The following is a 68870-nucleotide window of genomic DNA, read 5'->3' on the forward strand; positions in this document are numbered from 1 at the left end:
TCTGACGTGCCGCGCGCTATCTTCGTTTCAATCTATCAAATTGTTATGTTGAACTTTACGATTGGCTGATCAATGTTAATTGTGGAATTGCAGTTTTTGTTTCCGTTTCAAGGATGGTGGGTAGTCCCAGTGAAAGTAGCATTCGACCAGACCATCTGGTCGGCTATTTGGAATAGTATCTACTTCATAACTCTAGGATTGCTTCGATTTGAGTCTCCCGTTAGGATACTCAAGGATTTAAGAGAAACATTCTTCCCTCTTTTGACGGTAAGGCCTCTCACTCATTTTCTTGAACTTTAAAAATAATAATAATAAGCCTTCTCTGTATAGCACATATTATTATTGTACACACTCTTGCTGAATGTTTTCGCTTTCATGTGACCGACTTTCTCAATCTGACAATTTCCACGCGTCTTGCAGGCTGGCTGGAAGCTGTGGCCCTTTGCGCATCTTATCACGTATGGTTTGGTTCCCGTCGAACAGCGTCTGCTGTGGGTAGACTGTGTGGAGATTCTTTGGGTTACTATTCTCTCTGTATTTGCCAACGAGAAAGCTCAGCAGAGAATGGAAATAAGTGAAGTAGAGACAGTGGCAGTGTTAAGCTCTGGAGACGCAGTAGAGCAGAAACTCCCCATTGAAGATTCCCAATAACAGTGGATAGTCTTGAGTCTCTTGTCAGAATCTCCATCAATTGTGTATCTGTAACTGTCTTACAGTCAAGGCTGTGAATTTGAAACAATCTGCGAGGGAGAGTGGGGGATTTTGTACATAGTAGAGTTTTCCTCATCGTGAAGCGGTGCTGTCCTTTCGCTCTGCTTGTAGAAAGTTGTAGTGTAATGGTAGCTGGTGGGAAATCCTCACTCACAGAGCTGTTTTGGAATTTTTTTAGAAGTGTAACGTATTTGAGGGATTTCATCATAAATCGAAGTGCATGTGCGTTTAGATTTATTATTTTCGAGAGTAACCAGTGATAAGATCCAAGCTGATAGAACGAGGGTCTGTAATACGATTATTTCATCGTTTCATCCATATCATTTGTAGCGTATTGATCACTTGTATTCACTGGTTGATTAGAAATGAATGGAATAGTTATGAAAGGCGAAAATGTACATATATTTGGGAAGAGTTGCTAAGTCTAGAATCATCATCTGATAGAATGTTCCAGTGTTGCTGCATATACTTTTTGGACGATAATTTCAATTTTGATAATTTCTTTTCACATCTCTTCCAACTCTTCAGCACTGAACACAGGATTATCTGCACATGATACACACATTTTTATTATGAACCCATATCACTGTAGAATCTTCTCAGGTTATTAACATACGTCTGTATTTTACTTTCACGTCTTCTTGAAAGTATCTAACTACAATCTCCACCTATCGAAAAACAACAGTGCATAAAGAGCTTCCTCACCAGGATGTAGCCATTATACAAAAGAAGCATACTTTCTTTACTATACATAAATAACAGATATCAATCCTGGGAAGAAAACCCCATTTGGCAGTAAGAGAAATTTAATATATGATTTTATCCCCTGCAGTGAGATTATTCAACGAAATGACAAGAATTGATATGATTACAACTTGTCAAACTACCGCAGCACAATATTTGTCTAACATACTAAATAACATCTACTAGCTTCTTCGATATAGAATTGTCAAATGTTTTTCATGACAAAGCGGTGTCCAACGTTTGTGAAGAACTCAAACTTATCTAATATGCTTTGAAATGGTGACTCTGAAATCTCTACTGCATCTCGGACCAGGCTGCCGATAAAAACATTGGGCAAGATACAATAACAGACTGCAAAGAAAATTCTTGAAAATTTAATGAAAAATTATTAAAGAATATATAATAATCATACAATTTTAAGTCAATCGGACCTGGTTGAATGTAGTTCACTTTGTCTAGATGAGAGTTTTCCCATTTACGAGGGTGATGCGCCGCCCTTCTTTCCACACTAGATATAGATATATATATATATATATATGGTGATCTAAATACCTGCTGGTCCGGTCATCGCACTACCACCGCACCATGTGGCCTCAGAGGCTTCGAAAGTTCCTGGTGGGGAGATTTTTTGGTATTACAAAGAGACAACAATGCTTTACACACCGCAACCTTGCTGTGCTGGCGAAGCAAACAGCTTGGATTCGCTTTTTCATGAGCTCCTGGCATGTCCAAGCGAACCAGAGATGTTTGTGCGCCAGAGATTTTTGAGCTTTATGGGCTAGAAATCTTGTGCGGTAGGAAGAGAGCTGCGAGGTGGCCCACTCGTGGACCGAGTTGGGCAAGAGGCGCATCATTCCTGGTGGTCCCTCTGCTCGTGCGATCTGCTTTATCCGCATCGTAGTTGATCACCTTTAGAAACTGCTTAAACCCCCGTTTTCTAATCTCTCATCTCTTTAGGATTTATTTTGCCCTCTCAAGCGCAATCTAGATCTGGGAGTAGCACGAAAGGGATCTGACATGGTGCAACTGGCTTGCGTTAAGCTGGAGAAACCATCCATGTTGAAATGCACGGCGGCGGCAGTATGGACTGTTTCATGAGCTGATGCAGGAGTTGTGAGAGAAATGGCAGGAGATTGCATAGGAGATTGGAGAAATGGACCCTGAAAATAGAAAAAGTGTTGTGACACAGAAGAAGATGAACCGAGGTAGGGTTGAGGAGGGCGACGAACCGCCCTAGGACTTGATCAAGAGCAATCTTGGGGATTCAACCCCAAGAGGAGATTTGCCTAACTCACATAGTAGTTGAGTGCCTGAAATTGACCCCCTGTTGCATCGGGAGGATGGATATTATTTAATTTGTGGAGATTGAACTCGACCGAGATCTGCGGTGAATTTGTGTGATTTAACAAGGACTCGTTAGCTGAATACTGGATGGAGATGAATTTTGTGTCTAGGCTGACAAGATTGCAGAACTGATTGGACAATGCTATAGGGAAGGGATTGAATGGTCATTTTGTGTAGACGGTGCCAAATCTTGTACAGTCAGCATTGGGCCGAGCTGAATGCCGTAAGCGAGAGTTTCAATAGTTCTCGCCACAGGCATTCGGTAGTACGCTTCAATCAGTCAGAGGCTTTCTACCTCTCACGCTTATCCCTCATGAACGACAAAGTTCTATACCGCTGGTTGCCAGCAACTCATACACTATCCTCAAGAATTGTTTCTTCACCGACATTTCCAGTAGCATTAATTATTGATGTGCCCTCAACTTCCACGATTATTTCACCTTTACCCTGACCACGCGTCATGACGAGGAACGTGCCGGTTCGGCAGAGATGACCCATTTCTTCTCTGGAATAATCAACTGCCACCAAAACAAAACATCACAGAATAGCTAAATCGCTGAATAGGGATAAGGATGGGAACAACCTGCGTTAGAACAGTTTGATTTCTCAAGATCTGCACAGTTTTGGAATGACTGAAAGCATTTGATCCGATGTGAAACTAATCAGGTGCCCATGGTTACAAGGAATGAGGTGAGGTGAAATCATCGACAGAACTTCCGACAGTGCATTGAGAGCGTTTCAACGCTTCCTGCTCATGAGAGGATGCAACGTAGTTATGGCATAATCACAGCAAGTGCTGTGGAGTTCATATTCCTGATAACCGCAGCCCTACTTGAACGCCTCGGTGTGCTGAAGAATGCTTCTTCCGCTGTTGAGCAACATGGGCGTGTGTAACTTACAACCCCGAGACGCCATGCAACTCCACGAAAATTAGCTTTTCTTTTTGCCGTTGCCACTTCTAGCCACTCTACCCTGCGATTTGTGTTGTTTCGTCCTTGCCGCCTTCAAACCTCGTTTGCATCCAGTATTCTCTTTATCTTTTTTGTAATTATTATAGAATAAATCTAAATCAAATTTTAGCTAAAAAAATATCAATGGCCAATGACAAGCATAGATGACATTCTAAGCTTGATTGGATCTTAGACCATTCTTGTAATAGCTATAAATATTGGTATATTAAAGTTGAATTCAAAAAATTGGTGATCTATTTTTTTAAAATTGTAATGTCTAAAAATTTAGTGTTTCAAAAAATAAGAATGGTGGCTAAGGTTTGTAGTGAAGAAAGACCACATTATGAGAAGTTAATGAAGGACAAGTCCTAGAATAGATTGCCATTGATGGCCAAACTCATCAGTATTAGAATCCAAAGAGATTGGATTCTTTGAACAAAGGTTTTATATATTTGGATGAGTTTCATTGGAATTTAGAACTCCTGGGACCAAGAATTTAGCATAAGAGATTATATAGAAGGAAGATGTAATAGAAGGATATAATAGAGGATATAATAGAGGAGTCTCTTTTACTATTCTATTTGGTGGAAAATTAAAATTGGATTCCAAAGAGACCTAAGGCAATTGAAAAGTGTGAACTGCCAATACAATAAAATCCAACAAATAGCTAGAGAAGCAAATTATTACAAAAATCTCACCATGTTGAAAAGATGAGCCATAAAATAATCATTGTCTACAATGTTAGAAGTCTAATAGTTGTAATGGCAATCACATTAATGATACACTTCAACATAGTCTAAGTCATTGTTATGACACTTGTCAACATCCATAATGAAGAAGATCATGATCTAGATGAAACAAATTCTTTTTTGGACGTAGGATCTTGGTCCTAGAATTAAAAAGATAGTTGTAAATGCACAATAGATTCAAGAAGAACAAACAATAGAAAAACAAGCAAATAATAAGCGAGTGATGGTGGTCATAGTGTATCACAATAGATTTATGGTAAGAAATGAATGGATGAGATTTAGCTAGAGATCTCTTCTCTAGTTGGAGCAAAAAGCCTAAAGAATCTCTTAGCATTTGTATTCAAAGAAATATTTTTAGAAATAAATCTTGATTTTTCTTGAAACCATCTATATGAGTATAAAATTACTTATTTAACCTTATCCAAATTCTAATCTTGTCTTGTTGTTTCCACATTGATAGTAATCTCACTAGACTCCACTAAATCAATCTTGAAGAAATTCTTTTTGAAGAAAAAGATTGGATTTTCTTTTAAATTAGATGAATCAATTAGTAACCACTATTCCTACTAAGATTAATTAAGTGGATTGATGTTGATGATAGGAAGTTCAATAATAACTAATTAGTATTAGTGTTTAATGCTAACAATCTCTCATTTAGGTTTGCTAATAGTCTTAAGAATTTGTATCAAAGAAAGAAAAAAATTAATAAAAATTAACTACATTGTCCAAACTGATCATTGATTTCAATATCCTAATTGGTCTAAAATCTAGTGCAAATTAATAACTTAGAGAGGTGTCAATAATACAAAACATAGAGTATTCAAGTTGTAGTTAATATTCATTAATGTCAGTAAGAAGTTATGATTAGAAATTTAACTTATTAAATCCAAACCAATTATTTTAACAATCTTATTTGGCAATCTACTTCTTTGTATTTAAGTCTATAGATTTGTTAGCTTATATCCAATTGGTAGAAAAAATCTAATTCAATAGGACCCTTTTTTAGTCATTGATTCTAGTAATCAAGAAATATAGACTCTAACTTTGTATTCTATTAATAACAACTAAAGACCAATCTTAAATTTTGATTTGATGTATCAATTATTTGTAAAGATAGGAGGCTAGAAACAAAGTTTATGTATATAGAGAAGAAAGAGAATCTTCCAAAGTAATACTAAATGGTTTAGAAATCTTATCCAAATGCATTACAATTTGTCTATTTAATCAAAAAGTGAAGATCACCATTTCTAGAAGCTTCTTTCAAAAGCTCTTATTTTAGGCTTTTATCTTCATAGAAAAATGAAATAAAGGATTGTATTCAATATTGGTAAAAATCTGTGTTTTGGAGGATGAAGGCAAGACACTTATTTCCAAAAACCAATCACTTAAAGGAGTCAATATTCTTCTTCTTTTCTCTATGGCACTTTATTAATCCAAAATTGAGTAGTTTGGAGTTTGTAGAATTCTTTAAATGATTTGGTCAAATCCAATTGTCAACTCAAAAAAGCTCTTGAACACATTTAACTTGAATTGACATCATTTTACAATATACTCAATATAATTCCACCAAAATGACTAATTTGAAATAAATTCTTTATTGTAGAGAATTTGATTACTTGAATTTGATTACTATAATTACTTCAATTTATTAGATTAAATTAGATTAAAATAACTTCACTTCAATTAATACATAAAGATACAAAGAGAGAAAAAATAATATCAAGTCAAAACTATAATAAACAATCAAAATAGAATATAATATTTTTATAAAATAAAGTAAAAAATACCAAAGAAAAGAAGAACTACAAAGACAAAGAGAGTCTTTTAATAGAATCTTGTTATCTACTTGTACTACTTTTACTTAATTATGACAACTAACCATTTTCTTACATGGCTACTTTGCTATTTTGTCTTAATTTGTTCTATCATAGATATCTGATTTTTAAATAGATTGAATATCTCTAACCTCCTTTATATTTACAATCTAAATTTGAATCTAATTTAGAAGGTTTCATTCTTGTATAGATTAGGTATATCCAATTGATTGTGAGCTTTTTATTTCGATTTTATTGGTTTAGATTTTTCTTGTTGTTTGAATTCTATTGATTTAGACCTATTGCTAAATTAACTAGGTCAGGTGGCAATTTATATATTATTTAAAATAAATTAATTGAATTTAATAAACCCAAAATATTATTTTATATTTAAAAACGTGCATTTGTTATGTAGATCATTTTAGATATGTCAATTAAATTATTCCATCAACTAAGAGTTACTTCAATTTTTAAGTTATAAAATACATTTAAAAGATTATTAATATTCATTTACTAAAGTATTAAAAACATCACAATCTTTATTTCATAATAATATAAATTAAGCACCCATTCAATTGTAAACATCTTCAAATCATCAAAACTCAATTTATTTATTTTATTTTATTTTATTCTTTTCTTTAATGATTCAGATGCCTCACCAAATGAACGACAGATGTGCTATACTTGGTAGTTGTTTAAACTAACATGTAATCTATCCACAGCCTCGTTGAACCCATGCAAACCAAGAGGCAAGCAAGTCCAATCCAAGCACTGCTCAAGCCAAAAGCTCAAATAGAAACAGAATAATGTACATGTATACTTACTGAAACGATACTTGATAGTGAGTTCAGCATTCTACCATTAATGTTGTCACTAGGTTGCGTTGTTTTTTGACACGCTTTAATTTCTTACTCTACAACTCAAAGCCGGTGAGCATGTGAGGCAGATTATTTCTGTTCCACTGCTGCTCACATTTGTTATTGTCACCAACTTCTAGCTCCCATAAATCTTTGAGTAAATTGGCAGGGCGAGAGTTGGGGTCACTTCGGATCAAGGATAGCTAAATGCTGCGCTTGGAATAACCGTGTGGCCAACATGTTTCGGATCGGTACAAGCGCTAGAATCACCACTGGGAATGCAAGTCCTGCGTAACCACAACAGCTCAGGTTTACTAGACGTAAAACAGCTGACCCAGAGAAGAGGCAATCACCATTGCGCTCAAACACAATGAGAAACTCAATGATGTGCAATTTTAGTCATGGGTGGAAAAATCTACACTCGAAAGACTCGCATGTTACGAGTGGCAAATTGTGCCTTACCCCATTTGCTCTCCTTTAGGTTCCACAGTGCCCAAAGACAAGCTAGCTGAAGCGCAGTGAACTTGTGAACTTCATGTTTGGGGACTTCCTTTGTGAATTCGTGGTCTGGAGTTAGATCCGGGTGGTATAGCCAAAGCTTGACCCTGAAATAAATAAACAACACTTTTAGATCGAAACTAGTTCATATATAGATGCAGGTACATTTACAAAACATCGCACTTAGTGAATTTATTAGATTTATTTGAATTATTTTCCTGCTATATGGATCGACTTCAGCAGCATCAAATGATTTGAGACAAACATGACAGAAGATAGAGGTCCCTGCCTTTCTACAAACTGGTTGCTGCTGATGATGCTCAATGACATGAATACAAACAGACCGCTAGTGACCTGATTTCACAGCCCAGCAAATATGTTAATAAGCGTCTCTGCAAGTTTCATGCCCTTGAATTCTTGGTATAAAAATAGAATTGAAACATGAATACAATGTCAATGTTAGTAAGTGGATGGATTCATCGTATTCAGTAAATCAGCCGCTGTTGAAGATGGCCAGGGATCATACCGGAAGTGGAACACGTCGCAGAAGTGGCCAAAACGCTAGTGATGCTCCCACTCCCGCCTGTCAGCACATGCCCAACCCACCCAGATGGTCATCTGTATGTATATATGTATGTCACCTTTACAAAACCTACAAGAATCAAGTCCTACTCTTTCCTAACAGTGAGTGCTACAAACACTTGGGTCAGCATGACTGATATCAATAGATAGGCACTCATAAACAAGAGAGTTATACCTTAAGAATATATAATTGTATCATCTTTGACAGCCCTCAAATTAATAATTTGCTCAATCGAAATTATGAAGTGCAGGAAAAGGCAAGTGTAGGGGGGTAACAAGAGTATTACAGAGATCATGAGGCCTGTAAGACGATTTTCCAGCACACGAGGCCCACTCTCTTCTTCCTTGGTGGCTTCGTCTCCGCTGTTGCAAAGAATCTAAGCTCAGAGACTCTGTTGATTTTCAATTTATTTTTAACTGAACCATTTTTACTACCTCATAAATAGTTTAAAGCTTCTATGACACACCTCGAAGCACTATCAAAGATACTCTAAGTACCAGACCGATGTGCACATAATCCTTGTTCTGAAAAAACTGAAAACTTACAATTTAAATGAGATTTCACCTCAACTTGATTTGCAGTGATGTGGAAGGCCTACCTAGCACTTGTGCTTTTGGCTGGAACAATTAAGCTTCGGACATGGTTCAAAGACGGCACAGCCGAGGCCACCATCCAAGGCAATCCGAGTAAAGATGCTACTGCCGTAGTCACTGCCAGAGCATACATATGATGTATCAATGTCCTGAGGAATAATCTATCGAATAGAAATATAACAGCCTATGACTTTGATGATGAAGCTTCGGATGATGCAATTAAGAAAAGTGTAATGCTTTGCATCTTGTATACGAGAGCTTAAAACAAAACACATATACTGGAGTCGCTTCCCAATAACATGTCATTCTTATTGCAATTGCAGACTTGATACGTGATGCTTCGATGAGGATTTTACCTCCAACTGCAGCCAAATCAAGATTATATCCTGCGCTCTTTCTAAGTCGAGGAGAGGGAAAATTGTTTACAAGACGGGCTGTCATGGTCTGCAGATTTCCACAGCATATCAATTAGTCGCCCTAGAGGTCAGCAAATCTTGGCAATCAACAAGATAAAAGCATGCATTGCACCATTTTCCAATTAAGTACGGTCAGGGAAACAAGCAGCCTGTGATCCTTCAAGTATCTTAGAAAGCAGGTAATTAATAAGGGGGGAAATGAACCTGATCAAGGAAAATCAATAGACTGACACAAACTGCAGGAATAGCTGATGCAGCAATAGCCCAAGAAGGTATGCTGAAAAGGGGCACAAGCCAGCCCTGACGGCCTGCGGTTGATGCTATCGTTGATGCTGCTGGCATTAACGGTAGAGGTACTGTTGGAAAGAACCGAATTGGCACCATTGACATAAGGAAGATTGCTAATGGAGCCCCAAAATCAGCAAGAACGCCAGAAAATGGCCGCAGCAACAAACGTGACGTTCGCAGCTGTGGACATTTCCAACCCACGAGTAAATTAAAACTTCAATTGTAAAGCCTTGGCATGAACAAATGATGGAAAAATGGCAACACAGGTTACTCATTAAGGACGTAGTCCATTTCAAAACAAACATAAAACGAAATTAGTCAGGGATTCTGTGAGGACATGAGGTTGGCAACCTGAGTTAGGATTTTAGCAGTTGCGTAGGTTCCAGCGGCCAGAAGAAACGACAGAAACGCAGTCTCAATGGGATAAGAGCTGGCGGGGCTATACAGACTTGAAACACCCTGCATGTAAGCTAAGTGTCATGTGTAATGGGAGGAAAAGTAGCAACACCCCTTCGCAGAAACTTGTTGTGAATCGAAAACGTCAGTTAGACATCGTAAGTTATTGAAACAAACCTTATAAGCTTCCATCATGAAGCCAATGGAGATAAACGTTGTGAATGTCTCGTCCACGAATCGTGTCAAGTACTTGACTAACTGGGTTTCACGCATAGGCCCGCAATTCAGTAAGGAATCATCCTCAATGGTAATATTGAAGCCGTAGCAAAAGCTATATTTAACCCTAAAACGATTGCGCAAAGTAAATTACCTCTGAGCTGGCCTCCATAGCTCCTAGACCGAGAAGAAATACACAAGACCAGATACCGACCCAGCCGTAAATAGGAAGAAACGGCAACATGGCTTGCTTAGTTGCCTGCAAGCGCAGACGTCAAACAGCTCAGTACATAACCTGAAGAAATTGAAGAAAAGTGAAAAGCCCAAAAATGAATCAATCCCATCACGACCGACTTACCCTATACAAAGCACCAGTGATCACAACCATGAAGCCGGTAGGGCCAAGCAAAGTAAGAGGTTGCGCCGCGAATGAAGTATAGATGAGTCCTGATACTGCATTGTGTACAGAAAGAAACAAAAAGACAACGACGCGAAGAGAGGGTCAAATACTGAGATCTTTAGTTGCAAAGAGGTTGGAAGCTGAATTCGTAGGATCTCCTGAAAAATTCACCATCTCAATCTGATTGTCAAATTACACAGCACTACTGATGGCATTACAAGGGGAAAAGTGCGCACTTGCACAACTTATTATGGTCTCCAGAAGCCCCATATGGCAAGCTGTTAATCGTGAAATCATCCTGAACATGAATAGAAGAAAAATAAGTCGTCAGATATGTTTTTCCTTCTTCTTAAATGGCAAGACCCAGATTATTCAGCAATAAGATTATTCACTTGCAAAGCCATGGAAAGACTAACAAGCATAAATCTAGCCAGGACATCGCCACTGACCCGCCGAAGGCAAAGCATGGGGCGAGCGAGGCGAAGATCATATACGCAGCCGCACTCAAAGCCTTGGGGTGGAGTCCATCCGTGAAGTCAGTGGCGTATTGCGGGAGCCGACGTTCAATGTCCTTCATAATGCCACTTCCGAAACCTCGTGCAATATTCTCCGACTCGCCAAACGATCCAAATGCGTCGACCCCAGCCGTTGCTGACGAACACCTCACCGATCGCTGTTCTGTGTCAGGAATGTCCCGGTCTGGCTGGTGGAACGAAACCAGCCTTCCTCTCAAGACTCCACCTGAGCTCCATGCGCTATCTAGTGCTCTGCATGTTTTGGGAGTTGCTGCAATCGATTTCTCGAAGCACTGCGCTGTGATTCTGGTAGACTGCTTGCATCTCGATTGTGTTCTTTCGCGATGTAGGCGTGGTACAGTCGTTGAAGTATGGAGATAAAACGGGTCTCGGTTTGTTGCAGCGGAAAATTTTGTAAGTGCTCCTGATCCGCTACTTAACAGTTTCTGGTGTAAGCAGTGCATTATCTGGTAAATTAAAACCAAAGGAAATCACCAGTATATGATAGAAAATGAAAGCGACGACACCTAGCTGGCTGCCATTTTGCCCAGGTACCATTCGCAAGGGACCCATTAGTTTCTGCAGACCCGAGCATGCGCTAGACTAATTTTCTTGAGGTTCTCTCAGCGGAACAATTTTTTGGCAGTTCATTGCAGCTCATCCTTGTGAAAGAAAATGATAATTTCAAGACTTCACAGCTATGATAAGTCGCAACTAAAACTGCCTCGTTTTCCAGGACCGTGAATTCCTCATGTTCTGTTGACGATCGAGGTTCCCAATCGAACAATTTCCAAGGTTTAATAATTCAATCGTGGAGCTAAGAGGCGCAGCAGGCTGACATTCAGCTCACACTTGAAAAAAGGAGCCTGTATTCTTCATAAAAAAAATTCACAACGAGCTCCAACTCTACGCCCACACTAATCAAACCTTGGGCACCACACCGCAACAACTACACGAAAACTCCAACGGACCCCTTCCAAAATACACACTCCCACACAGCGCAAACAAACCTCGCACAGCCACACACAACCCACGACTTACCTCCATGGCACCCGACTCCACACGCAAATACCCGTCGCCAAATTATGGGTCGATCCCGTTCCGCCTTGCAATCTTCCGCGAACCCTCCCCGAACCTCAAAACTCATGCATCTGCATCGCATCCAATCGCCACCGACTCAACCCAACCCAGTTCCTCCCAAATTTCCAAAGACCCAAAACAATACTAAGCTCGAGAACAACCACGTCTCAGTCCCTTTTCGTCGACCGGCTTCCGGAAACCTCAACCCACCAGCAAACCCACAAACTTGCAGTCACCATGCTCGACGATGCTCCCCGCAGAATAACCAATTGATTGGGAGATTAGTACAACGGGAAAATATTTGTTTATAGTGGGAGGGAGAGAGCTACAGGAGCATTCAGCAGGCGAGGCAGTTGTCCTACACAGCATGGACTGAGCCAGATTCTGTTGGCACTGCAGTCCTGGCGCGTCGCGTCGCGTCGCGTCCCACCCTCCATCGCCGTAGGGCTCTCCTTTTTCAATCAGGGCTCTCCTTTTGCAACCAGGGCTCTCCGCCACAGCCCGACACGCTGTGGCCGCGGAGACGCGGCGGCGTTTATGGTGGAGACGCCGCAATCTTCTGATAGCACACACGCCTCCTTGGCCGTATCAGAACTGGGCAGTTCTGGTAGTGGGCCTTATCAGTATTCTCGTGATTCTCCCTTTGCGCCTTCCCCTTTCTTTCTCTTAATGGCTTCAGTTGCATGATGAAGTTGACACCGCCAAACAATTTTCATTTACCTTGTGTAAAATTCGATGGATGTATGTGTAACTTGTTTCAATTTCTGGGGCTTATCCAAAATAAACTACGAACTTTGTTACACTCAAAACGATGCAAGAGATCTTACAATATTTTGTATAGATGTATATTTGTGTGTATGTATAATGGATGAATATTTGTGTATATGATATTTTAGTGTAATATACAGAACTAAGAAAAACCCATCTAATATAACATGTATACCAAGAAGATATGTGTATTCAAAATTATTGATGTCATTCTTACACTTGCAATTTGATTTTAGATTTTATTTTTATAATTTTAAATTTGATATTAATAAATATTTTTTCTAAAATTATCTGAATTATATAACATTTGTAATGAATCATAACGAATGTACTATAAATGGATTTTATTTTTTGAATAAACAAAATTAAGCATTATAAGTGGGTTTTTGGAAGGTGTTACAAATAATTCAAAATTTCATCTGAGAGACATACATTCCTTGCATTTTTTGTTTATTTGCAATTTCAATCAGATACTTCGTATAAAGATTTGAAAATTAAATACTTGATGCAGTATGAAGATGAATACATATATAATAACTATTTTTAACTACCTAATTATATAATAGCCAGTTGATTTTATACATTTATTGTTCCATTATAGTATAAAACAAATTCTACAAAATTTGATTTCTCAAATAAAAATTAATAATAAATAATTTTTTAATTTTTTTTAAAAAAGTAAGCATGATAATGTTGCATGTAGAATACAAATATTTAATTCATTGAAATTTTAACAAAAAACTATTTTTATCACAGAGTGTTTATATTCTTAACTTATCCTTTTTGTCATCTAGTCTCAAATATTAAAAAATAGGGTTGCTATTAAGAACAGAGGTTGGAAAAAAACAATCTACAGACCTCAACAAATTTCATCCATAGAATTTGTGCAAACTCTTCAGCACAACTATCTATCAATTGATTTTAGGTATATAATCACAAATTTACATATAAATAAAGTATTAAATAATAGTATATTTCTGAAAGTGTGTTTTCAGGTTTTATTTTATTTTTCAAACTTTCCATAAATTTTCCAAACATTATTTATTTAGGATCGTTATTCTATTAGAAGAAACTTAAAAAATAATTATCATAAAAAATCTCATTTATTATTTTTTTGAAAATAAAAATATTATTTTAACAATAAAATAGAAATAGATTTCATGGAATCAAAAATTTCAAAGCACCATTAAAAGTACTTCAAATATAAAATAAAATACTAAATTAAAATTATTATAAGAAATTAAATCTACAGTGTTTCTATGATTTATTTTATGGTGCGTTTATAAAAGTAATATCTAAAAATATATTTCCAACAGCCTATTTACTTAATAATGTTAATATAAATATGCATATATATATATATATATATATATATATATATTTTGGGCTTTTTGTATATATATATATATATATATATATATTTAAAAAGCCCAAAAAATAAAGTTTTTTTTTATCATACTATCTTACAAATTCTGTGATATAAATATTAAAATGATTATACTAGAAGTATAAATATAAAACTATGGGCGGAACTTTAAAATTATAAAAATAAAATATTCATAAATATTAATCATAAATTTAGAAACGACTAAACTTCCATTTGCGGATTTAAATTCATGCCCCAAACCAAAACCATGAGATACATATATCAACATTTTGTATCTCTTTTATTTTCACAGTGATAGGTGTGTGTGTTTTATTTATTTAGTCCTTTTATTCCTTTTATGACTGGTTTAATGATTATTTTTTTAGAGTCAGTAAAGTATATTTTTATAATTCGTAGTTGTATTGTTTATGTTGTAATTTATTATTGTATTGTCTCTCACTACATACATATGTATTTTTCCAAATCATTGAGATGCCTCTAATGATGGTATGTATATGTATGTATAAATGTACTTGTACAATTGTAGCATAATTATTGTAGAAATATTTGTATTTTATATTTTATATAAGTATATACTTCTTCTTCTTCTCTCTCTCTCTCTCTCTCTCTCTCTCTATATATATATATATATATATATATGTACACTTTAGGAAGACTTTGTTAATTTGTACAATAATTATGCTACAATTGCATCTTTGTTAATTTGTGAATTAAAATATAAATATTCAACTGTACCAAATTCCTCACAATACAAATCTAATACATTTGTACAAGTACATTTTATATTTGTATTTTATATTTTATATTTGTATTTTATATTTTATATTTGTATTTTATATTTTATATAAGTATATTTGTACTTTATATTTTATATAAGTATTTTATATTTTAATTCACAAATTAACAAAGATGCAATTGTAGCATAATTATTGTACAAATTAACAAAGTCTTCCTAAAGTATATATATATATATATATATAGAGAGAGAGAGAGAGAGAGAGAGAGAGAAGAAGAAGAAGAAGTATATACTTATATAAAATATAAAATACAAAAACATATAATATATGAACTTTAAAAATAATATAGAAGTACAAGATGTATCTAATAAAATTGTGGAGATTTTTTTAAATGAATACAAAGTACTCTAAATATATCCAAATTGTATTAATTGGGCTTTTACATTTAAAACTAATCTCATTGTCTATGATTCATATCTTTGCACAATGTTTTTAATTATTCAAATTTCAAAATTTAGAATTATGTTTTAGTTTGTTTAATTCTTTTATAAAATATAAAATATCTTATTTCCCAAGCTATTGTAGCATAATTATTGTAGAAATATAAAAAAGACAAAGAGTTGTTTTTCACAAGTTCAATATATATATATATATATATATATATATAATAAAGCAACCCAAATTTTGACTAAATCAACCCACATGTTTAAACCATCATTGTACCCTTTCAATCCCATTCCTAGCTGTTCTCTTATTCCCAATTGTTGCCCCCCGTTCCTAATGTTCTCAACCTCTCGCCCCTATCCTTAGCAATGGTTGGGAATAGAGAACGGCTCAAAATAGTATGAGCACAAGAGACCTTCATCCAAACAGATACACAATCCAAACCAACGAATGTCGACGATATAATTCGTCAACATAGTCGACTTCGTTCATCCACACATGAGACCATTCATCAATACATTCATCCATCAATCGGCAAACTAGAGCGGCAATGGGCGATCAATGGAGGAGGATGGGGCATTTCGCAGACTCAGTGAGGCACAGAAGAAGGGGGGAGGAGAGACGAGGGGCAATTTTGGTAGGGTTTTGAAGAATTGAAGAGCACGATGGCGATTCCTGTCAACGGATCCGCTGCTGGGTCTTCGTCGCCTGGTCTCGGAGCGATCCGCACCGCCATCCGCTCTCTCCAATTTTCTCAGCTTGCGGATCTTCTGGACAATTTGGAGCTTGAGGCAATTCTTGCTGAGTTTTTTTTTTTTTTCTTTTTTCTTTTTTCTTTTTCCTTTTCCTTTTTAGGGTTTATGTCTTTGTGATGGATTAGTATGGTTTTGTTTTGTTTTGCTTTTTTTTTTTTTTCTTTGGTTTTTTTGGATGATTGCTGCAGCTCCGATCACACTCTTCGAGGATGATCAATAGCTGACGAGACGTCTCTGGATTGTGTTTGGAACAGGGAGGTTTTAGAGGGAAGAGTGGTCGTCGATAAATTTTGATATTGTCGGCCTGTGTTTTGTAGATTGCAGCTTCCGGAGCATCGAAACCCGAAGACTGGCCTTATGCTGTGCACGTTCTTTCCCATGTTGTGAATCATGACTTGTAAGGAGCCTGATGTTTAATGTTGATATATCGATTTGTGCTTTACCTAGTGATTAAAGCGTTAAAAAGCTCGGGAGTTGTGACCTAAATTGATGGTTCAGCATTGCTAATGAACGTCGAAATTATTCGTATGATTCTGCATAGCGGACCAGTTCCAGGAATGTACATCATGTGCAACACCAGTATTGGAGTTTTATTTTTTTTTGTTTTTTTTTGCTGCTGCTGTCTCTAATTGCGCAGCGTTGATATGTCTTAGAAATAGTGCGAGATTTGTCTGGAAACGAACTGCTCAGACCATCAAAGAAAGTAGCCCAGAATTGGTAGCAGCGTGGAAAATTGTACAGAACATGTGGACTCATGATCACGCTGGCGTGTACAAAGCCCTAAAAGGTTTTGATTGGAGCGAACAAGTGCAACCGGTTGCTACTGCAATTAGCAGTACGTATCCTATTGACAGTGGGAGAATGAAATTAAATGCATTTTCCTCGTTTTTAATGCCTGTAATTTGATGAAGGAGAAGGTTTGAATGTCTCTGAAAGCTGCAGTAGAATGAAATAGCGGCAGCTGGTTTGCTGCAAACAACAAGGTCGGTGGAAACTGAGCATGCTCTGAACCCTTTATATCCTCCTGTGACAGATGACTACTCCTCCTGTATGCTGAGATTACTTTCCACCGCCTACTCCACTGTGAGCGTTGCTGATGCGTCTGGCTTCTTAGGATTGTCGGAGAACGAAACAGTCACTTGTGAGCCTTCTATTCGAATAGTTCTTGAAATTCGTTTTTAGTAACTTTGTTTAGGAAGGTAGTATATATCATATTCGCCTTGTTGTAGAAGTGGTCTTTTACTAAACATTAGTTGTGCAGACAGTCAAATTTCCTCTAGCGAGGATTTAGCCTTCCACAAGTTCTGTTGCACCTAAGTGACCTTTCTTTCTGATGACATTCATGGTTTGACTTACATAATTTTTTGTGGGTTTGCAGTCTTAACGCAACAGCATGGATGGGTTTTGGATCCAGCTTCTCAAATGTTGACAGTGAGGCCCATGTCCTCTGTGGTCAACAAGAAGGCAGACTCAAGCCAGTTACAAGATTTGACTGAATATGTCTTTCACCTGGAACATTGATAGGCACGTTTTATTCCTAATTTTGCGTCATGGTAGGAAATTGGTCTTATTGCTCGTCAGACAAGGAAGGAGCGGAAAGCAATTGCAAAAAGTGGATATATGGAACTCCGCAACATGTTCGAGTTACATCATCTCTACACTCTATCCACAATTCCGAACTGTATGCAATCTTATTCCGTATATTTTGGGGTTTTATGCCTGACCGTGACGTTATGTCAGGCTGGTTGATGAAAGTGGCTGTGAGGTATTCTGTTCTAGAATAACAGGATAGGAGCATTCACTGGAGAGAGCCAGAGTTCAAAACAGTTCCCGAAAATGGTGATCTCTCACATGGCGGATGTTTGCATCTAGGTGGTCTATATCGCAGTTTCTTTTATGTAAAAACACACTCACCCCATAATGAGCCAATCAGTAGCAGGAACTCCTTCACTCTGCTTGATTTCTTTAGAAATTCATGGAGTGCAGGACCGCCTTTTGGAAGATAAAGCAAATACACCCAGAGCTGTTGACATCACTCTTCAACGTCAACTGTCCATACAAAGCATATTCAGGTACGACGTACCCAAGTACACAATCTCTAGAGGCTTCTTGCAAAGCGTCCAAGTTGGAGTTTTAGCCTCCAAGTGATAGACCCACAGTACCTCAACTCAGATGGATCGTGAACCCGAAACAGGTCACAATGGCACTAGTTACCACAACACCTCACCCGAAAGAAAAACAAATCGCCCCGTTGTAAACAGTAAAATCGTTCAACTTTCAGATTTCTCATTTAGTTCTCCACAACTTACAACTGAGGGTCAAAAACGGGAGGATCAAAGCGAAAGAGACCAGACACCGGCACGACATTAGAAAATGACTTGCTTCAAATATTTCGATACCGACGAGAAAGACCGGAGGAACCTTTCTGAATCGTAAGGACAGTATCCGCAGACTGACAATTGTCCAGCCTCGACAAGCTAAAGCTTACCATTCAACCGAAACAGACCTAAGTAGATAACGAGTCGGTACTGCACCCATCTGCTGGTCTGCTTAGAAAGTTAACCAAGAGAAACCCTGCAGCTCTCTTCGCAGAAGTGAAATTGACATCTAAAACACGTTTCATGATTTATAATCGACAAGAGTCTCGTGTGAACTATGAGCTGAAGAATCGACTTGCTGCCACCTAAAAGAAAGTGATGTCACGCGCCCAACCACAACATGACAAAAAAAAGTATAAGAAATATCTTAACAAGATTGAAAGCAAATCTAATTTAGTTTATTTTTATAATGATGAACCATGAAAAATATTCATCTATACAGCAAACTTTCCAATTGACGTAATAGTTGGTCTACATGTAAGAGCATCATCTTGGTACACGAGATAACAATCTCGCACTCAGAAGTGAACTTTTTCCGAATATAATGTACACGACTTTCTTTTTCAGGAGACGTCTAGCAATGAAATAGCACTACTGGCCTTCTAATGACACCTACACCTTGAACTCAATACGATGACCAGTCAATACTAGGAGCAATAGGGGAGCTCCTAAGGTACGGAACAACAAACTTTTTAAGCTGGACGTCGTTTATACTTAAGTGGTCACCAGGAAAAGCAATGTATGTCACTCGGCCCGCTTCGTCCAAGGTTCTAAGTCCAATCCAGTCCTCCTTGTATAGATCCGTCTGCATCCCAAGGAAAAAAAATTGTGATTTCAATTAGCACTTAAAACATTATCATAAACTCGTGCTTCAGTCACTAGATTCAAGTAGTGCTACCGTTACGCCCAGGAAAACCATGGGAGCTTGGAAGACCTACTGAAGAATGGATGTTTGCAAAGAATTGCTAAAAGTTATGTTGGAAAGAGACAGATAACATCATCGGTTCAAAGGTTCACTGTCTGAGAAATTCAGTCATGGAAACGTCCAAGGCTAATTTTTTTGTCACCAAATTTTTGAGATTGAAATACACTTACCCTTTCAGGAGGTAGTACAGTAGTGAAATCATTCTCACCATAGTAACCAAACCAAGCTGTTTGAGGAGGAACTAAGATAGCATCCTCCTGGAACTGCAAAAACGAGCCATCGATCGACGTAAAAATCAGAACATACAACTCCTGAGCTTCACAATTCATGGCGCTTGCATGATAAGAAATTGAAATTTTCAGACGTACATAACATGGCTATTTCAGTCGAGAGAACATTCAACACTCCAGGGAACATCCAACCCAAGACTGCAGGCTTTCATCGATGCTATTGAGTGATAAAAAACAGATGACCAATTTTGCACCTGTGGTCATACCATCGAACACATATGAACTGATATATTGTCCATTATATGGAAACAAAACAAAAGACTAAACCATGCACTTACAAGTGAGGAAGAGACTTACCATAATCAACACCAGGTGATTAATACTTTCGAATCTCTTTTTGTAGGTTTCGTTCCGAGTAGAAGCTATCTCATTGTTTAGTTTCGGTAAGAACATTGAACCCTTATAATAGGCAGCCAAATCCTATACAACCCGCGGCCAAGTACTCAGCCCGCAACGTGTCAGAATCTACGTGATCTATCCATCAGGGAGCAGAGAGTGTAAACCAAGCAACTGTTTCTTTCTCATTCAGCTTGTGATGACTTCAATGTTCTGACACTTGGAAGACCGACAGGGCATGAAATTTGAGATGGAACTGATACTCACGTTAGGAATTTTCACGTAGCCACTCGGAGCAAGGTGGTTCTGTAATCACAACATGAATCCAAATATGTTACTAAAACTCAAGCCATATCAGCCCCGATCTAACTTTCGATACCATTCATTGGGCTTTGGAAACTGAAATGCACATGAAATGGAACAGCGTGGTCGAATCGGTTGGTAGACGAATTCGTACCTGTACAAATGATGAATATACACCAAGTCTAATTAGTGCGTCCGCCAATTTACAAAGGGACATGATCTGTGCATTTCCCCACCCCCAGCATATAGAAGAACTTCTTGTTAGACTGGTGAATCAAGAATACTGCTCAAAGACTGACCTGAAGCAGGCACGTGCAAGCAAAAGATTAGAGGTGACTGACAGGTAACCACAACTAAACTACAGGGTCTTCATAAGTTACCGAACACCCTGGTATTGATGCAGTTCCTGCATGAGGTCCTCCCAAGGATACGAAGTTGTGGACCTGTTCAAATTGAGAACATTAAGAGAATCTTTCAAAGATTCCAAATAACCATATGGAACTTATTCAGAAACCTATCTGATAGCACTAATACTAATCTGTCTTAATCCCACAACAGTTCCTCCATTTACACTGATGCAAGAGCATGCAAAAATAATAGCGTAAAAAAAATTTAGATATAAGATCGCCCCTTGTAGATGAAATTTGTCGCTAAGGTCCTCTTGAGATGTCTTGAGGAATAGAAAAGAGCAAAAGGATGTAAATGAAAGAAGCGTAAGGTAAAAGGAAGAGCATAACATGAGATATTACAGTGAATGTTCAAAACTTACAGGTGGTCCACCGTCACAAAATTCAATCACAGCACGAGCCACGACATTTCCCTGCACAAACATCATGAGTAGTTACAAATAGAGTCCGAACAAATCCTTTCCGCACAAAGTCAAGCTTCTGAGCTGAGCCACATTAGATGCTTGCGTTGTATTCTCGCCTGTGATAGACCGACAACGTTGTAGCCGCCTCTCAGTTCTGGAATCTTTTTCACCTGGCAAAAAAGGAATAATATAAAATAGAATAAAATATTGCGAAATTTAACAAGTTCAGAATGAAACATATGCAGGTCTAATGACTTATCCTATCTTTGGACCAAATCCTGAAGTGCACACATTTAAGCACTGGCCGCAAGAAAGCTGATCTAAAGATGTATATAAGTTGAAAAACAAAGTCCCATGCATGCAACAAAGTTTAACAGATTACAGCGTAGGAAATCAGGCAATACCTGCTCGCACACAAGGTCAGCCTGACCCCCCAACCCCAACAATATTGATCAGTATTAGTATTTCACTTGAAACCGTAGGTTCAACATTGAGCTTTGATCATCACACAAATAAAGAAAATCTTCACATAACCATGGTTACGAACTATTCACCTGCTTGTCAAGGCGCATAAAGAACGAGTCACTTGCTCCATTGCCTATCTCTCTATGGGACAAGCGTAGTAGAAGAGAGTGAAAAGACATTCACGTGTTAGTCCGCACATTTTAATCGCATCCTGGGCACAAACAAAAGGATGAGAAGAAACTGACGCTCCTGTTGACAGACTAAAATACCTCGTAAGTTGCCTAGAAGGTGCGTATGAAACTACACCGAATTCAGAGAACGCTACTTATGTGAGATGCCCCAGATTTAATTAGAAGGTGTTGATTGAGCATCGTACGAACTTCCCATGCAAATTCGCCTACATAATTGAAAGCATAGAGATAGAGTACAATCCAAAGCAGCTGGGTTACCGATTGATCTATGAACAAAGTCTAAGACGTTGTCGTTGTCCAAGTCAAAACAGTATGTCTGCATCTAGAAACCAATACCAAGCATTGTGCTGTTTAGGATATCGATACACCCAAAACATGTCTTACATGCAAAATCCAAAAGCTCCAGACTCGTTGATGAGAAAATTAGTAAATTCGTACAGCCCTTGGTTCCTACATTCATCTCCAATGCCTGGTTCAAAACCACCTCTTCAGCTCACAATAAGAAATAGTATTCAAGCATGCATTAGTTTATAGAATTCTGGAGTAAAAGACATTCAATTCAAGCCAGCCAACAGGCAAGATAAATTGCAAAATTTAACAGGAAAATGAACATAATACGAAGGGCATTACTTTTGCGTCTTTCCAGGCAAAACCAGCAGTGACATCATCGCGTAATTGCTTCGAAGGGCATCAAAGAAAAATGGAAACCAATCGCTAACCGTGAAGTGATAAAAGAATATTTTCTCATCTTTTGCTAAATGATATTTTCATTCCCGTCTGAGTGGGTTGCTACAAGTATATTGAATTTATGGACTGTTCTCGCCATGACCACAACAATTGGACAATTATGACTCAGTTGGACCGTGTAGAGTGAGATAGCAGCCTGCAATTAACGATTCCAATTGCTGCAAGACAGGAAATGCCAGAATTCCACATTCACGCGAGACTGAACAACTCCGTTCCACCATACAGGGCATTGAAAAAAAAATATAAATAAAAACACGCATATTACGACAGCTGAACAGGTCTAAAACCGCTCTGTCAAAGACTTGAAAAACTATTCAACATCAAAACCAGCAGCGAGATGACGCGAAAAAATACCGTGAAGCACGATAAACGGGAGCGGCTTCTCCTCGACCGCAACAACGAACGCGGGAAAAACAGATATAGCGAGCAAAAAAACTAGCACGGCATTCCTCCCCTTGCTACCCGTTCCCTGCTCCCCCATCGCCTCCGACTCCGATGCGACACCAGGCATTGGAGACATCATTAGAGAGATGCCTGGTGATGCACCAGGCAGTGGCACCAATACACGCTGCGTTCAACAAACTTCGCCCTCGATAGTGGCCACTTATCGCGCACTCCCCGCTTCTCCACCAAAAACGGTACGTATTTGTACACGAAAACGACGACGACGAAAACAGAAACGAGCTCTGAGGAGTTCACAAGGGAAGAACCAATTCCTTGGTATAACTAAAGAAAGGGATTCTTCTTCTGCGATGGATTGATGGTGAGCTGTGATCAGAAATCGAAGGCTAGGTCACGCAATTTATCGACGCAGCAGCAGCAGCAGCAGAGTCCCTCGAAGGAAAAGCGCTAGAGCGCTGGATTTCCACTTCGAACACGACGTTCCCCTCCCTCCGCACCTCGGGAACACGTCCCCGGGTATTGTTCCCCTCCACCCTCGGGAGCTCGTTACGCTCTTCCAGGAACACGTCCCCTGGTGCTGTTCCCCTCGGTTGCAGGTGTGCATTCTCCAGACTTTGCTCTCTTTTTGTGTTTATTTCTTTGAGTATTAGTTATAATATTTGATTAAGTGTAACATTTTATTATGAAAAAAAATTTAATTTTAATCATAAAAAATTCATAACTAATTTATTATTATTAATTGGATTCATTAGAGTCGATAGAAAGTAACATGCATTAGGTTGTTTGGAATTAGGAAACAGAAAGTTATTATGACTCAATGGAAAACAATAATAAGAATGATAATATTTACAGAAAATTATATATTTTTATTTCAATAATATGATTATGAAACTAATAACTATGATTTTTTTTTGAGAAATGAAAATATTTGAATTTCGTTCACGTTTAGTTTTTTAAGGTGAAAATGTAAGAATTGGAACCAACCATGTCAACATTTTAGCAAGGAGAAAATGTAAAGCTCCAAATAAAGATACATAAATACATGAATTTCTTTTTTGGTATATAAGAAAATGTGCTAATCCAATGTATATATATATATATATATATTATAAGAGTTGAGTAGATGCAATTAAAGAAGTTTTCCATGTTAATTCATTTAATATTTTTACTTGCAAAGCTAAAATCTCATGGATTGGCTGTTACAAATTTGTTGTTTAAGTATCTAACGCCTTGCTTTTTAAGCTTTCCAAATTTTGTTGCTAAAGCTAGTAATAACTTGCCCTTCAAGCTTAAAGAAAAATACAAAATTTAAGAAAATATATATTGCTTGTGGAAGTTTTATCTAAAAGGTTGTAACTCAAGGTTCTAAATAAGTAATGATCTGTGTTCTAAATGAATACCTAGAAGGCTCTCAACAACCACGAAAAGAATAAATGATGATATAGAGGGTTTATTATCTATATTGTAAAAGATAGTTTTCTAAAGTTGATAACAAAAAAAAAAAAAAAAAAAAAAAAAAAAAAAAATGTATACAAAAAAAGTTTACATAATAATATTTTTTACTAACTGGAATAAACATAGTGTTGATTTCAAACTAGAGTGAAACATCTCAAACGTATTCATGTACATTTTGATGCTTTAAAGTATGATTGGTATAATATGTTCAAGTAAAGTCGGAATTACTTAACATGACCTGCACAACTTCCAAAAAAAAAAAAAAAAAAAGCGTTGAAATTCTGAATTTTTTTAAAAACAAAATTTGTTGATTTCTCTTTTTAAGGCTCGCAAAAAAGAGCTTTTTATGTGATAATAAAATATCATACATACATGCATACACTTTTGTGTTTTCAAAAATTACATTTATATTTTATGATGACTTTGTTTACAAGAAAATTCAAATTGTATGGGGTTTAAGTGGAACAACTTAAACCTCTATTTTAAAAAAAAATTATATCAATAAATAGTTTTTCAAAGAACTACTCGAACAGATTCTGTTGGAAACTGTGCAAATTTAGTATTAGAAAATTTATTTCTTATATATTTGTTAACTATTGGAATTTCTCTTATTAGTGTCTGAAACCACCACTATATTTATTTATCTATTTAGTTATTTTTTATATCATTGCAAATAAGAAAATATATATAAACATAACCAAGTACAATTCTTAACAGTATCTTTATCCGGTTCACTTATGATGTCAGAAACATTGTTTTAAAACGTTTGGCACCAATACTTCCATGATATACATAAAACTGTACACAAAGAGATAGATAAACTTACATAATTTACTTCTGTAAACAATCTTAAAACTGTGTATGAGTTGCATCTTGAGACACTTGTAAATTATCACTGTATACTATATTTAATTATATTATTTCAAGGCTTGTCAAAGTAATTATATATATATATATATATATTAATGATGCCAATGTTTATATTTTTCCGAATGTAGAAATTCAAGTGGAACAACTTAAAATTCAAATTATGTCCTCTCAAACATGTGTTTTTTTAAAAAAAAAAATAAACTAAACATTGATTTTAGTATAAAAATAAAAAATATATATTCTTTTATTAACTAACTTTGCAAACCAGTTCATACACTAATTTAATTATTTTTCATTCATTCATGTCGTTCAATTCTATTTTATCATTGACTTGGACCAAATTAAATAGTGACCCTTTCAAATATCACAAATTTTTAGTGGAAAATATTCTTCCAAAAAACTTCCCAACAAATGAGTTGAGACCAGTGAGCATATTCCTAAACAAATATGTTAATTATGCCGACCTGTTGCAAAGTAATTCATCAGTCAACCTGATTTATTCCACATAGTTCCAGTTCTTCAAATTATTGTGAAAGAATTGTTGCCAACAAACATATAACAACCATTATTACTATTAGTATTACTATTACCTTTATTATTATTATTATTATTATTATTGTTTTCATCAGTACAAAAAAAATTATGCATACCATCAACAGCTGAATTTCAATTTAAAGCATAAAAAATATTAAATTCAAAGTACATGTACAGAAGGGGGTCTAATTAATTTGCTGAGTTGGGTATGGCTCATCAGTCCAAGGGGAAAAGGATGAAGAGGATGAATGTGGTGAAAGTGAACACATCCGTCCATTCCAAGTTTATTTCATACATTCATCCATCAACGAAGCCTGCTCCCGCATCTGTAGGGACACGGCAGCTCATCGTTCGTTGTCCGTCATACGAAAGCCTTGAGCTCAACCGAAGCCCAGTTGATCAGCGTCTTCTCAGGCTTGCTTTTCGGGTCCCTTCAATTCTTGCACTCCTCACGAAAGGCTCTTTATTAACACGTGAGAGCATGGAGGGAGTGGGAAGGAAACGCTCAATCCTGCCACATTTGGATGAGAAACAAACCGCATTGCACAGGCATCTCCGCATGCTCGCCTGCTGCTTGTGGGTGAAAACGAATCCCTAGAACCAGGCACCGAAGATGGAAGGAAGGGCACGACAAGACAGCAGGACAGGTTGTAACGGTATTTAGGTGAAGCTCAGTTATAGGGCCCACCTTGCCAAAATGCAATTTTGAGGAGTGGGATAAGAGAGAACGATTGAGTATCGTGTTGTACTGGAAGATTCCTTATTAATAGGGGGAATCGATTCAAGGATATCTGCAGATGGGACATGCATGCTTGAACATCACCAATAGTTGAGTCTCTACTATTTTGTTATCAATACAAAGGATCCTGAAGTGCCACCCTCACAGTTTATTTAAGAACCCTCGGTATCAGAGGCAACAATCGCAAAACTTCTTCCAATTTTGTTAGGACAAAAATTTGGATCTCCTTAGAGAAGGGCAGGGGGGGGGGGGTGAGTGGGGATGTGGAGCACCGTCCACTGGGAACCAGTATCACTAAAAGTCGCTATCGCAGAAATTCATTCAACTAAAGGGATTTTGAAGTATGTTGGTGTGGCAGTCCCAACCGAGCAGGAGCTCGAAAAGAAGTGTCGCACTAGAACCCAATACTAAAATGTGAACCACCCACCCTAAATAATGGCGTGTCTACTTGGATCTAGACAGTGGCAGCTTGCTTGTTGGCAAACTGAACACCCTTCTCAATGCTGCCCTTCAACTCTGTCTTCAAAGCCTCAACGGCCTTCTTCTCGTACTCGGTCAACCCGTTCAAATCCTCACTGATAATTTCCTCGACACCCTTCTTTCCGAGCTTCAGCGTGGTGGCGAAGAAAGGCAGGTCCGTGACCTGAGAAAAAAAAAGAATCACACGAAACTGCTCGGTAAATTGTTGTCCTCGCTACAAGCATAAGTGAATCAATAATTCTCCAACTCTGATATAACATTAATATAGAACATTGATTGCAGAAAATCCACGGAAAGATTTTAACTCTTGTGCTACATGGAGAGTCAGAAGTGTGCAAACCTCGGATTGGACGTAAGCGCACTCATAAACATCAGAGTCGCCATCCATTGCTCGCATGCACGATTCAGCAAATCTGGCAGCAGCATACGCCTGTATGCACAGAAGAAACACAAAAAATATACGGAGATGTAATAATTTTACTCGTTAACTCATAAGCTCAGAAAATGCAGAAACCTGCGCAATACAACTATAACATTAAATTGAGACCACGACTCTTACCATTGAAAGAGTAGCAGATCCAGCTCCGGCCTTAGCGTCCACAACCTCAGTACCGGCATTCTGGATACGCACGGTCAGCTCCTCCACTTCCGCAGGTGTAAACTCAACGGTGGGCTTTGTCTTTGAAAGCAAGGGAAGTATAGTGATACCAGCGTGACCACCGATCACTGGAACATTCACGTCAATCAGGCGCAAGTTCTTCTTCTGGGCCACAAATGTGTTGGCCCGCACCACATCCAATGTGGTCACGCCGAAGACCTTCTTGGGGTCGTAGACACCTTTGGCCTTGAGAACCTCGGCAGCAATTGGAACCGTGGAGTTCACGGGGTTGCTGATGATGTTGATCAGAGCCTATTGCAGCGACACAGAGTAATTAGACTAGTAAATTCTTGGCACGATGAGATCGCACAGTACATACATTTTTGTGGCAAAGACTCATCAAACAGGAATAATGATACTAGCACATAGAAATCAAGATCGGTAAAAGTGGTAGCCGAAGTCTCACGTTGGGGCAATTTTCCGCAACTGCTTCAACGAGACTCCTGACGATGCCGGCGTTGATGTTGAACAAATCATCTCTGGTCATGCCGGGTTTGCGGGGTACTCCTGCGGGAATGATAACGAGGTTCACGTCCTTCAGTGCTGCTGCGAGTTCTGCTGGACCAGTGTAGGCAGAGACCTGAAAGAGTAAACAGACTCGCCGTCAACTTCCTCAATATTTGGAGGATCAAAGAACCATCCCAATAGAATAAGTCACATTTTTTCACAGGTTACATCACAATCCGCAGCCTTCCGATCTTCGATTGGATTCAAGGGTTAAATCCAGTTGAGAAATAGTTACCTGCGCAGGAGTGTTGCAATGACTAAGATCCGCAGCAACTCCCTTAACATTTGCAATATCGTACAGGCGAAGGTCGGACACAAGAGGGGACATCTTGATCAAGAGGGAGAGAGGTTGACCAATCCCTCCAGCGGCTCCAAGGACAGCAACCTTGAATGTAGAGGATCCGGACTTGGGAGCAGCAGCCCCAGACGCATCGGCACGCACCTGCACAGGCATGCCTCGCACGTCCTGCCTCCAGGCCACATCACCCTGCACGACGATGAACCCACCTCGCAGCGATGAGTTCAGACTTGACAATCTAGACGCTGCTGCCGGTCTCAACGAAGAGAAAGAGACGCTCCTGCAAGAGGCAGACGATGCACACGAGGCTGCGATGGAGTTGAGTCGCACTCCATTGGCGGCAGTAGCGGCGTTGAAGGCAGTAGCCGTGGATGCCATGGCTTCCGAACTCGCTGAAGCCCTACCCCAGGAACGCAGCCAACACTGTAATGTAGGCAAAAGATTGCGATTCCGCTCGTCTTCTCTGTACTGAAAACAACGACGATAGGTGAAGAAGGCAAATAGAAGCTGCACTTGCAAGAGCCAAAGTGGTTTCCGGTGGTCTTTCCACGGGGTTAGGGTTGGTGACAAGATCGAGGGACACAGCTCCACCACTAACGCAAGGGCCAGGCCTTCTAAGTTTGCACTAATCTATAATTAAAGAATCAAAACTACGACGCATCAAAGTACACAGCAACTTTTCAGAAGCCTTTTCCGCTTCACATCTGGTAAATGCTCATTTGTCACATAACTTGCAAGCCGCGTGCCAAAACCCCTGGTCAGTGTTCTCAATCACCACGTGTTTAGATTCCTTTGGAACAGTGATGCCGGCGGCTCCACATTGCGGGCTCGGTTTCGCTACTAAGAAATCACTTAGTCCCAACCAAGTAATTTGTCAAGATTTGCTTGATTGCATTCTTTCTCGTGTGAGGAGGTCAACCACGGTTCCCACAACCGCATAGTTAATTCTTGATGTTGGTGACAGTTTTATTTGCCCACTTTACAATCTGAGGAGTACTGTTTGATTCTGAATTGAAAAAAAAGCATAGAATGCAAGGAATGCATTTGCAGGCATAGAACAGGCGGTAGAGAGTTTCAGCAAGCGCGGAGGGTAGTCAATATTCCTAGCGCATGATTCGTCTTGTGGGTCAGTGGGAAAAATAGCCACAGTCGTCTCGCCTAATTCACCTCATCCGGAAGTTTACTGATCTGTTCCGGCAAATTCTCTTGGGAAAGCAGTGAGTGGCGAGTTGGGTATCAAAGGGATTGACACGAGCGAGCAGGAGATGGAGGGCCGTTGATTTGTTTACACGCCATAGCAACTTCCTGAGGTGATGTACAATTGTGAACTTTTCTAATTGAAGACTGTGGCGTCTTTTACTTTGTCTGCGTGCAATTGGAGCTGTATGATGAAGGAGCTTGAACTAAGATTTATATTGATGAGTTCAAAACTGCTTGGATCAGGGTTAGGTTTTGTCCAAGGAGGCTCAGATGAATGGCACAGTAAGATAGTCACCAGTCACTCATAATAGGAATTAATTGTTGGTCGGTGCAGTTAGCCTTCCCTTCCCTTGAAGTGGCTTCACAGGCGTAAACCAATAGAGCACACTCATTTCTCGCAATGTCCTTGTCGGAGTTAATTCACATTTAACATTGCTGGAAGCTGACATCATTAAGTAGGTGTCTGGCTTAATCGAAAATCCAACTCAAAATCCGCGTCGTATCACGAAGTAGTGTGTTCCATTCCCACTCGCTTGTGATTTCTGAAACTCCTCGTGTTGCAGGATCCAGTGAATTCATGCGATCAACCTAGCTACTGGTTATTACTTGACCGATTTGTATGGGATTAAGTTAATGGGGAGGAGGATACAACACCGACAGCGAGAATCCCGCCGTTGGGTTTTTGTTTTAAATTAAAGCGGCAGAACAGGTCTACACGAGACGTGAAGGTAGCAATAAAAGGACCATCTTGGTAAAAGCAAGAAATGTGTCTGTACGTAACAAATTGGTCGGGTTGAATTTTGAGACTTGTTCCATTTTTAACTTATCGCAATTAAGACGACATTCAACCGTAGTTTATAGAAACAATGAGCATTAAGTAAGGCAGGACGGTGTCTGTTTGACGAAGGTTTCGGTGCAGTTTTTATTTTTTTATCAAATTCATGTAGTAATTTAAACCCTGTGTAGAATCCCATGCATTTCAATTGAGAACCCTGATGTTGGTCTTTACTGCTAAGTCCGTCTCTCATGCGTTCTCGCAGGATTGGAAAGTGATTCCTGCAGGATGCCAGAGGAGCTTGACGCCAAGGTGTGGAGTGACTTGCCAGCAGAAATTCTTGAGCACGTGTTGAGACGGCTTCCATTTTCTACATTATGCAAATTTAGAACTGTCTGTAAACACTGGAACAAGCTGCCGACAGTGTGCGCCGAGGAGCCATTCCTTCTCGGCATCCCCTGCAATTGGTCGTGGTCTGATCGTGTGACGTGCCTCCGCTACAGCCCGATTGCCAACAAATGGGATATCATCGACCTTTCTTTCCTCCCCGCGCTCATGTCACCTCCTCACGTGCTGAGGAGCTATACGCCTCATATTGAGCGATTTTGCTCAGATGGCGGCCTGTTGTGCTTGTGGGGCAAATTAGTCGCACGTGAGATGTTATTATATCCCTTTGATGATGGTGATAGTTATGAAATGCTTGTGTGCAATCCCTTGACAAAGAATTTCAGAGCTTTACCCCCATTGAACTGCTTATATCAGAGTAGTATAGACCTTGTAATGCAGGCGGATAGTTCTGGCAAATACAAAATCTTTGCAGTAGCCCTTGTGTACACTGGGGAGCGTGGCATCAGACTGCGGCATTACATGTACGAGTCAGTGTCCAATTCTTGGGAGCTGCTTCTTGACTTGAAACGAGACTGCAGTGACGTTTCATTACTACGCTACTGCAGCATCATCTTCAAAGACGTTTACTACTGTGTTTCGGGAGGGGATCGGCAGCAATATGAACTCCATGCGTATGACATTAAACAAGAGGATTGGGTCACTGTTGGCGTGAAGATGAAGCTTGATCCTAAAACCTCTCAAGTTTTCTTCGTTACCCGAGGCCCCGACTTGCTTCTGATGGCTTGCATTCTTGAGGGGAAGTGGCGCATCAGCATCACCAAAGTTGACTTGGATATCACCGTCGAGACAATAGACCCACACTGTCAAATCTCGCTTCCACCAACCTTTACTTGGAAGGGAGGGGTTGGATTTGAATATCTAGACTCCATCATCTTGGCTTCGAAGTTGAAGGACGGATTCATGGGAGTCGATCTTCTCTCTCTGTCTGCAGATCTTCAAGAGGTGAGGTCCATCACACCGCTGTATGTTGTACCCACATCAGAAAGGTACAGATGCATGATCGTGGCGAAGGCTAGCTTCGACATGCGAGCCACCGTCCACCTAGCTCCAAACGAAGACTTAGATCTATGGTGATGGACACGCATCAGCTTCTATAGCCAGTGTGTGGCGAAGGTGGGCTCAGCACACTCTTCATGTGCTTTTCATTGTCATTGAATTTGAACTTCTATTTTCTAGTTTTGTGGATGCACTACGTTGGATTCAATCCGCAAACATCTACCCCTCTCTCCTTGAATTCGTTAATTATATGTCTCTGATGAATTCAGGAAACAGAGCGGTGCTTCCAATTTATCTTTTATTCTTTATTTTTTTCGTTTTTTCCTTGAGGTGGTTGGAACTGTTCATGCTTGGGTGTTTAATACTATCTGAAAGATTCTATCATTTTTTGACATGGACGAAGATGCTCTAGCGGCTCAACTGGGAATGGTGAAGAAGTAGAATGATATCTATAGATTCTGGCAGCATCGAGTTATGTGATTATATGAATAAAAAATAATTGAAGCCTTGAAAAATCACACCGGTATGCAAGTATTTTGTTGAAATTGATGATTTGTACAATTTTTTACGTGGTTTTAAGAGCGATATGCACTTGAGATAGCTCAAAATATTCCTAGGCAGTTCAACGTACCTTATAACGATTATTTCATCGACATTTACTTTTTTCGAAAACTGTTAACTTCAGTCTTGGTTTGAAAGAAACTCTATAACTTTTTATCAGAATTTTAAAACATTCTTAAAAGTTACATGGAGACCATGTGCGATCTTGTCAACGCAGTTGTTGCATCAAACTAATCAAGTCACTCCCAACACATTTCGAATCCTTGCTTTGACCGTGTGTAACTTTACAGTTTCTTAACATTTCTTATACAAACATTCTTTCGTATTCGCTACAAGGTGTACATGGCAACGGATTGGGGCAACTTAATACTCGAAAGTAACATTGAACTGTAATCAAAACTAAACAATGGTCATGACGAAAATGCTACAACTTCTCCAACAATGGTGTTAAGGGGTCAAAACCTGCCCACAAATTGGGTGTTTATAGAGGCACCTGTGCGAGAACGTGGTGGGGGAAGATATCAACAGTTAATGCCGTGCATTCATAGATAACCGAGTCCTAACCCAGTCGATGCGGAAGACTGATTGTTTATAGAAATTTTACTACATTCGGTTCCAGGCCAAAGCACAAAGAACAAAAATGTATAATAAAAACATGCTAAAAGAAAATTTGGATTAAGCACCCCAACTACCTCACGCTACTGTTCCCCGCCTCTTCGACTCTACTTTCTTTAGAATTTCAGAATTCTTTTTCTTATACTTTACACTTCGATTTACACCGGTAACAGAGGTGGATAATCCGTTCAGAGAGTTAGTATTCTTCGACCTATCTGTAACTTTGGGTCCTTTCAATGTAGCTTTTGGGGCATGCACGGCTTTGGTCTCATCACGAGACTTCTTATCGGAGGCATTCGTCACCTTCGGACTGTTAATACTGCTAGGTATTTCAACAGCTTTAGACACTTTCACGGTACTCGCAACAATGGGAGAGGCTGCAGTTGCCTGCTTGTCCGAGCCGTTTGCGAACATTGCAGCCCTCCTAGCCTTTCTATTATTTTTGGGTGTTTCCGCATTCGAAGGAGCTTCAGTTCGGTTGGGCGGTTTCTTGTCTGAGCCATTCGCGATTCCTTTAACCCTCCTGGCCTTTCTATTACTTTTAGGTGTTTCCGCAGTCGGAGTAGATTCAGTCGTCAGTGCTGAAGACTCGATGGATGAGGACGCCTGTACAGCCAGATGTCGATTCACTTTAAAACTCAGAAAACACCTTTTTCTTCTACGAAGAGTAAAAAACATAACAATCGATGAACGGAAAAAGTATAAATTTACCAATCCGGCACAGACAATCTGTCAGATACAAGCTACGAAACCTCAATTCAAACCCATATATCTAGGGATAGCAAGATTGCATGTAGACTACACAAACTGCGATATCCGTCTGCAATGTCCAGGTCAAATACATTATAGACACAAACACAAGAGAGATATCAACGAGCTGCCAACAATGACTGAACCTCAACTTTTGGCTCAGTTAACCTTTGACTGATAGCTTACAGCACTATGCCACCTTCTGTCAGCTCGTAAGAACCCGGGCAGCTAGTCAGATCGGCCTTTGTTTTCCTCATAGCCATACAAACCTTTCAATAGAAAAATAAATACAACAGATGACGCTCTCTGTCAAGAAAACGACCATTTCTACTTCGTCCACCTTAGGACATACAACATGTGTGAGCGGGATACCTTGAGTTTAGCGCGTTTCCTTCGATTTCTTCGACCGCTGCTCGCTCCACTCTTTACAGGTTCTACCTTTTCCTAAAACAGCGAGTCGAAATCAGGAACTCGTCTAAAACAACACACGTTCTACTGAGATCATGATCAAGAATTGAGAGGAAGAATAGCGAGAGACTCTTCATCCATTGTAGGATGCACCTACTCACCTCAGCGACCCTACGAATGCGCTCAAGCCGCTCAGAGTGAGTTTCTGCCTCATCCTCTTCTTCTCCATCACTATTTAATTGAACTTTAAGCTTCCCAGCTGCGAGACGTTTAAGTGACTTGGCGTGGCGCTGAGGCAGCAGTACACCAAGGCAGCACAAAAAACTTAGGGCTCAGCACACAATATTATGACTATAAAACTCATCCAGCGCAGGACAGCGGACTAATAGAAACTAAATAAGCAACTTCGAAAACTGTCACAAACCTTCGATTGCAAATGCGCCTTCATTGTTTCATCAGATAAACAAAGGACCTTCACACAAAGCCGACATTTCAGAACTCCTCTAATTCGTAAAACTACGCCATCTCCAACAGGTTCTTCAACGTTTTCCGTCTTGGTATGCTCCTTGCCATCTACCGAAGCCTCAGCCGACTTCTTTGACAAGAAATAACTACTATCGATTGGTTGAACTACTTTGATGTTCCTATCTCGAAAAGCACTCCACTCCTCATCCTCAGATTCACTGTCTCGCATCTCATCATCGTCGTCCTCGTCCACGTCCGAACCCTCTTCACTCGCAGCTGCCTCATCATCGGACGAGCCACCGCTACGTTGTGCGACCTCTTCATTCTCCTCATCAGAGTCGTCATCAGAGGTGCCTAAATCGGACTCGTCTGACGACGAATCTTGTCCATTGTCCGCATGATCGACAGCGTAAAACTGCCGCTTAAACATGATGGAAGATTTTCTCTACCAAATCCAGACCTCCACAACAATTCACGCTATCAAGGGACAGCGTTCTCCTCGGAAGCACACAGCAAGTGCTCCGCCAGAGAGGCGCTCAAAGCTCTAAAACCTCCATAAAACCCTAATAATCCACCCCGAGGACGCCGCTGCCCGTTTCTGGTCCCCGCTCAGACTAGGGCAGGCACCGGGTAGGCTGGTTAAATAAACGATGCTTGACCATATTCCGATTGTAACACCGTGCCATACATGTGTGTGTGTAAATAAATAAATAAAGATGATAAATTTGATGACGTATTTCTAAGTTTTTTGTAGAGGAATTTCACTTCTTAAATATTCGTGAGTAGTGGATGTGAAAGATTGTGCATAAATTCTAATATCGTTTGTGGTCAACAAGTATTTTGTCAATTAGAAATAATAAATGTTGAGATGATATGTAATATTGTTGAATTCAGATTTCAATACAATAAAATAAAATAAACCAAAAAAACCAAAAACAAACAATTGAAACATTCCATTACCAATAGAATTAAAATCAAATGGTTTGACAATAATAGCCTTAAATAACAGTGAATTAGTTTTAATCTGAAGTTTGGTATCTTTAACTTTTATTCATGAATTGAATCAATTACATAATTAGATCTACATTTGATGTAATTCTTAGATTGCTTTTTAAAACGATTTTTTCTAGTTATATATATATATATATATATATATATATATATTTTTTTTGATAATAGTTAAGACTAAATATAAATAAATTTAATCTGTGTTGTTTCGTAAATAAAGTTTAATGCATTGAATTAGCAAAATCAATGCATTGTCAGAAACACGATATACTAAAATTACAAGGGTTGTTTATATATATATATATATTTTTGTGGATGGTTCAATCACTGTTTTAAAATATGTTTGTCATCTCTGTTGTAGTTTCAAAGTGCTCTTACTTACTTGTGTTATTTTTTAAACACTGCAGTTTTTTGAACAAGTACAAACAATAAAAAATAATACAAAGTGTTTAATATCTAGTTTATAATTTTTTTAAAAATAATACAAACAAGTAATCTAGTTTATTATTTTTTATATTTAAAGATAAAAACACAATCTCACCAAAAATTATAAACTACAAATAAAATAAATATTTCTCATGTATATCAAGTAAAAAGGGCACATTTATTTTTTGTATACCTCTCCCTCCTTGGTTATTTTGGTCCCTCTCTCAGTTGATCATCTCATCAGTTTGTTTGAGTCTACAAAATTACTTTGCCACCATTAGATCTATTGTTCTTTACTTATCCACTCTCACACAACCAATGACCAACTTTGAAGATTATCAAAATAGTCAAGGCACGGTACCACAATATTCATGACGTAAACTATATATATATATATATATATATATACACACATATATATGTTTAATTATTTGTATTATATTATTAATCATATTTTATCTTTGGATGTAATCTATAATGTTTTATACACTATATATATATATATATATATATATATATTTTGGAACCTTTATATGCTTCTAGAAGTTTCCATTGAAACATTTTATACTTCTAGAATACTTTGTAACTTGTAAAACTTCATCCAAAAGCTTTCATAGAACCTAGTTTTTATGATATAAATAAGAGAGGAAGACAGATTATTTTGGTCTTGCTTATACAAGTTTTAGAGCAATTCAAGTATTGTTTTGTTTACATATACTTTTCTAATTTAATATCTAGTTTATAATTTTTTATAGTTTTTTTGTTTTTTGGTCTTGCATTATTGATTATTCTTTATCCAACACTATAGTATATGTTTCACAAGATTGTTTACCATGTGGTTTGTAAAGTTTTTGAATTTTATTCAATCAATTTTTTTCATAATGATACTTGAAATATATTAAAACCTTATAAATTTTTTAGAATAATAAGATGATTAAAATTATTAAAATTCATAAACAATCAAAAAAAATCTTTAAAAAATAATAACTAACAATTCATGTTATAAAATCCAATATTTTCTCTATATATATTATATTATAAAATGATTGAAAAAACTATCATCATAATCAAGTTTTTCCCGGAAATAATGATAAATTATAATAGTGTGTGTATTTATATATATAGGAAGTTGCTAAAGTAACATCCCTATATTGTTAATGCAACACCCCTTTGGATTCTCATGATTAATTTGATCTATCTCATGTCCCCAATTCCTATCTATTGTCCCTAGTCTACAACCTTTCCATCCCCATTTCATGTCTCTAGTCTCCCATTTCTAGCCCTTGTCCTTTGTCCCAATTCTTTCTTGTTTTAATAGAGATATTTTTATTTTTATTTTATTTTTATATAAAAATATTTTATAACTAAAATATTGTTGATGTTGCACTACAATCTTCAAATTTCAATCAAAAGATAATACATTTTATTTTATTTTAAACACTACTAGATTACTTAATTGTAGACATGTAAAATCTTTAAAAAATGAATTTAAATATGAAATGTGCAAGTGGTTTGAAATATACATCATGTATAAAATCTATGGCTAAAGTCTTTTGGATTTGAAGTTGGTTTTCCAAGTAAAACCCATGAATTGCTTTGATAATTGTATATTATTTTTTATAAAATGGGAATAGGAACAAGAGATGAACATTGAGAATAGGGATGGGGGATGGGGACAAGGAATATATTGAATTAATTATAAGAATCCAAAAGGATGTTGGGTTAGCAACATGGAGGTGCTGCTTTAGCAACTCTCGTATATATATATATATATATTGAACATTTTATTTTAATGATGTTATTAAAAAATTCTAATATCATGACTGATATGTTTTTTTTTTTTTTTTTTTTTTTTTTTCTGTTGCATGTTTGAATTATTGTAATTAACATACTCTTCTATGCATAAATCTTGTGTAACCATGGAATAATTTTTAAATTCACAAGATGAATATTTTTTCATTCCGATAATCATTTATAGTCTTAGTTTTATTTTATTTTATTATATTATTTTTTTACAAGACTTTAAAATTTTAAAAAAATTCAACTGTGATAGAAAGAAAAAAGAAAAAAGAAAAAAAATAACTACTACAACCTGCATTTTTACATTTGTTTTTACTATCAGTTTGCTCAAAAATATCGAATTCTTACACATAAAAGTGTTACTTAAATTAAATTTTGTGAATTGAAATGTTGGTGGTAGTAACATAAGTAAGACCAAAAATCATCTGAGAACTATACAAAAATATAATTCAATTTCCTGATTGCATTCCTTTATCGAGATGTAAGAACTCACACGTAATCGTCCCTCACATTTTGAAACGGCCATTGATATTAAACATAAATCATTAATTTTTATTTTTATTTTCATACATCTTAGAATTTGCAGTAAAACATAATGAAACTTTGCAACAACACTCTTCCTTGTATTAATTTGCTTTAGCTTTACAAGTCAACCATTACTATATTCATCCATTTAACAGCATTGATTTTTCAAAATGTAATGTTAGGCCAATTTTGGAAATTTCTCAAAAAATACCAAACACAACACAAACTTATCACACTTGCTTTATTTGGAATTATTGACAAGAAACAGCTTTTATAAGTCAAGTAGAAGGAGTTGCATACTGGTATGTATCCAAAAAAAAAAAGGGAATGAAATTCACGAAGAAAGTATATAAGAGAAGAGGCCCCCCCCCCAAAAACGAATTGGGTGGGGATGCTAATGGCAGCGGTGATAGAGGTAACAGCGGTGGTAGATAAAGCCATTATGGGCGGTGAAACACGGCTCAACCAGCGGCCATAAGGGATCAATCTATCACCGTGCTACCTTTGAAGTGCCGGCTCCAGCTCTTCTATCTCTCCGACACCCATTGTCTCGTTTTCGCTCTATCAATTCGCCCCAGCATCATTTCCACAGCTCGTGTGTGTTTGATTATTCACCTTGTGAATGCGCTGGCTGATTGTTGGAATTGCATGCGTCTTCGCGGTAGACAGGTCTATTTAGGGTGGGAGCGACATTCTACTCGAGAGAACATGAACAATCGTTGCAGGGGACTTTCGATGGAGCGTCGGAATTGGGAATAATCTGGTGGGGAATGTGAAATTGGGTGAGAGTGGAAGATGATCGTGACAATGGCGGCACCCATGTTTTGAGTGAGGTGGTAGAGGGTGTGAAGCCGAAATAGAAAGAAAGTGAAGTGTGTGTGTGTGTGTGTGATGAAATGAAGGAGAAGGGAGAGTCAAGTGCTTTAGGGGTGGTGACTGTCGTAGCAGGGTATGGTCTGTGCTCGAGCTTGCTCGCAGTGATTAACAAGTATGCCATAACCTATTTCCCCTTTCCGGGGTTGCTCACAGCGCTTCAGTATGTGACGAGTGTGGTGGGAGTGTGGGTCGCGGGGAAGATAGGGCTTATCCAACACGACGCGTTCGTGTGGTCCACAGCCAAGAAGTTTCTGCCGGCGGCGTTTGTGTTCTATCTCGCAATTTTCACCAATACGAACCTGCTCAAGCACGCCAATGTTGACACTTTCATCGTGTTCCGATCGTCGACGCCCCTTCTCGTCGCCCTCGCGGACTCTCTGTTCCGCAAGCAAGCACTTCCCTCGGTGCCCACTTTCGCATCGTTGTTCGTAATTCTTGCGGGTGCGGTGGGGTATGTGCTCACCGACTCCTCCTTTACGGTGACCGCGTACACTTGGGCTTTTGCATACCTCGCGACCATCTGCACAGAGATGGTTTACATCAAGCACATGGTGACAGACCTGGGGCTCAACACATGGGGCTTTGTTCTGTACAACAACCTCCTCTCGCTCATGCTTTCCCCCTTCTTCTGGATCGCTATGGGGGAGTACAACGACATCGCGAATGCTAGTTTCCCACCAGTACACCGGACGGTCACAATAATTGCCATCACCTTGTCATGCGTGTTCGGATTGGCAATCAGCTTCTTTGGATTCGCTGCTAGAAAAGCTATTTCCGCCACTGCCTTCACAGTGACCGGCGTTGTGAACAAGCTCCTCACAGTGGTGATCAATGTCTTGATCTGGGACAAGCATGCCAGCCTTCCCGGATTGGTGTGTCTTCTGGTCACAATTTTCGGAGGTGTTCTGTACCAGCAGACTACCACAAAGCCTAAGAAGCTACCATTGCCGCTGTCACCTCGAAAGCAAGAAGGCGATGAAGAACAAGGGCTTCTGGAAGGCTATGCTCTTTCGAAATTAGAACTTTCAAGACAAGATTCCAGACGGAAGGACAGAGCCCCTCCAACTGATGCTTCTTGATCCTATATAATTGAGTTTGGATATCATTTGTGGTGCAGTCGAATGCCTATTACCTGATCTTGAGAGATGGCAAGGATTTGTACATAATTTTTATTTTTTATTCCATTAGCCAATCTTTCGGCTTAATTTAGATTCTCCTTCAGCTGTTGAGGTTGCACAGGCAGTTTTCAAATTAGGACTCGCGTGGGCGTCCTTACTTTGAGTACATATCCTCGTTGCTCACCGGGCACCGGTGTCGTACTATCTGTATGCTTGTGTAGCTCGGTTTCCTCGTCGCGCGTGACGGTATTATTATGCTCACACGTTACGAGAAAACACCAGCACAGGTGATGTGCTGGAAAGCATCCGCAGTATCTAATCTAGGCATGGTAAGATGGGAAACGTGTCGGTACAAATGTTTACAATATCCGAACTCAGTAGGTATCTACAGCGAAGTGACACATGAAAGCTTGTGCTTGAAACATCAACTCACACGAACATTAGCATCTCTAGTGGGGTCTATTGCTGGCAATGCACTGCGAAGCAACAGAGGCCTTCACCATGATCGTTGATATTAACTTTAATTGCAGCTGCCATCTTGTCTGCGATTTCTTTGTCGAGACATCGGACGACGTTAGTCTCGATACGCAGAAAGTTCGCATGATATATGGGCAAATAGATGGAAAAAATTATGATTCTGCACTCAACTCGCTTATGTCCTGGGGCCATTGCATCCCCAGATGGACTTGAGCAGTGTCACAAAAGCCAAAGTTCTTTGCCCTTTCGCGTGAGACAAACCGTCGTAACGATGGTAGTGGGTTGAACTTGCATCACTAATGCAAGACCACTCGGAAAGAGACGCAAAGATACACACTACGTATTGCCACTGCGCAGAGCTTTACTCAAGTTCTTCTTTTACTTCCCGACCCCTGAGCGTCACTCGTTCTTCACGTTGCAGTGGATCGCCATGATCACCAAAAATTATGGCATCACTGTTCACAGGGAACAGGTAAGGTTGTGGCTTGGCGCACCGCATCGCTCTTTCTGTTCCTGCACTTTGATTTTGGGAGTAAAACTGCGACTTCTCCGATGTATCTCGAGAGGGAGTGTGGAAAGCTGACCATTTGAAGCTCTGCAAGTTTACTCACACGTGCTTGGACAAGTGCATGGAAAGAAAGAGAGTTCCAGTTGTTGCCGTATTCATCTGCAGTTCCAATTTTTCCTTTTCATAGACGGGTTAGAATTTGGATAGAGGGATTGAGAAAGGAGCAATAGAGGGTTTCGTCAATGCGTAGTGCAACGCCTGTTCACATTGTGAAGTGAGGCGTGTGTGACTGAAGTTCTAAAAGGGGTTCGCAGTTTTTAAGGGTACGGAATCTATATACGTTTCAATCTCGCACTTGCATCAGTAGATAATAGATGTAGAGTCATGCAGCGCAATTGCGTGGTAAACTTCTGACTTAATCTCTGTTCTAGAAAAAAGTGGTGAAGCAGTTATAACCAGTGACGTTTCGAGGTAACAAAAAACACGCATGTTTCTAAATACAGATTTTAGTGTTCCTAATTTTAAGATAGCTTGATGAGCAGCCAAATTCGTCCTCAAGTATTTTTTCATTTCGATAATTCTGGTGTGATTCAAGTACAGGGAGGGCTGTTCTCAATATTGTAGAAAACAGCTGAAGGCAGCAAAATACCAAGGTTAAGACATAAGAACTTAAACCACGGTCAGCGTGTTCTACTTCCATTTGCACTACTTTCTCAACAGTTTGGCCCTCCTTTGCCTAGTCAAGTACAAGAACCATTTGCTATATCAATACATCAATTAATAATAGCCACCAAACGAGCGAGATATACACAGATATTCCTGTTTTCAGGACATTGCAAGCTTTAGAACAAAAAAAATTAGGAGGTGCACAAACCAGACTGTTTATTGAAAAGATTTAGTGAGCACAGGTGCCTATCAAAACCCAGCTCCGTGAACTGATTCACCCACTGTTGTGCCTACTGACGGGCCACCAGTCCGATAAGCGTTCAAATGCTCGATGGTAAGACCCCCGATTTTGTGAGATGTGATGCCAAGGTCTGCCAAACCCATTGCTATTACCAGAAAAACACGAATCAAGGATCAGTTTGCATAGAAATAATTTATAAAATAAAAACAATAACACTGAGGTACAGTGATATTTCTTGTTTACACTAAAGACTCCAGATGCAAGCACCATCTTGCAGCCACGTACCATATAATATTCGAAGGTTTTGTAAAGGAACAATCAGCACAAACATGTAAAGTAAACTAAGGCAAAAAACAATAAAACTTTCAAACATACCATCTTGAGAGACAATGAGGTCGCACGCCAATTGGTCCAGGTAATCCTTCGAAAATGATGGTGAAAAAGGGATGGGAATTCCTCTCTTCATTGCAAGCTCTCTAGGCATGGCAGCAATCTGAAAATAGGAAGAGACTATACTTTAAACTCTTACCCACCAATCGAAGTGAACAATTACTCCTCCTAATAGGAAATCTGAAAAATTTGAATATAATGCAAAATCAACAACTTCACAAACCATACCTGACAAAGGGGCATAGGAATATGTACGACACGCGGATACTCACGAATTGCCTCAAACATCAGCGCAACCTGTAGTTAATGAGCACGGGAGTTGTAAGATGGATTGCAACGCAAATATATCAACTACATATGCCATTTCGTTGCAAGTAGAAAAAAAAAAAAAAAACAGACTTCACAGGGAATCAAGTCAATTTCCTTACAAGTTCATTGACTGTGAAAACATCTGGTCCTCCTAGCTCAAACGTCTTGCCCATGCTGAAACCTTCGTCTCTGATGGCGGCAATGACTGCTGCAGCTACATCAACTACAAGCACAGGCTGCAACCTGCCATACGCATTGAAATTCAGCACTATCTCTTAACATCCTAGACATTCACGAAGCTATCAGGCAAGGCCAAGCGCAAGAAGGGCAAATGCAACCACAGCAAAAAATGGATAAATAACACTAATAAGTTATCGTGATAAAAGAATGAATAAATAATGATTTTAGAGGATTACTTGCTCAGACCATCTCCTGGTATGGGGACAAAAGGAAGTTTCTTAGCTTGGATGGCCCATCGATTCAGCAAACGGTCCTCAACACCAACCAAAGGCGCTGTCCTCAAGATAGTTGCCTGTTTCATACGTATAGAAATTAGAAATTGAAGTTAAAAATGTAACACTAAAAATATTCTGCACAAGGTGCGAGCCGCACCTCAGGAAAGTTCTGCATAACTGCCTCTTCAGCAGCATGCTTAGAACGGATGAGCCTTGATGGAGAATGAGGATCCGCAGCCAGGCATGACATTTGTACGTACTTGAGAATGCCACCATGCTCTTTAGCCAACTGTCGCACAATAAACTTAATCAGTCAATACCATTGCGTCAACAGTATTTTTCAAGAAATTAAAAATGTTACTTAGTACTGCTATTAATCATGAATGCTCCAGCTTCAATGTGAAGTTGAAAACATTGAAATCTTGACCAAAACTACAATTTGTAATCGGATAACTAACTACCGATGCCATCAAATAGTACTAAACTTATGGATGTAGCATAAAATGATACCTTTGAAATACGATTCGAAATTCCATAGTTGACATCATCAAAGGAGAAATTCCGTGTCTCGTACTCCTTTCCTGCAGTTACATGAATAACAAAACACCTGAGACCTTACGACTCAGCCGGGGAAACGGTAGTCTCAAAAGATCTTAATCAATGTCATAACATCCTTTGAGTACAGTTATGCTTCCAAAGAATCTGACGAGCATTATTCAATCGAAGGTAGGCTCAAGAGTTTTCTACCAATGCAGTTCACAATTACGTTGGAGTTGGCAATAGCTGCTTTGATAGAGTCCTCATCCCTGGCGTCATACTTTATGGGCACAATCTGATAAATCCTCCACCAAAAAAGGGACACACTCATTAGAGGATAGTTACTTCTAAGTCGTTCACGTGCACATAAATAAGACCATGGAGGTCAGCATTAAACGAGCTCCGCAACAGAATAGAATAAAACTTCGGAACTTAGGGCATTGTTGGTGTATGTTGATCGGGTAAGCACCTGTCCGAGGTCTCCCATGAGCTTAAGATGCCTCCATTCTTCGTCCAAACCTCTGTAAGGTACCATAACTTGGGACCCCATTCTTGCTGCCAAAATGACCTATGTTTGCTTTAACTAATGATCCAATATTTGCCATTTCACATTATCAACCAATGTCTCGGATTACAGTATCCGCACAACGTTCAAAATTTTGCAACAGAATAGAAACCCGTTCGACGAACTACCTCGAAGCTCGGCAAATGCTATACCTCAAAATCAACGGAATGAGGACGTACCAAGTTGCTGAACCACATAACGCCCTAGAAATCCAGTAGCTCCAAATACTGTAGCGACGACTCCACTGCAATAATCCCACCGTAAGTATCTCAATTATTGCCCCATATGCACATCCTCATTTACAAAACCCTCCGGTGCCGAGATCCGCTCCACCCGCATAGGTAGCCCCGCGAAATGGAGACGAAACAACAAAAAAAAAAAAAAAAAAAAAAAAAAAGTGACAGTACCTCACGGATGATCTACCGCCCGTGCCTCTCTTCACAGGCCGATGACTACCCGACACCGCCAAAGACGACGACTCCCGCACCCTGCCACTTCCAAATCCCAAATCAAACTCATCGCCCAGAAAATGCCCCTCTTGCTGGTGCAATGCAGCAGCCCAAGCCCGAGCGCCATTAGAGGTGAACTGCGACCCAGATTTCCTGACCAGTGCACCCGCCATAGCTCCCAATTTTCTACAACCCTAATTCCAAAATCATAAACCAGGGCCTTGACTCTGCAAGCACCCCCCTCAACTTCCACTTTCTGGGCTGAGCTCTATGACCCTCGACGTCTTCGGAACGGCTGAAACGTTCTCAACGTTCCCCGTTTCCCGTTCCCCTCCCCCCCTTCTCGGTTCCAGGCTCTGATCGGTCTCAAGGTTATTGGTTGCGGTGGCAAGATTCCGCGCGGTCGACCACACCAGGTCCTATGACCGCTACATCCAAGAACCACCGCATAACGAAGTCATTCATCGTAGATGCCGCTTCGTTTCGAGGCATGAATCTGTTTTCGGTCACGGATTTGAAATCTGGAGGCGGGATTCGCAGTGTATGTTTTCTACGGAGCTCAGTGTTTGCATCGGAAGATTTTGGTAGAGACATCTAGTGGTGATGGAGTGCCAGAAAGTAGCATGAGAGGGATTTGGATTGCTTCGAACTTAGAGTTGATGGCGTGACTGTCTGGAGGTGTTGGACGGGGATTGCCGAGCATGGAGAAAAGATTTGACGTCATGGATGGTGCTTTTCAAGGCGCGGTAAAGACGTTGGATGCCCATTTTGCCAAGGCGGACGCTATTTTACAGGTTTTCTGTGCTTTCTCCGTTTGGAAAATTTTAGCACAGGGAAGACCGCTCACTTGAAGTTTTTCTTCAGTTGGAGTTGTGCAGCTGGATGAGTGTAAGGAATTGGTTGGGATTCCAGGTTTTTGTTTTGTTTTATCAGATGTCATGTAAATATCTGCACTCGCATTTCGAGGATGCTCTTTTAAATTTGTGCTGCGAACGAATTCGGACGTCTGGCCTAGCGAGCCTTTGCTTTCTGAAGAAATTCTTTGCGAGTTAGTCTGATTCTGGGAGATGTAATGGTATACGATGACTACAATAGACGTATTGCGATTGTTCTTAGTGGCTATAGTGATTTTAATTCTGATGGTTTTGCAATGATCCAAACCTGCAGATCGTGCATAGCAAATTGGAACACGAGTTTGAAGAAACTTACCCAGGCAATGTAAGTAGCATTTCATTCAGTCTAACTTGCCCTCGTTAATTAGTAGTCTTACACAGTAATATTTCAATTAACAATTATTCTCCTTGATGTCATGCGAATAGGCAAATCCCTTGAAGTTGCTTGCTCGCACGAAAAGATTGCAGGACGAGCTTCCGCTGCTTAGAGAAGAATGTGACAAGCTTTTAGCTGCCAAACAGGTCACAGCGATTACCGAAATCATCGCTATTTGTTTCTTCTTGTGTTAAATGTACCTCGAACATCAGTTTGCGCTATACGCTCAGGAAAATTATATCCATATTCGTTCTGAGAGTGAAAGCTATGCATCCATTACTGCCGATCAAATTGCTTCAAGCACTACATAACATGCATTCACTGTAATATGCAGGATCTTATAGATACTGCAAGAACTACACTGGTGAAAAACAAGACGTTATTATGTCAATTACAGGCTCGAGCTGGTCTTCTTGTGAGTAGTGACTCAGAGGATCCAGTCTACTCGTCCTTTGTGAAGGTACAAGACTGAATCATCGCAATGCCTTATTAGAGCTACTTACGTTGTCAGAGGTCTATCTACTTTCCTCGAGTTTATTTGCATGTAAGATCCTCTGTCAATTGCAATTCACTCCTTTGCTGTCCGTATTCCAGACGCTTGAGGAGTGGGATCAGCAGATGGAAATGGTTTCAGGTAACCGATCAGTCCATAAACTTGTGTTAGTTGTTTGGTTGTTGTGTTAGTGTTTCTTGAGGTTCAGTGGGATCCGTTCAATTAGTTTCATACGCTGCATACATTGTAAATGCAAAAGTTCTTTTACTAGTATGACATCTGCTCTTGTCAAAGCCGCTCGTGATTGTTCATGATGTTCACAATGTGTATGCCTTGCGAATGCAGTGACAGAGAGCCATCAGTTCACACGTCCTGATCTTAATCTGGAGCTCTTTCGATCTAAAGTGTTTAAGAGGGATGAATAGTCCAATTCGAAACCATGGTTCAACTTTTCAGGTTATTGTGGAGCCCAGCAAGGAAATCAGGCAGTTTCTAATGGGTATCTTGGTGCCATTCTTGGCTTCTTCCTCTCACATTTTTGAGCTCCAATTTACCGTGATCCATTACAGGATCGCAGTACTAAGCTAGTCTTGGTTTAGCATCTCAAGTAGAGTATTTTAAGACACAAAATCTGTACTACCGCTAAGGCCAGCAATGATAGCTATGACCCAGTCTAAACTATGGCAATTCGTCACTTGGACGGTGCTGTAAGGAAGCACAATATACCAGGAAGAAGATGAAGTACTAAGATCCTGATTTATTTATTTATTTATTTAACTATATGTACACACACAGTTGTCCCCCATGAACTAATAACCCCCAATAATTAATCAAAATTTTGAGAGCTGACTCCAGTTAGAATCTAAGTATCTATTGTTGTTTGTTGTTATGTTAAGTAATAACCTCTGACAGTTAATAGTTTAATTAATTAATATTTTGCTAATTGATGACATCAACTAGTAGGGGGACAACTGTATATACCACAGATGTCATATCAACTTTCACTTTCCTTGCATTATTCTTAGGATGAGAGCTGCAGCAATGATTTGTCACCTCAGGCACGGCAATAAAAAGTAGTACAAACAACCACCTCAGGTATTCAGGTATAAATCATATATGAAAGGGGACAGCAAGGAACCGAAAATTGTGAAATAGTTGGAATGTTCTGCATGTAAACTTACAAATTAGCAGGAGGTTGCAAATACATGAAATGAACAATATGGATAATAGAGTGTTTAGAGTGAGAGAAGATTCCATATTATAGTATCTATTACTTATTTACCTGTAACACACCTTAAAATAGTTGCAACCTGGCCATGACAAGTACAGTTTGCCACCCTTACCCTCTTTACTTCAGCACAACAAATAACAGAACACAAATCAATCTCCTCAATGGACTTCTTTTCTTAATCGTAAGAATCGACAACTAGCACAAACTTTGTGTGACAAATTTGAAGAAAGAAGATAGCGACAATTCAAACATCTTATAATTCAATGTATTGGTGTAATAGCAAATTATAATAAAAATGAAACAACAAAAAAAATAAAGAAATCACTAAACCTCACCACCACAATGCCTCAAAGAACGGGAGCGAATACTCCAAGGGTCCTACTCTTGCGGCAATGCGAAAATGGAATCGGTGTCAGCAAATTTCACTGTATACCTCGTCATTCCATGCTCTACCTCCAACATGTTATGGCATTCATCAATGAACAACTCCAAAGATCGTCACTAGCATAACACTATTGCTGACGAGCATAAAACCCATTGCACTGTTCTTATTAGCTTGTAAACCCGCTGCCATAATAACCCACTTATACAGTGGTTGTGTATTCAAGGATTTCACCTCGTAAGAGGTCAAAATGTCACTTCCAGCTCTGTTTCAAATAGAACTTCTATTATGTCATATAACCATGACCATAGCATATAATTTTGTATAAAAATATAAAATCAAATCAATCAAATCACTTCAACACATTTTTACCTCATTCATTAGAAATATTTGTGGAAATAGAAATCTTTTGCATGTTTGTTGTAATTTCATATTTTTATGACTTTTTTCTTTTAATGCACGAAAATATGGTACTTTCATCATAATAATTATACATAAAAAAAAATCTTGAATGCATTCAAACTTTCATAAATATTTGCAAACTTCATTTAATCAAAAAGATTTTAGTTCCAATACTTTTTTATGAGCTTTTTTTTCAACAATATTAAGCAAAATATTATGACGCTTCAAATTATGATGAAAAATGTACATATCATGCAAATAAACATCTCATTTGCAATTTAATTTATATACTTTTCTATAGAATCTTTTGCCTTTAAGTATTATGAATTCAATACTTTTTTATGTATAACGGTAGTTCTAAATCATTCAATTTTCTACCTTTTGTACTATACAAATCTTTCAACATTTATAATACATGCTTTGATAATGTATATTTTGAAAACAATTCTTCTTCATTTGAAAGAATCAATCTTCCATGTAAATGATTTTCATCACTTTCTACTTCATTATAGGTTGCATCATCAAAAGTACCAAATAGTTTATCTTTAAATTTGTAAACATAATGCTTTAATAGCTTATCATTTATTATATTAGAATAATACTTTAAGTCTAAAGGATTTTCATAAAAGTCTATTTATTCTTCAATTGAATCATTGTTACTTATCACCAATTTTGTTCTTTACAATTCTTTACAACCAAATAAAATTTTTCTAATATAAAAAATATATTTAAAAAAAAATCTATATTTTAATCTATAATTATTGCAAGTCATTAAGTAGTCATATACCTTTATAACATGTTCAATATTATTGCATAGATTTTTACATTGATTTTTATATTTAATTTATATATATTTTGTAATGCTTTTAATTTTTTATATTAGTGCATGGTTTGATTTCTAACTATAAGTTGACATGGATGGAAAAAAAAGTGTTTGATAGAAAAAAATGGTTATTACAAATATTAAACCTATTTGCCAACAAAGTGGAAGTATTGTGTCTTGTTGGAATGAATGGAATAGGCAAGACCACAATAATAAAGACTACATTGAATGTTGTGAAATACATATATGATGCTTTATGTTTTGTTGAATGCATTGAAAGTAATAGTAATTATTACAAAATCTCTTGTCGCATCTTAGAATTTTTTTAAGCTAAAAAAATATCAAAAGATTTAAAAGAAGAATAAGAAATGCTAAAACCATACTTAACTAAAAATAAATTCATCTTAGCTTTCACAATTTAAGGAACCAAAATTAAATCAAGAATATTATGAGTATGAATAATTTATTTGTTATTAGTGAAAGTTTATTAATTAAGATAATTTAAGATTGAAAGACTATGGAGTATTTGGCTATTGAAATATATAAACTAAATATTAAAGAATTTAATAAAAAAAAAGTTTAAGATTGTTTATTACTTATTCTTGTGAATACTAAGATAATTTATTTTATAAACTTGTTGAAGTTGGCAAAAAGATTGTAAAAGTATGCAATGGCCTATCATTGAGCTTTAAATTTATAGATGCATATTTAAGAGATAAAAAAAAGTTGAGATGTTAGAAGATTAAAAAAAGATTAAAAAAAGATAGTTGGATAGAGATGAAAAGATTAATCCCCACAAGATTTGAAATATATTAAAAATAAGCTTTTATTATTTAAAGGTTGAAGAAAATAATATATTTTTAAATATATGTTTTTATATTATTTTAATGATGTGTATTTGTAAAGCATGTTGAAAGAAAAAAAATACAATTATGAATTAATGTTGAAGAAAAGATATGATAACTGATATGGAATTTGTAATAAATAAAATAATATACCAATTATAAAAAAAAATAAAGAGAGATAGAATAATAACAGAGCATTATCAATTATAAGACATAAGTAAAAAGATTATTAAAAAATAAATAAAAAATATAGATATATAAATATCAAGTATGAATATAAAGCTATTACATGGATTTTGTAAAAATATAATATACTAGAATATTATCTAAATTATTTATATTAAATTAATAATATAAAATAATTCAGATTTAAAGTTTGGAAATATAATTAATTAATTATTTATTTAGATATTGCCATATATTAGAAGTATATATGTTAAGAACATGAATTAAAAATATCTATAGATTTAATATAATCATATGACACTAGAAAAGAATAGATAATTATTCAAAAATAGTATAATATTAAAACTAGAATAATTATAACTAAAGATAAGAAGACTAGAGATTCTTAAAATAAAACTAAAAACAAGAAATATATTGACAAGAATGACAAAGACTTTATTCTTGCTTCCATATATACTATCTAATTAAAAGCTATATATTATCTAATTATAATTTTTAATATGTGTCCAACTTACAAAAAACATATATAACTTGCAAAAAACATTTTTATATGTGCATCATATAGTCAGCTTGTACCACAAGCAGCCAACATGTACAATAAATAGCTGACTTATTGGCCAAATTATTATATGTTTTTCTTATAATTTTTTTAAAATATTTTATTATTAATTAATTTTTTTTTAAAAGTTAGAAGTACAAAATTAGACATGATAATCATAATTGGTATAAAAATATGAATTTTAAGTAAAAAAATATATTACATTATTATAGATAAATTTTACTAATGACAAAAGAGTTGACCAATTATCTTGATGGTAGTTGATGGTAAATCTCAAATATTATTCCAAAATATAATTTATATATTTTATTTATTGATCAATTTGAAAAAAAAAGTTGAAAATGATTTTATGTTTAGTTTCAATATTTTGAAAAGAATTATTAAAATTCTTCATATAAATTGAATTCTCTATTCAATATAATATTATTTTGGTAATCTATGATAGTAATAAATATTTTTAATTATTTTTTAATTATTTTTTAATTATTTCTTTACTTGTGATAGTTTTTATTCATAGTATAAAATGCCTCATCTTAGTAAAACAATCCACTAACACAAATATAAAGTTATAGAAACCTAAGATGAGAAGGTTTGTGATAAAAGCTATAGAAGCAAAAAACCATAGCTAATTTTGGTATAGGTAGTAATTGAAAAAATCTATAAGGCTAATGACAAGGAATTTTTGATTTTGAATAAATATCACATGATTTTACAAAGGCTTTAATTTTCTTTTATATTTAAGACCACTAGAAAAATTGAGATTAATTCTAAAGTTCTATTGTATCTAAAATGTCTTCCAGTTGAAAAATCATAATGAGCTTGAAGAACATGAAATTAAGCTTCATCTTTTGGAATATATAAGAATTCTTTAAAATGAAAAAGGTTATTTTTGAATTTAAACTTAGAAGTATTACTATTAAAATTATATATAAGAAGATTTTAAAACATGCTTGATTGAATTTGATTAAAAAATATATAACAATAATTAATATTGATTTTATTGCCCAAAGATGAAATTGCTTTAGCTTTAAAAAAAAAAAATTGTTCATCAAAATGTGCATTTTCATCTTTTGGTATACGATAGGACCATCTTAAAAAGACATTTAAAAAATATATATATATATATATATATATATATATATATATATATTATTGATAAATAATATTTAATATAAATTTTGACAAAGAAATATTCTAACAAACTTAGTAATGATACAAAACACATATTTCCATAAAATATTAATTATCTATATAAATAATTATTAGACTAGAAGTTCCTTCTAATTGATGGTAATATTTTTGAAATGAATCTACTATTGCAAGAAGTTTTTTGTTGTAGATCTTATAATTGATCTTACCTGTTAAATTGTTTTTGAATAAAAAGCTATTAAATAAATTATTTCATACATTCCTATTTGTGACAAATTTATATTGAAGACAAAGTCAAATGTATTTATTTCAATAAAAAAATTACCTTAATAATCAATGCAATATAAGATTAAAGTTGTTTTAAAAATTCTCTTTATAGCTTCAAATATTACTTTATCTTCTTTATTCCATTCAAGTTTATCTTTACAAGTCAAATATACAGATGTAGCTTTTTTTAGGATAAATTATGAGGCCATCATTTGAAATGATATATTTTTAGAAAGAAAAATTTATTATATGAAATATACACTTTTCTATCTTTGTTCATATTCTTGTATCTCTAAATTTTTTTAGTATACAATAAATATGAAGTTCATACTTTTTTAGATTTTAAAAGTAGATTAAAATATATTTTAAATAATAAATAAAAAAATGATCTAAAAATTTATTTAAAAATTATTTTTTAGATTTAAAAAAGTACCTAACTTATTTATTAGTCCAAAATACATAATATTATATTTAAAATGCCCACACTTGGTTCTAAATGTAATCTATTATTCATTTTTTTAATATATAATAAGTTATATGCTCTTTTTTAAGCTATTTTAGTATATATTTTTTATTTAATTCAATTGATTAAAAATTATTTATATCAAAATTAAAATACATATTTTTAATAATAATCTTATTAAATCTTTGCTAATCTATACATATCCATAGTGATCTATCTTTTTTTTTTTACAAAATAAATAAAAACTTTTATTAGAGATTTTGAATGGCATGTGAAGTTCTTAAAAAAATCATCATCAATTAATTCCTTAAGTACAACTAATTTATTTTATAATAAGTTGTAGATAGTCTAAATAATAATTGAGCTTTTTTTTGAAGATCATTTGGGCAATTATAAGGAAAATATTCTAAAAGAATAAATATATTTTTCTTCTTAAGAAAATTCTTAATGATCTTTATATAGGCTTAGAATGCTACTTCAAGTCCTTCTTTCATTAGAAGTAGATGTGGCATAAATAACAAAAGCTGACATTTTTTTTGCAGCTTATATGAAAGTTCTTATATCTATAAATAAAAACTTTGTTGTCCTAGACTTATAACTTTTTATTTTATTAGCAAAAATCTTGATTATGTTATGAAAAAGATTAGAAGAAATCCAATCTATTTGAAGATTATATTTTTTTAATTATAATTAACCTAAAATTACTAGATTAGATAGAAATAAAATAATATTAAATATTATTATTCTATCATGACTATTTTTTGATACATCTATGAGATTAGTTCATAAATAATATCTTAAGAAGATAAAAAAAACAACTATCTATGACTTCTATATGTATGAGCTTAGTTTTCTCTACTAAATGTATTTCATCTTTTTTAACAAAGTCTTCATATAACAAAACAAGTTGAGGTTGTTAAATCTAATAATACATAGATTTTGTGATTTTAAGGTCCTAAACAAATATCTATAATAAAAAAAAATTGAAGGTTTTGAAAAGAGAATAAAATATTTATTTGATATTACACAAAATTTTAATTACATAGTTTTTATTGTAGTTGGACAAACTTATTTTCCAACATATTCTTTCCTTTAATAATCATGCCCTTTATTTTGTAATTGCATTTTTTCTTTGCAAAGTATTAAGCAATGTACTTAGATTTTCAATAATATAAGTACAATTCTTTTTGACAATGTTGAGTCTTTTCTTGCTTACTAAGAGATTTAAAACATATTGTATTAATTTGTATAGATTTTGGATTTTGATGAGTAAGTTTTTGAAAATTTAGAAGTTGTTGTGATAACTTAATTTGTTTTTTTCCAACCAAATCTTTATTCTTGGCTTCTTTCAAAAAATTAATTATTGAATATAATGGCTTGAATAATAAATTATTTAAATAAATATATTTTTTGATATTATTAATAAATTTTATAAATTCAACTTGAGTATATCTATCAAGATATTAAAAAAATATTATTTTAGATAGAATTTGACTTATTTCAAAATAACTCAAAATTTTAATCTATTTTTATAAACTTCTCTAATATAATAATCTTTGTCTCACTCATATTTGTAGTAGTAAGACTTTTTGGATTGACTTGTGATGTCAATCTATTTATTTTTTTTAAGTTCAAAATTTCTTAATATAGACATAAAATCTCATTGAAAATTTCTTTCATAGATATAGAAATAATATTTCTATAATTGACATTGATAATAAAAGAAATTTCTACTTTGAGGATAATGATAAGTTCTTAAAGATTTCGAATAATTGCAAAATTATTTTAACTTGGAAACTATCATATATATATATATATATATATATATATCTGAAATATGCTTAAATATCAAAAATATCCATATATTCTTAATATTAGTAAATCTACCCTCAAATGTGATAAGGTATCAGCACTTTTTTTTTTTAGGTATATTTGGGGTCCAAATCATATATTGTGCAATCTTTTTTGATATTTTTTGGCATCTTTTCTTTTGTGAGTGTCTTTATTCTATTGTCATACATACCATCTTTTCATGATGTTACTTCATTTGCAAGCTTGTAAATCCTTTTAACTTCTCCAAATTTAACAAAATTAATATATGTCATTAACAAATCTAACACAAAGGGACTTGAATTCATTGTATTGGTTATGTAGTCCACATGTTGCACATCTCGTCTCTTTTTATAGCTACTTAGGCATTGTAGCTGGGTATTGTAATGCATAATCATAGTATATAAGTCTAACATCACGAGTTATTGGAAAAACTTAGCCATTGCTTCTAATACTCCAAAAGTTTGTAAATGCATCAATTTGTGCATTAAATTTTGATGCTTTAGAACACAATCGCAAAGAGTGGCCTATTTCTATTGAGTCTTGTAATGGCATTGATATGTGTGGTAAGTATAAGAAGTTTTTATGTAGTAACATTAATATTAGATGAAAGAAAAGAAAAAATATTTTATTATAGAAGAAATTAAATGAAAATATTTTAGCAAATTATCTTTAAAATATAAATAATAGAAAAAAGGTAGTAAAAATCAATAAGTGCTAATATTACCTTTTTATAAAAGATACTTCTACTTATTTTAAAAGAACATAAATGAACCAAATTATAGTAAATGAGATATATAATTAATATATTTATTTTAGGAAATAATTAAGAAAAGATTTTAGCAAAATTATCTCAAAATATCAAGAATTGATATTTGAAGATGACTAATTGTGAATCTAAGTCGACATCAAACCTCATGGCACAAGACTTCTTACCTAAGGCGAGTCTAAGATTCTTTAGTTGATCAAAGAATAGGATTTGGAAAAAAACTTATTTAAAGATTTTTAAAAGTTGATTTTGCATGATTTGAATGCATATATAGGTTTGGAAGGCTTTTCAAAGTATAAGATGCATTCAATGGATTTAGATGTTGAGAATTAAAAAATAAGTTTACAAATTTGAGGATTTTATAAGTATTATAGCATATTTATTAGTAAAAAATTTGTAATTTTTTTATTATGCTTATCTTCAATGTGTTTAAGAAATTTGATATTAATTTAATTTTTAAATTAAAAGTTATGGGAGTTTTTATAGGTAATGGTCTTCGATATTTGAAATTTAGAAATAATAATTATTTTTTTGATTTTACAATTAATTGGAATATTTTTATAAGAGCAAAATTTTGAAAAAATATTTAAGATAAGTGTATCTATTTTTATTCAAAATTTGAGGGAAAAAACTAATCAAGTGAAAAAAATAAAAAAATAAAAAAAAAACATTCTAAAGCAAATGAGGTCCAACAGATTTACAAGTTAAGGGCAACAACATTGAAAGATAAGAGTTTAATATTTATCAAAGTCATGGTTGTAAAAAAATAATTATAATTAAATTGGAAAGTCCAAAAAACAATAATAATTTTTTTAAGGCATTGTGACATTTGATTTAGTAGATATATACAAAAGAGTAATTGGGTATAAGACTATGAAGAAAGAATAATGATTAAAAATTTAATTTAGAAAATCTTCTTGCTACAAATGATTTAAATTATTGAGTACTTTAAAAATTAGAATACAAAATAGAGATGAATTATGTAATATATTACAAAAGTTTTTAAATAATTTTAATAATTTTACATTGAGTTATATAATTTCAAAGTGATGTAGGTCAGATTAGATGTAAGTGAGGAATTTGGATGAAAACTTTATAAAAATAAGTACAAAGAGGAGGATAGAAACTAACTAAGACATACATAAGTAATAAATATCTCTACAGCAAGAAGCTTTGTGCTTCTCCAAACCAATAATAAACTTCTCAACAATATGTTCCAGCTAAACTAAGTTGGAAGCTAGTAAAGGTGGAAGATATGCAAGATGTAGTGAATGCAATGGAGATGGGCAAGATCATCCACTTGACACTAATCTTTGACTTCACACATATATCTAAGAGTATACAAGAGATAAGGATAATAATATTGAAAAAGGCATTAGATGTGGCAATAAAGGCAAACAAAGTTGTAGTGTTGGTGATAGGAAAAAAAATGTAATAATGAATGATGTAAAAATAAAATTATAGAATCTTGCCATAGTAAGGGTGAAAATGGAGATGATGGGCACTAAAAGAGATTGTAGTAGAAAGTGGGAATTATTGACACACAAACATTAATAGGAGAAAAATAGCCAAAAATTATTGAAAAAGGCCAAGCTAAAATTTGCCTAGCATATAGTTTGGGCCCTAGATGTACCTAAAAAAAGAAAGTGGTGATATCTTAATATATTCAAAGATAGATTTACTATTATCACAAAAATAAGAAATAAATTGGTTATTATCAAGAATATAAGGATATTCTTGATGTTTTGGGATATTTAAATATATATATATATGTATATATGATATTTTTATTTCTAATTTCTATTAAATATATCATCTATAATTTTTTCTATTTTTATAAAAAATATAGCTTTAGTAAATTTATAAATTAAATTAAAAAAATATAATTTATAAATTTTAATATTAAATATAAATTTCTATAAAGAAAGATAATCTATTATTTAAAAAAAAAGAATTAATATTAAAAAAATTAATTTAAAGATAGTTAGTTTGTAATTTTTAAAATACAAGAAAAGAAGTGAGGTGATTTACTCATTTTTAAGAACAAAAAAAAGGCATTGACAAGAATGACATAGGCTTCACTCTTGCATCTATAAATATTATCTAATTAAGAGATGCATGGGATATTTAATAAGACCTCCTACACAAGTCCAATTTGCAAAAAATGTATCTAATTTGCAAGGCAAGTTTCCTATATGTGGGCCACATCAACAACTCCTATCACAAGTGGTTAGCATATACAATTTGGGCCAACTTGTTGGCCAAGTTTTCAAGCTATCAATTATCTATTAATACTATATAGTCAAATCAACATCTATAAAATATTTAAGAAGCTTCTCCATAAGATATTAAAAATTTTACTTACTTTTATTTACTTCTATTTAGCTCTATTTATCTATGTAATTACTAGTATTGATTATGTGCATGATAGTATATTGATTCAATTTTTTATATCAATCTATTTGATTTGTATTATTATAGAATATATATTTAAATTTTAAATTATTATAGTGGTGATATTTCATGAAGAGATGATCTAAGAAGATTAGATTTTTTTTTAAGTCTATAAAAAATTCAATTAAGTTAAAAAAAAAATCTTTTAAATATATTTGATAAATGTCATGGTAAAAAAAAATAAACAAAAAATCATAGCATGTGCTAAATGACAAAGATATTTGGTGGAGTTTATAATTTTGAAAGTCTAATAATTGAAGTTTTTTACTAATATAAAAGGATTTATAAATCATATATAAAATAGATACATTATTAGATTTTAATATAAAAATAAAATAAATGATGTTCAAGATTTAAATAACACTAATATAAATAAAGAAATGTTTTATTTTTTAGTTATTATTGCAAGATTAGAATTTCTAAATAAAACATCTAATTAAAATTAGTAATTTTTAGAAAATTCATAATTACTAAATAAAGTTAGAAAATATTAAAAAATTAAATTAAAACATATCTTATTTAATTTAGCAATAAATAGGTATATATGTTAAATATATACTTAAGGATTTTTTTTTTTATTAATACTGATTTTAATTAGATCAAAAAATCTTCTACTACATAAATCTTCTTTCACAATAAATCCATTATTTAAAATATTTAATTAAGAAAATTTGAATAAAATCACGATTATTAAAACCTTTTGTAACTTAACAAATGGTATAATATAATCTATTATGAAATCCTATTTATTATACTATTTTTCTCAATATACTATTTAACTATATTTTTTAAAATATTAAAAATTATTTGAAGAAGTATAGATGATATTAAAAAATATCCTTCATAAATATACTCTTTAAATTTATAAATATTACTTTTGTATCTTTATTATATTAAATTTTGGTGTTACAAATCAATAAAAATAAGTAGAACAAAAATAAACCATTGATTCACTATTAAAACCATATAATTTTATTTTATATATATATATATATATATATATGTATATTAAAATGATCCATCTATGTACTAAATAAATCTACTGTAACATTACCATCATTAGAAAAACAGATCATCTCAAAAATCATCATTAAAATCATGGCCCTCATCTCTACCTCTTATTTTTTTAGCCCTTGCTTCTCTTGTTGTCATATAATATGAATTCTTGCTTGAGAATGCACCTTGCACCTAATTTTGGAAGGCAAATAGAAAATGCAACAAGAAGATTTTAACAAGTTTAATAGAATCTTGAATAGCTCTAATTAAGCCTTAACAAATTTAATAAAATTTTAACCAATCCAAAAGAAATTTAATATTTTTAATTAATAAAATATAAATAAATCATAAATTAATATTTAATATAATAATTAAGAAATCTCAAAGAATTACAAAAATAAAAATATTAAAGAAATAATAAGAATTTTAAATACATATTAAAATTAGAAATCCTAAATAAATCCTAAATAATCCTTAAATAAATCATAACCAAATTTAATATAGTCCTAAATAAATATTAATGAAATACTAATTAAATCCTAAATAAATCCTAAATAATCCAAGATAATTTCAAGAAAATCTAAACCAATTTCTATAGCTATTTTAAAAACTTAATAAATAATAATTAAATTATTTATCTTAACTAAAATTTTATTCATATTTCAATCTACAAACAATTGATAAGCATACAAAATTTGAAGAAAATTAAAATCACCAGTTTAAAAGTAAAGCTCTTAAACCACTAAAATGTCAATTGCCCTCCTTCTCCAACCTGGATGTTGATCTTCTAACAACAATTTCTTCTTGTTGAACCATTCAATTACTTTAAAAAAAAATTGGTGTATAGATTTTTAAGTTCAAATATCACTCACCAATTTTTGCTTCAATCAAATTGGTAGATGTTGCAAGATCACGAAAATCCTCATTGATCCTAAATTTCAAATATTCATGACCATAACCTACACATACTATTATAATCATTTATCTAATTTTTTGATTGACATAAAATTTTACAAACACATTTAAAACAAGCAAAATGATAGAGTGATAAAATTTTATTTGTAAATATGCTACAACATTCACAAGATTCTCTAGTCTTTAAACTTCTTTTTATTTCTTAAAATCCAAATCCACTGAGTGTATATTTTACTTTAAAAAGCCCTCAAAACTTCAATATGCCTATAATTCATATAGAGCTAACTCTTAAAAATCCTCTCATAAGTTTGCTCTCAAACTTCGCTCTTCAATCAACCAAAGAACCTTGGAATCACCTTATGTATACAATTTTGTGCCTCAAGGTTTAATTTGACCTTGGTTCACAACTAATCCACTTTGGGTATCAATTCTTCATATTTTGAGGTAATTTTTACTAAAACTTAACTCCTACCTAAAGAGGCCTATATTAATTTTTTTCTCATTTACTTTAATTTGGCTCATTTATTCTCCTATGAAGTAAATAGAAGTCTCTTCTATAAGAAGGCAACATTAACACTTATTAATTTTTACTACTTCCTTATTTATTATCTATACTTATAAGTTAATTTGCTAAAATATTTCCATTTAAACTCCTCTATAATATAATATTTCTTTTGCTCTTTTACCTAATGGCTATGTTACTACACAACACTATTCTCAACCTTTATCATTGTAACCCCTTTCCCTCCTTGTTTTGAGCTCTCATCTCAATTCCCCTCATTTTCCACAATAAAGTGGGTTGATTTAGAAAATGGGCAGATCATTTTAATATTTTCTTACATATGTATATATATATATATATATATATACAAAAAAAAGAAAAAAATTAAATGTGAATCTCCTTAATACCTCATATGAGGAATAAAACCCATTAGGGGTCCACTAAATGAATGTCTCTGTTCGTATCACGTGTTCATTCAAGAAACTGAGAACGTGACACGAACTGATACATTCATTCAGTGGACACCATTCAGTGAACAGAATCCTACGTGGCCGCAGTACTTACGAACAACAGCCAGACATTAGAGAGCCAAGGAATATACCGTGACTCCGAGGCAGGTGCTCCCCAAACCAGCATGCCACTGTTCCACAATGCGGTCTAATCGTGCATGATGTAGTAGAAACTTAGGAGGTACAAAATTTAGTCTCTGGGTGTGTCCTTGCTCTTAGATCTCTCCTGCTCTACAGCACTACGAATCTGTATTATAACATCCATTATCATGAAGCATCAAGTGACACTCATTTTTTTTTTTGTTGGAAAGCACATTAAAATCAATAAATAAGTAAATAAGCTGAACCAACATGCCAGTGCGGGGAGCAAGAACGAGGCCATTGCAGCTGAACTCTTTTCTTCTCGCATAGGAGCCTGTGCTATCGACCCAGTCGCACGCAGTGGATTGGGTTTCTACGGATGTTTTGCTGAGCTTGAGTGGTGTGGAGCAGTCGATCCGAGGTGATCGCGGGGCATCCAGACAAAGCAACTTTATTTTGAACTTTTGTCTTGAATTGAGCTGGTCTTAAATCTAGAAAGACTGCCGATACCATGAATGGGGCTGCGGTTGGGTTGTGTTCCAATGTGATCTTGTCTTAGCATCTGCTTTGAATCTACACGAGCTGACAAGCTCGGATTTCACGACAGGCGAGAGGAGGTGGCGTAGCCTTCCCTCCCCTCCCTCTTTTTGGTTTTAATGCTGCTCACGCATGGCGCATCATCTCCCATATCCGTCAACATTCCATTGTTGTTGCTGGCTGGGTAGCACAAAATCTTGCTTTTCATTCCATTCAAATCTGCCCCCTCTCTCAAACCCGTTGCTCCACTCCCTATCAATTTGAAGCACCCTACCTGACTACTTTTACTAAAACTGGGTTTTTGTGTTGACCTTCCTGCTCAATCTTTCTCCTTCTGTAGCCATGAGGTTTTCTTTTGCCTAACCCTCTTTCTTTGTGAGCATCATTGTGCCTCTTTAGAATTGCTGTTGTTATTTTGTTTTGTTTTGTTTTTTTTGTTTGTGTTGTGTGTGTGTGTTCGTTTGTTTGTTTGTTTTTTGACACAATTTTAGGTATATCCAATGTTTTTAATTAATTAATCAAGACTTACAATGTATCAAAAGTCTAAACATCTTTCATCAAAGGAAGGACAAATATAAGTATGATGACAAAAACTTGATTTTTTTATTATTATTTTAATAAACCATGGATTTAAAATAATTATATTTAATTATATTTAATTATATTTAATTAAATATTTTTATAATAAACTTTATAGAAAAAAATTAAAAAATAATAAGATTTTAATATCAGATAGGTAAAATTTTGTAAAAAAATTATTTATAAATATAAAATTAATATACAAATATAATATAAGGTAATATTGTGAGGAACATGTGGTACAACTCTCTTACAAAAAGATGTACATCTTAACAATTGATAATCCAACTTCTTATGGTTAAATCTTCCAAGATGTCAATTGAGTAACCTCAAATTATGTATTAAAGAAGGTCTACAAGCATGTCACCTTTAAATCATGAGCAATCAAATTTATTATTTAATGCTTTTAAAATAAAACTTATACATTTGTATGTTGCAAGTGATATTGAATTCTACAAAAGAACCTTTTGTCAAGGACAAGAACTCGATAAAAAAATAATTTAGACAAGTGAGCCTTCACTCAAAGAAAGGTAACAAAATATAAATAAACAAGTATGTATATTGAAAGAAAAACTGGAATGGCTATTGACAAAAGATAAGAAAATTAGAGACCCTTGAAACTAGACTGGAAGCAAGAAAGGAGTTGACAAGAGTGAAGAAGGCTTCACTCTTGTCTCTATATATACTATCTAATTAGAGGCTACATGGCGACGTTCTATAGGACCTCCAATATGTGTTGACTTTGCAAGATACATGCCTTGACTTACAATGCAAGTTTTTCTATGTGTGGGCCACATGGTTAGCTTGATCTTCAAGCTAACAACATGTGTGGCACATGGCCAACTTGTTGACCACGTTTCTAATCCAAAAAGTCAATTAAAGACATCTATGAAGTCAAAACAGCATCTATGAAGCTTCCATATTAAATATTATAGAATAAACTTATTTTTACCTACTTTTACTTACTTCCACCTATTTGTATATGTAATTACTAGCTTATATGAGTATGTCCATGACATTACCCCCCCTTCTAGGGACGAGTTCTACGAGGAGTGGTCATCATATGTTGAGGAAATCTATAATGCGACGAATTGTATTCGCCACATACTCTGATCTTTGTTCTCTTCAAAGATGATTGATAGGGCCTCTCAACCATCAGTAGTGTCCTATATCAGGGCGGAAAGACCACCTAGTTATTTGATGAATGTTGAGGCATTCATAACTTCTTTCAAATAAAATATTTAGAACACGATCAGGAGTTGTTCCTACCTCTAGTAAAATCACCAAACATCGGGAGTCCCTTCTTAAGTCGTGATACCAAACGCATTGTATCTCACCATCTATTCGAGGAAGAATATGTCATTCTTGAAGATCTTCATCTCGATTGCATCATCTTGAAGGTTGTGACAATTATAATGTCTCTTCCAATACATCAACAAATGAAGGCTCTTGAGTCGAATTTGCTGGTTGTTGGTTCTCCATCTCCTGAGTGTCACAACCACAAAGAAGCTACAAGCAAGGATTGAAAGTAGAATGTTATCTTACCTAGATGTTGTTTCCTTTATAAAGAAGGTTTTCATCTTGATTTTGATGGATGTCGTCGATGAAAAGCCTCCACTACATTTTAAATAAAATTATTAAAAAAATCAATAGTTTTATTTGTTAAATTATTGACTTTCAGTTCTTTATTATTAAAATATAGCATATAAAATTTTAATGGTTTATTATTGATTAAAATATATTTATAAGGAATATAAATATTTATTTAAAGTTATAGATAATATTTTAAGTTATATTAAATATATGTCTCTTCATACAATAGTTGAAGTAATTTATATGTTAAAATTAATTTTAAAATATTATTGACCACATCTATAAATATGGTAATTTTTAAATACAAAATCTTTTAAAAAGTGAATATTATAATTAGAATTTAATAAAAATATATTATTTAACATTCATATATATTTTCTTCTAGACATAGTGCATAGTTGTTGTTTAGAATTTGTTGATTCTTTAGACCAATCCAAATTAATCCTTTAAAAATAAAATCTTATTAAACTTCAAGAAAAAAAAGAATTATAATATTAGTCACTCATATATTTAGAAATTAGTAATTAAGTATATTAATGTAATTTAATTAATATAAAATTTATTTTTTTAATATATATATATATATATATATATTAGATTACATAAATTATAAGCAAGTTTTTTTTTTTTTTTTTTTTTTTTTTTTTTTTTTTATGATTATATAATACTTCTTGTATATAAAAGAATTCATTATTAATGTATCCAAGTAAATGTAAAATTACAAACATTAATAGATGCAAATAAGAATTAAAGCATTTATATAATATTATATAATAGTTTTAAAGGTTATTTGGTAATAATTCAATCAAATAAAGAAAATATTTTTAAAATTAAGGTGAGTAATAAGAATTTTTGTGTTATATGAAATTCAACTAAAAAATATATTAGACATTTGGTTGTGAAAGGATTTTAGCAAAATTTTAATTTTTTTTTATAATCTAACAAAATACATAATTAAAAACATCCGTTTTAGCAATTTTGATATTTTTGAAATATTTAATTCAATTAATTTTAATTTTTATTAATTCCAAATTATAATCTATGCAATCATAAGCAAGTGACATAAAATCCTATGTAAGTCTCACAAACATACATTTATTGTAATTATTACTTAAATAATATGAATAGATAGAAATAAATAAAAATAGATAAATTTCACAGTATCTTTTAGAAAAGATTTTTAAAAGCTTCATAGATGTAATTTTGACTTTACATGTGTTTGTAGTTGATTGATAGGTTAGAAACTTGGTTAATAAATTAACTACGTGCCACACATATTGATAGCTTGTGGAACATGCTATCATAGACATACTCATATAAACCAATAATTACATATATAAATAGGTAGAAGTAAGTAAAAGTAGGTAAAAGTAAGTTAATTCTATGGTATTTGATATAGAAGCTTCCTAAAAGCTTCAAAGATGCTGCTTTGACTTTATAGGTGTCTTTAATTGACTTTTTGGTTTAGAAACGTGGTCAACAAGTTGGCCATGTGCCATACATGTTGTTAGCTTGAAGACCAAGTTAACTATGTGCCCTACATATAGAAAAACTTGCCTTGTAAGTCAAGGCATGTATCCTACAAAGTCAACACTTATTAGAGGTCCTATAGAACGTTGCCATGTAGCCTCTAATTAGATAGTATATATAGAGACAAGAATGAAGCCTTCTTCACTCTTGTCAAGTCCTTTCTTACTTCCAGTCTAGTTTCAAGGGTCTCTAGTTTTCTTGTCTTTTGGCAATAGCCATTCCAGTTTTTTTTTTTTTTAATATACATATCTTTTTATTTATATCTTGTTACCTTTCTTTGAGTGAAGGCTCACTTGTCTGAATTTTTTTTTCATCGAGTTCTTGTCCTTGACAGATTGACAAGAGTACACCTACAATATCAGAGCTTTGTCTAATCTTGATTAAGAATGGATTACCCCTTTTTCTTGATAAGATATAAGCATATTAGAAGTTACGGATTACCCTCTTCTAAACTGATATTGTCCTTAGTATTTTCTTTGTTTTCAAATCCTCTCTTCTATTAGTCTTGAGCGATATTAGACATCTTCTCTTTTCTAAATGTTATCATGGCAGAACTTGTTGAAATGAAGAGTGCAATGGCACAAATATAAGAGCAATTGAGGGAGTTAATGCTTGCGATGCATCAACTCAATTTACCACCACAAGGAGCAACAAGATTGGCAGGAAGTGAAGATATAGAAATGGTTGGAGTTGCTTCAACATCTGCACCGAACCATGTCCTTTCTCCTATGGTGGAACGCCCTTCCAATGTTAGAGAACCAAGAATTGTCCTACCCGAGAAGTTTGATGGCACCAGATCCAAGTTTCGAGGATTTATCAATCAAGTGTAACTTGTGATTGAACTTCAACTCCAAAGCTATCCAACTTCTGGGTCGCAAGTTAGATTCATTGGTACGCTTCTTTCAAGTTCAGCACTATCGTAGTTTTTATTTGTTCTTGAATGACGAGATCCAATATTGGATAATCTAGAGGCTTTTTTGGCAAAGTTTCGATCCATGTATGGAGAACATGATGCAATTTGTGTTACAACCAATAAGATCCATATTTTATGACAAGGTAATCGATCAGTAACGTTGTACAGTTCACAATTTGAACAACTTGCAAATAATATCAAGTAGGATGATGCTGCACTTATTAGCCAATTTCTCTACGGATTACAATATGATGTAAAAAAATTAATGCTCAACTTACCTAATCCTCAAACATTGAGTCAAGCAATTGACTTTGCAGTGAAGTGCAACAATCGCCTTTTTAAATTTTGATTTGAGAATCGTAATAGTGGACCTCAACATTACTATAATTTAATGGCAACACCAACACTTCTTCAACACGTACATTTGGAAGTAGAAGATATGTAAATTGATGGAGTATGTTTCAAACTTCTTACTAAGCAAGAAAAGACTCGTCGTCATTAAGAAAGATTATGTTTATATTGTAGAGAACCAAAACAAACTATTCAATATTGTCCAAGGAAACGACGCAACTACAAAATGAGGAATATGGCTATCAAAGAAGTCAATATATCAAAAAACAAGTTTGTCCAGCTACAATAAGGACCATGTGGTTGAAACCTTGCACAACATCTAGTAAAGGTCCTATTCTCTCCTCAGAGCCCTCTCCTTATTTTACATTAAATGTTATTTTAGGACCTAAATATTACAAAGCCTCTACCTTGTTAGATTCAGGAGTCTTAGCGTGTTTCTTAGATGAAGAATTTATTAAAAGACAAAGCATATATTTAGTAAAAAAAAATAAAACTGTTCATGTAGAAGTCATAGATGGTCGTCCATTATCTTTTGGAGATATTACTCACGAAACCCTTCCTATAGAAGTAATAATTAATGGTCATAATAGCTTTGTAGTATTTAATATCATTAGATCTCCCTCTAATCCAGTCATTTTAGATTTATCGTGGTTAGAAAAATACAACCCTCAAATAAATTGGATTTCCCAAATTCTTACTTTCTCTAAAAGTATAACTAACAGTGTATTTAATCAAGTAGAGAGTCATAAGTCCACTTCAATTAAACCCGTATTTATAGGTGCAAAAGCTTTCTTGTATGCTGCTATGAAAGAATCACCATATATTATATATGCCACATCCATTTTTAACGGTGCAAAGACTTCACGTGGCATTCAAAGCCAATATCAAAAATTTCAAGATGTATTTGAAAAAAAGAATGCGGATACACTCCCGAAACATCATTCCTATGATTGCTCAATTGACCTTCAAGAAGGAGCACAACCGCCATTCGGACCAATCTACAATTTATCACAAAATGAGTTGACTAAACTCAAGGAGTATATTAAAGAAAATCTAGTCAAAAATTTCATATGCCATTCTAAATCTCCGGCAGGAGCTCCAATTCTATTTGTGAAGAAAAAAGATAGATCATTGCGTCTGCGTATTGATTATCGAGGACTCAACAAGATTAACATCAAGAATAGGTATCCACTACCTTTAATATCTGGACTTCTTGATCAGCTGAATCAAGCTAAGATCTATACAAAAATAGATCTCCGAGGAGCATACAATCTAATATGCATCAAAGAAGGAGATGAATGGAAGACTGCATTTCAAACTAGGTATGGACATTTTGAATACAACGTCATGCCTTTTGGACTTACAAATGCACGAGTAACTTTTCAACATCTAATGAATGATATTTTTTGAGAGTTTTTGGACGATTTTGTGGTTTGTTATCTAGACAACATCTTGATCTATTCTAAGAATCTAGAAGAATATGAACTTCTTGTTTGTTTTGTGTTACAAAAATTAAGAGATGCAGGATTCTATGCCAAGATAGAAAAGTGTGTATTCCACACTACTCAAGTCAATTTCTTAGGTTACATCATTTCGATTGATAGACTTATGATGGATCCTAAGAAAGTTCAAACTATTATAGATTGGAAGATCCCAAAAACAGTAAGAGATGTCCAATGCTTTTTGAGATTTGCCAATTACTATCAGATCTTCATCAAAGACTTCTTTCAAGTTGCAGCTCCACTTATATATTTGACTTGTAAAGATAAACTCCAATGGAATCAAAAAATAAAAGTTACTTTTGAATCTTTGAAGACAGCGTTTGTTTTTGTACCAATCTTGTATCATGTTGATTTTTCCAAAGCATTCTTTATGGAAACAGATGCATTAGACTTTGCTCTAGATGCCATTTTGTCACAAATGGGAACAGATGACAAACTTCATCTAGTAGCCTTTCATTCAAGAAAATTCTCAGCAGTAGAAATCAATTATGAGATCCATGACAAAGAACTTCTTGCAATTATGGATTCTTTTCAAGAATGGCATCATTATCTAGAAGGCACTTCTAGTCTAGTCACCG

The 68870-nt window shown here is 35.0% G+C and overlaps 10 protein-coding genes across 18 annotated transcripts in view; 5 read left to right on the forward strand and 5 right to left on the reverse strand.

Moving 5' to 3' along the window:
- The window catches only part of LOC112291559 (uncharacterized), a 2380-nt gene extending 1351 nt beyond the window's left edge, over positions 1-1029 (forward strand). Inside the window, exons 3-4 of the mRNA XM_024539138.3 lie at positions 94-267; positions 421-1029. Of these exons, the coding sequence (XP_024394906.1) occupies positions 94-267; positions 421-651 (405 nt within the window). The 3' untranslated portion in view covers positions 652-1029. The remainder of the gene's footprint in view (positions 1-93; positions 268-420) is intronic.
- Positions 1030-6904: 5875 nt separating this feature from the next.
- On the reverse strand, positions 6905-12597 carry LOC112291869 (uncharacterized). Of its 5 annotated transcripts, none has more exons than XM_090255711.1 (16): positions 12517-12597; positions 12116-12225; positions 11009-11520; positions 10796-10857; positions 10518-10612; positions 10314-10418; positions 10121-10201; positions 9899-10006; positions 9464-9727; positions 9200-9287; positions 8849-8960; positions 8537-8612; positions 8194-8250; positions 7957-8021; positions 7632-7774; positions 6905-7456 (listed from the first exon to the last, which is right to left on the reverse strand). In XM_090255711.1, the coding sequence occupies exons 2-16, from the start codon at positions 12119-12121 to the stop codon at positions 7353-7355; spliced, it is 1878 nt and encodes a 625-aa protein (XP_090111837.1). In that variant the 5' UTR covers positions 12122-12225; positions 12517-12597; the 3' UTR covers positions 6905-7352. The 5 variants fall into 5 exon arrangements, with proteins under 5 accessions (XP_090111837.1, XP_024395571.1, XP_024395569.1 ...); XM_024539803.3 differs by lacking the exon at positions 12517-12597 and adding an exon at positions 12365-12480; XM_024539801.3 differs by lacking the exon at positions 12517-12597 and adding an exon at positions 12365-12480 and having other exon boundaries at positions 11009-11541.
- A 3482-nt stretch (positions 12598-16079) lies between these two features.
- Positions 16080-17897, forward strand: LOC112291545 (COP9 signalosome complex subunit 8). Its single transcript, XM_024539115.3, has 5 exons — positions 16080-16281; positions 16563-16642; positions 16899-17080; positions 17279-17386; positions 17624-17897. Exons 1-5 carry the CDS (start codon positions 16156-16158, stop codon positions 17764-17766), a joined length of 639 nt encoding a protein of 212 aa, XP_024394883.1. The 5' UTR covers positions 16080-16155; the 3' UTR covers positions 17767-17897.
- Positions 17898-18999: 1102 nt separating this feature from the next.
- Positions 19000-23537, reverse strand: LOC112291544 (uncharacterized). 2 transcript variants are annotated; one of them, XM_024539114.3, is made up of 12 exons: positions 23046-23537; positions 22329-22413; positions 21843-21894; positions 21693-21713; positions 21405-21458; positions 21247-21297; positions 20858-20920; positions 20632-20697; positions 20442-20480; positions 20136-20258; positions 19719-19811; positions 19000-19428 (listed from the first exon to the last, which is right to left on the reverse strand). In XM_024539114.3, exons 1-12 carry the CDS (start codon positions 23212-23214, stop codon positions 19249-19251), a joined length of 996 nt encoding a protein of 331 aa, XP_024394882.1. In that variant the 5' UTR covers positions 23215-23537; the 3' UTR covers positions 19000-19248. The 2 variants fall into 2 exon arrangements, with proteins under 2 accessions (XP_024394882.1, XP_090111838.1); XM_090255712.1 differs by having other exon boundaries at positions 21843-21964; positions 23046-23077.
- A 3227-nt stretch (positions 23538-26764) lies between these two features.
- Positions 26765-29091, reverse strand: LOC112291824 (malate dehydrogenase, chloroplastic). Its single transcript, XM_073538874.2, has 5 exons — positions 28572-29091; positions 28236-28409; positions 27731-28081; positions 27512-27601; positions 26765-27334 (listed from the first exon to the last, which is right to left on the reverse strand). Exons 1-5 carry the CDS (start codon positions 29010-29012, stop codon positions 27146-27148), a joined length of 1245 nt encoding a protein of 414 aa, XP_073394975.2. The 5' UTR covers positions 29013-29091; the 3' UTR covers positions 26765-27145.
- Positions 29092-29453: 362 nt separating this feature from the next.
- LOC112291442 (F-box protein At5g49610) lies at positions 29454-32531 on the forward strand. Of its 3 annotated transcripts, XM_024538831.2 has the most exons (4): positions 29454-29944; positions 30398-30562; positions 30875-32130; positions 32417-32531. In XM_024538831.2, the coding sequence occupies exon 3, from the start codon at positions 30898-30900 to the stop codon at positions 32089-32091; it is 1194 nt and encodes a 397-aa protein (XP_024394599.1). In that variant the 5' UTR covers positions 29454-29944; positions 30398-30562; positions 30875-30897; the 3' UTR covers positions 32092-32130; positions 32417-32531. The 3 variants fall into 3 exon arrangements, with proteins under 3 accessions (XP_024394599.1, XP_024394601.1, XP_090111841.1); XM_024538833.2 differs by lacking the exon at positions 30398-30562 and having other exon boundaries at positions 29807-29944; XM_090255715.1 differs by lacking the exons at positions 29454-29944; positions 32417-32531 and adding an exon at positions 30014-30116 and having other exon boundaries at positions 30875-32192.
- A 615-nt stretch (positions 32532-33146) lies between these two features.
- On the reverse strand, positions 33147-35372 carry LOC149987815 (uncharacterized). Its single transcript, XM_090255714.1, has 4 exons — positions 34772-35372; positions 34509-34637; positions 34312-34383; positions 33147-33795 (listed from the first exon to the last, which is right to left on the reverse strand). The coding sequence occupies exons 1-4, from the start codon at positions 35240-35242 to the stop codon at positions 33268-33270; spliced, it is 1200 nt and encodes a 399-aa protein (XP_090111840.1). The 5' UTR covers positions 35243-35372; the 3' UTR covers positions 33147-33267.
- Positions 35373-39111: 3739 nt separating this feature from the next.
- Positions 39112-40668, forward strand: LOC112291443 (GDP-fucose transporter 1). Its single transcript, XM_024538834.2, has one exon. It carries the CDS (start codon positions 39468-39470, stop codon positions 40524-40526), a length of 1059 nt encoding a protein of 352 aa, XP_024394602.1. The 5' UTR covers positions 39112-39467; the 3' UTR covers positions 40527-40668.
- Positions 40669-42407: 1739 nt separating this feature from the next.
- Positions 42408-45402, reverse strand: LOC112291441 (NADH dehydrogenase [ubiquinone] 1 alpha subcomplex subunit 9, mitochondrial). The gene is made up of 11 exons (XM_024538830.3): positions 45121-45402; positions 44893-44957; positions 44618-44703; positions 44359-44443; positions 44122-44192; positions 43769-43900; positions 43573-43688; positions 43276-43399; positions 43076-43144; positions 42833-42950; positions 42408-42602 (listed from the first exon to the last, which is right to left on the reverse strand). Exons 1-11 carry the CDS (start codon positions 45333-45335, stop codon positions 42466-42468), a joined length of 1218 nt encoding a protein of 405 aa, XP_024394598.1. The 5' UTR covers positions 45336-45402; the 3' UTR covers positions 42408-42465.
- Positions 45403-45659: 257 nt separating this feature from the next.
- Positions 45660-47714, forward strand: LOC112291170 (uncharacterized). Of its 2 annotated transcripts, none has more exons than XM_090255716.1 (6): positions 45660-45956; positions 46330-46380; positions 46482-46577; positions 46766-46891; positions 47026-47065; positions 47270-47714. In XM_090255716.1, the coding sequence occupies exons 1-6, from the start codon at positions 45864-45866 to the stop codon at positions 47347-47349; spliced, it is 486 nt and encodes a 161-aa protein (XP_090111842.1). In that variant the 5' UTR covers positions 45660-45863; the 3' UTR covers positions 47350-47714. The 2 variants fall into 2 exon arrangements, with proteins under 2 accessions (XP_090111842.1, XP_024394026.2); XM_024538258.3 differs by having other exon boundaries at positions 45892-46050.
- Positions 47715-68870: the final 21156 nt, after the last annotated feature.

Source organism: Physcomitrium patens, chromosome 14 (genome assembly GCF_059467195.1).
Source record: "Physcomitrium patens ecotype Gransden chromosome 14, ASM5946719v1, whole genome shotgun sequence".
Taxonomy (NCBI): Eukaryota; Viridiplantae; Streptophyta; class Bryopsida; order Funariales; family Funariaceae; genus Physcomitrium; species Physcomitrium patens.

Excerpts from the sequence above, each read along its gene's own strand:
- LOC112291443 (XM_024538834.2), top strand. The coding sequence starts at position 39,468 with ATGAAGGAGAAGGGAGAGTCAAGTGCTTTAGGGGTGGTGACTGTCGTA.
- LOC112291545 (XM_024539115.3), top strand. The coding sequence starts at position 16,156 with ATGGCGATTCCTGTCAACGGATCCGCTGCTGGGTCTTCGTCGCCTGGT. Across the intron at positions 16,282-16,562 it reads TGGACAATTTGGAGCTTGAG|ATTGCAGCTTCCGGAGCATC; the intron begins GCAATTCTTGCT and ends TGTGTTTTGTAG. Across the intron at positions 16,643-16,898 it reads CATGTTGTGAATCATGACTT|AAATAGTGCGAGATTTGTCT; the intron begins GTAAGGAGCCTG and ends GATATGTCTTAG.
- LOC112291170 (XM_090255716.1), top strand. The coding sequence starts at position 45,864 with ATGGAGAAAAGATTTGACGTCATGGATGGTGCTTTTCAAGGCGCGGTA. Across the intron at positions 45,957-46,329 it reads AGGCGGACGCTATTTTACAG|ATCGTGCATAGCAAATTGGA; the intron begins GTTTTCTGTGCT and ends CCAAACCTGCAG. Across the intron at positions 47,066-47,269 it reads GCAGATGGAAATGGTTTCAG|TGACAGAGAGCCATCAGTTC; the intron begins GTAACCGATCAG and ends TTGCGAATGCAG.
- LOC112291824 (XM_073538874.2), bottom strand. The coding sequence starts at position 29,012 with ATGGCATCCACGGCTACTGCCTTCAACGCCGCTACTGCCGCCAATGGA. Across the intron at positions 28,410-28,571 it reads ATTGCAACACTCCTGCGCAG|GTCTCTGCCTACACTGGTCC; the intron begins GTAACTATTTCT and ends TTACTCTTTCAG. Across the intron at positions 27,602-27,730 it reads GATCTGCTACTCTTTCAATG|GCGTATGCTGCTGCCAGATT; the intron begins GTAAGAGTCGTG and ends CTGTGCATACAG.
- LOC112291442 (XM_024538831.2), top strand. The coding sequence starts at position 30,898 with ATGCCAGAGGAGCTTGACGCCAAGGTGTGGAGTGACTTGCCAGCAGAA.
- LOC112291544 (XM_024539114.3), bottom strand. The coding sequence starts at position 23,214 with ATGATGTCTCCAATGCCTGGTGTCGCATCGGAGTCGGAGGCGATGGGG. Across the intron at positions 20,481-20,631 it reads TATATTCATCATTTGTACAG|AACCACCTTGCTCCGAGTGG; the intron begins GTACGAATTCGT and ends TTGTGATTACAG. Across the intron at positions 19,812-20,135 it reads ATCACCTGGTGTTGATTATG|TTCCAGGAGGATGCTATCTT; the intron begins GTAAGTCTCTTC and ends TCGTTTTTGCAG.
- LOC112291869 (XM_024539801.3), bottom strand. Across the intron at positions 9,728-9,898 it reads CTGCTAAAATCCTAACTCAG|CTGCGAACGTCACGTTTGTT; the intron begins GTTGCCAACCTC and ends AAATGTCCACAG. Across the intron at positions 7,775-7,956 it reads AGCAACCAGTTTGTAGAAAG|GGTCAAGCTTTGGCTATACC; the intron begins GCAGGGACCTCT and ends TATTTATTTCAG.
- LOC112291441 (XM_024538830.3), bottom strand. The coding sequence starts at position 45,335 with ATGGCGGGTGCACTGGTCAGGAAATCTGGGTCGCAGTTCACCTCTAAT. Across the intron at positions 43,901-44,121 it reads TTTCGAATCGTATTTCAAAG|TTGGCTAAAGAGCATGGTGG; the intron begins GTATCATTTTAT and ends ATTGTGCGACAG. Across the intron at positions 42,603-42,832 it reads CCTCATTGTCTCTCAAGATG|CAATGGGTTTGGCAGACCTT; the intron begins GTATGTTTGAAA and ends TTCTGGTAATAG.
- LOC149987815 (XM_090255714.1), bottom strand. The coding sequence starts at position 35,242 with ATGTTTAAGCGGCAGTTTTACGCTGTCGATCATGCGGACAATGGACAA. Across the intron at positions 34,638-34,771 it reads AGGCGCATTTGCAATCGAAG|CGCCACGCCAAGTCACTTAA; the intron begins GTTTGTGACAGT and ends CTGCTGCCTCAG. Across the intron at positions 33,796-34,311 it reads GGAAACGCGCTAAACTCAAG|GCGTCCTCATCCATCGAGTC; the intron begins GTATCCCGCTCA and ends CTGGCTGTACAG.